The following is a 72,089-nucleotide window of genomic DNA, read 5'->3' as shown; positions in this document are numbered from 1 at the left end:
TTTCAATAGTACAGAATAATCCAATTCAATAATATATAAAATAAACAGAAATACTAAATACAAAGTATAAAATATGCCATTAAGAGAAAAAGTAATTAAAAACTTTGATACAGCAAAACTTTTAAACCGCTGGATCACAATAATGCCACAGAAGCCTTTTAGCATTCTTCGCTCCAAAAGTAGATGCAACTTTTTACTTCTGAAATGAAATCAATATAGGTGTGAACATTCAAAATATTGCACAGCATGGAATATAGCAGGGCTGTAATTGCAGTGGTACTTCACACAGAACTGACTGGGACAAAGCCAGTAAGCATCCTGTAGAGATCAGATATGCATGTTAGGGCCTCTTGTCAAAGAAAACATTGTTAGATGATATGCAACTCTTGGGACACATCTCTACAGTAGGCAATTCTGCTACCACATTCTAATTTAACATCTATCCAAGAAAAATGAAACAAACAGCCTAAAACCCCGCTGCTGAACTCTTAGTTTCTCTGTCCATACAGGAATTGTTGGTTTGGACAGAAAGCCTGAAAACTCTAATCTGGAACAGAACCTGAGTGCATAGGAAAGGTTCTGGGACTCACTCAAAGCACGCATCAAATTAATGGACGTCTTCTGTTAATAAATGAAAATGTTTTCCATTTTTATTCATGGAGCTGAACTAGGGTGGGACTCAAACAACATACTTAACAGGCTGATGGATGTATAGGCACGTGATTCATATGGCTGCTGAAAATTAAATACATTTAGACCACCACCAGCACAAATGGTAATTTGTCACACACTATCCGTTGGGGCATAATACGCAATCGGCTCTTGCAAGGTAGCTAGTCAGCAGTCAGAGAATCTATGAGAAAAGAGGAAATGGTCAGTTAACTGGATATGGGATCCAATCTGCTCATTTGGTATAAACAAGCTGACTTTCAAAGATCATCTTGTTCAAACATACATGACTGTAAGAGTGTATTTAGCCATATGTGCCTGCAAAATATTTATACCAAAATAAAAGTATGTTTGCAAACTAAAGAAGAATGAAAGCCAAGTCACCTGCCATGCTGGTCACTCTATGCAGTTTATCTGAGGATACACCCACAATATCCCCCTCACCAGTGCCCCCATCCAGTGATCTTTCTCAGGGGCTCAATTGTTCACGTGGAGATGTCCTTTGCAATGCTTTCTGCATTCACGGACTTCAATGCCACTGAAAGCTTCCTTCCCCTGTGAAGGCTTTGTGGGGAAAGCTTACCGCTCCATTAAAATGAATGGGGAAGGCTGCTAGAAGCTCGGTGTATATTGTATGTGGTGCTCTGGAGCAATTACATCATTCAGCTTTAGAGTCATAATTACCACTGAAATATCCTTGTACTGCAGAGTTTGTACATCTAATGTAGTTTAGCAAATATACTAGAATATGCAGCAGTAGTTGTTCTGGACTGCCCATTTTCTTTGCAGCAAGGAAAGAACCATTTAGTTGTTCCTCGCGCTTAATTATTTAAGATATACTTCAGAACTTTTATTAGCTTTGATAATTCAAGTGTTCTGAAGCACAGAATTGCATTCAGGAGTTCAACTCATGAATGCCACTGATTTAAACTGTACTGGCCAAATAAGCCCACAAGCTGGATAACAGAAGAGATGACAAAGGAGTCTCTATCTGGGATAACAAAACAATCAAATGTAAAGAAAAAATGGAAGCACCAATAAATGTAGTGAACACCATCCAAGAATCATCAAAAATATTAGGAAACTAAGGTCACCATATCTAAAGGACTGTCTCTTCCCATTGGTCCTTGTGTACTACTTGAGGTTCTCAGGTTCCTGCCTGCATGTTCCACCAAGGGGGACACAGAAGTGGGGCAAATGATTTTCATAGCAATTAAGTAAGAATTTGCTTTTTGTTAATTGCAATAGGACTGCAGCAATTTTTAAATTTATTATCTGTGTGCTTTACAGTTAGCAAGAGATCATAAGGAAATTGATATGGGGAAGGGCAACAATGAAGGCGCCAGAAAAGATTCTTAAGTGTTAGATGTCTTGCTGGCAACCAAGGTCAAGTAAATTCACACTAGAATATTCCGCATTAGTTTGTATGGATGTGAAATATGGTGTTGGAGGAGAATTTAACACATGCCATGGACTGTCAAAATAAAAACAGGTGAGTTCTAGATCAAAAAACCCTGAACTTTCCCTAGAAGTTAAAATGACTAAACTGAGGCTATCATACTTTGGTCGCATTATGGAAAAGGCAATCGTGCTAGGAAAAGTTGAAGGCAGCAGGAAAACAGGATTGACTCAATTAAGGAAGCCACAGCTCTGTTTTCAACACTTGAGCAAGGCTGTTAACTGGACATTTTGGAGGACATTAATTCATAGGGTCACCATGAACTGGAAACAACTTGGTGCTGCTGAAGTCACACACAGCAGTAAAATTTATATTCTACAGTATTATTACAATTTTCAACTAATTATGGTATATTTGCATGTAGTTTAAAATCATATAAAAATTTAATCCCAACAATAGTATTGCACATTTTATGTCCTTAAAACTTATTATAAAAGATACATTAACAATGTAGATTAAAAATGAGATTTTTATTTCTATCATGAGACCCAGACTCTTTGACAGAGTGATTGTTGTGACATAAGATAGAAAAGACTGAGAACCACTGGAGCCCACATATTTTCTACTTTGTGGAACAGGCTGTCTGAGGATGCTGAGGGGAGCACTGTCTCTAAATTTTTGGTAGCACTGCAAGGTTGTTTTATTTGCCAGGACTTTTGATGGGGTATAGATTGCAGGTATATCTTAAGTGAGAGTGGATTATTTGGTGTTTCCCTTTATTCTGTAGGTTAAAAATGCTTTCTCCAGCAACTTCCTAATCAATTTTTAGTACAGTTAAAGATGTAAGTCACCACGGTATTTTTTACAACCTCCAGAGTTCCTTTTTTTTTTTTTTTGCTTTAGCTGATTTCTTGCTAGAAGGCTGAGAAGTATATGGTGAAAATGTTTAGTAGATTCAGCTATCTCCGATGAAGGCTCTTATACCTATCTAGAATCTTGATGCCTACAAGGGCCTCCCCATTCAACTGAATGATTGCCTCTCGGTTTAAATTAATAGGAAAGGCCTCTTGTACAAGAGCTCCAGATAGGTTACTTCCATGAACAGTCTTTCAAGAAAAAGCATTTCAATAGCACAAGTGTACATGATCTGTGGCAAGGTACATAAACTACTTATTTCTGGGAGCACACTTAGAAACATCATGTTCTCTAACCTGTCCTTCTGCATTGCATTTCTGATACAGCTGTCCTTACATGTACTTCTATGCATAATGGGAACAACTAAGGATTTCTTGCCTAATTTATAACACAAATGACTTATCAAATTAAAGAATAATATTAAAATATCAAAAAATGTTATATGCAACTGGGCATGTGAAAAATTACCGGATACTATTACATCCATTCTGCTCATATCCTTTGAGGGGTCTGTACAAATTGAACAATAAGAGATTATTTGGATTTTACTGATGCTGATATTTTGAAAGAAAAACAGCCCCAGTCTAATCCTTCAGTTCTGAAAGAATGGCTTATTAAGGCTTGGTTTAAATGAGAAGCTGGCAAAGCAGAAGTCACCCATGCATCTTTGCATTTGCACATCTCATTTAAAATGCAAAGCAGCTACACTTGCAAAGTCACACAGGCATGTTCTTTAGCCACATTCACATTAGGCCTAAGATGTGGAAATCATAGAAATGATTTTTCCTTTGTGAATCATGTCCTCAAATTCTTCAAGACCATCCATTTCAAATGCACATGAAAATGGGCAGCATGGTCCACGGTCGTTCTACAGTTGTATGTTTCCCATCAGAAACGCCATAAAATTTATCACCTTTTATCAGCTTTAGCAGGCTACACTTTTTCCTCCCTCCAGTCATTTAGCAGGCATGCTTAACTGGGTAGATTTGCCACTTTTTCTTGCTGATATTTTGGGTTTACCTTAAGTAGAATTTAACCCGGGTTCACCTGGTGTGCTTTCCCAGAACAAGGGAATTTGAACTTCAGAAACAAAGATTCCAAACCTAAGCCATGCCACAGAAGAGACAAGTGTATTGAACTCCTTCGCAGAATGGATTAAAGATTGATCCCAAGACTCATACTAGCATCTTGAAGTGAATCTTGAAGCTAACGGAGTATGCAGATAGATGAAAATGGTTCCAACAGATCAGCAGACAGCCTGGCCTCTTCCTATATAGTTGATTCTGTCTGACCTGGATCTCAATCAACACTAGATAGCATCTACAGATCAAGCTGCAGTTAAAGGGACAGGGGTAGAAGCTGGCCAAAGGTTTGGCAACTATCAGCATAATATGTTCTCTCTGCTCAATACCTGTCATAAGAAACGCTGCTGCAGCTTGCGCTAGTTCAAGCTTCTGAGTCCTTTTCAAAGGCAGCCTCACACAGACTGCATTAATCAATCCAAGAGTTAATTTAAGGTGTAAACAGTCTCAGAGAAACTGCAGAGCATTCCTTCCCCTCTTACACTTGCCCAGACCTTAAACCCAATAAAACTTAAACTGCTATTTCAGACTGCTTGATTTCACCATGGGTCTGTTATTCTTGCAATTGAACCAGCTGCCTGATCATGGCTGCGGATTCCCTTCCTCCAACATCACAGCCTCTGTAGAGCAACCTGGCACAGCAAAAGGATACTGGCTTTTTAATCAACATTCAGAAGGTTCTTGGTTTTCTTTCAAAATTAGGCATTCAGGATGCTGCAGACTGGTCAAATAGTCTCAGAAAGAGAAGTAATTTTCTTTGAGACTGTTCGACCAGTCTGCAGCAAGTAGCCATGTAGTTTCTGCCATCTAGTCACAGCTGACTTATGGTAACCCTGTAGTTTTCAAAGCAAGAGACATTCAGAGGTGGTTTGCCATTGCTTTCCTCTTTGTAGCAATGTTGGCATTCTTTGATGGGTTCCCATCCAAAGAGCGACCAGGGCCAATGCTGCTTAGTTTCCAAGATCCATGATCAGGCTAGCCCAGGCTATCCAGGTCAGGACCATTTATACCTTTTCACAAACTGAATGATATGCTTCATGTTCAGGAGTTCCTGGATGAGTCAGGACTTGAATCTCAATGTCCTAAACTTTTAGCTACTCAACAAACTGGCTTGTTGGATTTAATAGGGGAGAGAATATCCACCTTTGGAGGCAGTCAGCCTCTGAATCTCAGTGACAGGAGGCAACATAAGGGTAAGACTATGTCCTGTTGTTGGCTCTCCAGAGAAACTAGTTGGCTACTGTGGGAGATGGGAAACTGGAATTAGATGGACCACTAGTCTGATCCAAAAGGGTTTTCCTTATGCTCTTAAGTGGAGCTGATCTTTCAAATAAAGAAACATACATCTGATTTAAATTAGTGGCTTGCCAAGACAAAAGTTCTACCCATGGGACACTGCAGTCAAACAGCATCTCATTTAAAGTGGGCTGCTACCCATGCAAAGCAGCTATGTGTGCCCCATAGCTGCTTTGCATTGGGAGCAGCACAGCATAAAACAAGGCACCATGGGTTAGGGTTGCCAAGTCCAATTTAAGAAATATCTGGGGACTTTGGGGGTGGAGCCAGGAGACATTGGGGCAGAGCCAAGAGCAAGGGTGTGAGAAGCATAATTGAACTTCAAGGGAGTTCTGGCCATCACATTTAAAGGGACTGCACAAATTTTTAAATGCATTCCTTCCATAGGAAATAATGAAGGATAGGGGCACCTTCTTTTGGGGCTCATAGAATTGGACCCCCTGGTCCTTTTTTTTTGAAACTTGGTAGGTATTTTGGGGAGAGGCACTAGATGCTATACTGAAAATTTGGTGCCTCTAACTCAAAAAACAGCCTTCCCCCAGAGCCCCTGATACCCGCGGTTCAATTCCCCATCATTCCCTATGGGAATCGTTCATGGAGGTGCATGATGGCTCTGGGGGCGGGGCTTCCCCCGCCGGCCAGCTGGCTGGGGGAGGGGGAAGCCTGTAAAACCAGGGGATCCCCCTCTGGGACCTGGGGACTGGGAAGCCTACCATGGGTGTAACGGTCCGTCGCCTTGTGACCGAGATTAGGCGGGCCATTAAGATGGTGGCTAAAACAATAATACAAAAAAACAGGCCCAAAACAGGGTCCTGGAGTAGAGCTGCCACCAGACTGGATACTTTCACACACTGAGGCCCCAGTCAAACCTCAGGGTTTTTAAATCTAAAACCAGGGAAAGCCAAACTACAACTAAGTGGCCAGGAGTTCCCCAGAACAAAATACTTTTCTTTCTGGTAGTTTAGGCTAGTTCCGAGGCGATTAGATAAGCTTTTGGCATTCAGTTGTTACAACCCTCCAAAGAAGGAAACAAAGAAACTCCTTTTTAAAATAAAAAGGGTTTATTTTGAAATAAGCATAAGAATTTACATTAGGAGCTGAGAACCAAAATAAGAACATCATAAAATATACTTATCTATACATACTAATTGGTTCCAAGGTAGTCAAAGCGACAAAGTCCATCAATAGTCCATAAGTGAAGACCCCAGCATGGAGCGGGTCTCAGAGTTTAGTCAAGTTTTCCCAAAATGAGGGCAAAAAGAATAAAGAAAGGGAATCCTTTATCCCTAGGAAACCCTCGTGGGTTAATTCAAATAACCCAATCAAAACCCAAACTCAGCAGAATAGCACTAATGAGATACTGATAAGGGAGGCAGCAACAGGTGACTCCCCTTTGTTTCCTAGGCAGCAACCCACAGGTGCACTAAGCTCAAGGCCCACACTAATAGGCCTGACCTTTATTTCTATGGGCCTTGCAGAAAAAAAAAAAAACGTTTAAAAATTTACAAGTAGGCCTCAAGCCTGCCCAAATTAAAACTAAGAGGAACCATTTTAATTTGGCCTACAGCATTACAATGGGGGTGCAAAGTCCCATATAGAAGAGCTTTTGCCTCGCTGAAATCAAGCCACAAGATCACTTTGGCAAATGTAGAAACTGATCTTGGAGCAAAAAAGAACCATATACAGAAAGCCAAAAGATGATTCCCACCCCCACCCCCATGTACACATTTCTCAACTTGGTTTAAAACAATGCATTCCTTGCTTTCTATAAAGACAGGAAGAAAGTTATTCCCAGACATTCAGTTTTAATCAAGAATTAGTTATTAGTCTCCTGGGGAAGTGGCTTGGAGTGGTTTGGCTTGCAAGGCAGACTTTTGTGCCCACCTCCTGAGAAATCTTTTGGCTCCTAGCTCCGCTCATTGAGACCGAAGGCTAACTGGAAATCTCAGTTTATTAGTTTTCATTTTTAGCACCGAACAGATTTTCAATGTTGACTGCCTAAAAGGGATTTTTTTTACAGCAGTTAAGTGTTTCCAGATGTGGGTTCATGTTCAACTTTGAAGGAACATTGCAATCTTTGTTTAAGGCTGTGGGGGGTGGGATGGAGAGAACCAAAGATGAAAGCTGCTCCTTTATGAAACTGAGCACACTGAAGAACTGCTATGTAGAAACGTCAAAAGCATGTGGTTACTCTAAAGAACCTTTTAACTCTACTTCAGCAAGTTATTTACCAAGCAGTCTTATGAAGAGCTACTCCAGTCTAAATCTTTTAAAATCAGCAAGCTTAGAGTGGAGTAAATCTGCACAGGATTGCATTGCACATTATTGAAGTTTTTGTAGACTAACTGGATTGTGTACCAGTGCAGGCAGCATCTTGATCTCTTGCTCCATCCAGACTACAATGTGTAAATACAATTCTAGAAATCCATACATTCAAGGTAATAGTTCTACAATCAATGTACCTCTGGTTCATTGTAGGTCATATATTGTAGGGTTAGGTCCCGAAACTTACGATCTATAGATATACCTACAGACTCCTAGTTAGCAATGAGTTTTCTTTCCCAAGAGCCACTTTGAAGGAATTTGGGGTGAAGGCAACTCATCAGCCTTTGAGGGGCCTACTGATGGACAATCATCACTATCATCCCTTAATGCCTTGTTAATGACATCACCTACTCCAGCTCACTTTATAGGTCACAAACACTAGGCAGGCTGATTATGTAGGGGGTTTTTTTGAAAAAAAAATTCTTTAGAGGAGGTATTTTTGAGGTCAGTCTTCAGATTTTCTGAGGGGATAGAAAATAGCTGTATAGTTCCCTTGCTGGGAGGTCAAAAGCTTTGAAAGTAGATGAATTAGAACAACAGTCTCACCTCCAAACTAGAGCAAACTGAAATCTGGAAACTTGATTATTTTTGCCCCTTGAAATTACCAATCTAGGTTATAAATTTACAAAAAGTGGACTGCATTTATTACCCATTGGTTTCTACCTTGGAAATACTGATAGTTAAATTCAATTGCTGAAATTCTGGCATTATCTACAGGTAAATTTGCCCTTGGTTTATATGAACAAGTATAAAGGGGGGAGGGAGAAATGCAGACTTTTTGCTAGGTATATATAGACTTGGTTCCTAAAAAAGGGCCATTCTGCTCAGCAAGAATGGGGGCAGGTACCAAGGAAATATCTAATCATTGAGTAGAGGACAGCTCATGTGTTTTTATGTATTTTATTGTATTAACTATTAATGTATTTTAAGCTGATTTATTGTTAGTTTTATGTTGTAAGCCACCCTGAGCCCGCTTCGGTGGGGTAGGGCAGGATATAAATCGAAATAAATAAATAAATAAATGAAAATAGATCATTTGAGTGGCAGGACTAGAAAAATAGACATTTGATTCTCCTGTTAAAGGTGCTAGACATAGGCAGGAAAGGAGAAATCCTCGTAGCAACTGAGTAAATTCCCCAGTCACCTGGTAAAACAGAGATGCCTACAGGGCAGTTCTAGAAGAATGTGCAAGTGGTCCCTGCATGCTAAGTTCTCTTAGTCACCCTCACTCTTGCTCAACACAACCACCCTCTGGATCTCCATGGCACTGACCAGACTCAGATCTGTTTAGCTTTAGTAAGGCTGCTGTAATAATCCGTGTTTTAGAGCTTCAGGAAATGCACACTTTAGATTTCAGTTTTTAATTGCCTGAACTGAGGCCATGTCTCCACTAAATGTCAGCTTCTTTTTCCCCACTTAATGTTCAATCACACTGCCAAGATACAGAGCTTGATCAAGTAGGCTGCAAATGCTTCTTGGGTTATTGCACACAAAAGATCCAAACATACTCTCCACCACTGCTGCAAAAGTGATCATTCACTGATAATCATTCCACACAACCCAGATCAATTTAATATATAAGTGAAGAGCAGAACTAAAAAGCATATTATGCCATAAAGGTACACAGCATATTATTCAGAAACAGGTTTTAGTCAACCCTCACAATTGTTCTCAGGTTACTGTCTAGTCTGACCTTTAGTTTAGTACATTAAAATATTCATTTCTCAAATATGGGGAACAGCCAAGAAAGTATTAGGGTAAAAGTGGCCACCGTGAACAAGAAAAATGCAGAAGGCACATTGTGCTAAAGGAAGAGAGTAGGTTTGTGGTGAGCAAGTGCTGAATAAAGTCCCATAGCTCCTTAGGGACCAACAAGATTTTCAGGGTGTGAACTTTCAAGGCTGAACACTCCTGCCCTGAAAATCTCATTGGTCTCTCAGGAGCTCTGGGACTCAAAACTAGCTCTTCTACAGCAGACCAACATGGCTACCCTCTGAAACTGCATGTTAAAAGAAGTCTCACTAATAAGGAACTTCTGTTAGTTGCTAAGCCTGTGATTGCTGCAAAATGGAAAGAGAAAAGACCTCCGTCAATCATAAAGTAGTACAATAGACTGTGGGACCATTTCCTACTGGGGAAAAATTCTGACCAGATTATTCAGAGGTGCAATCAGTTAAATCACATTTTATGGAATGTTGGTTACCAGTTATGGAGTCCTTAGTGAACAATAGTGAAATAAGCAACTCTCAAGTGGCTAAGCGTTTTTGCTTGCCTATTCATAGGTCCAAGGTGAATTTATTTCCAAGCATTCAATGATGGCCACAGAATTACGTAATTTACAGAAAACTGAGACTGAGACATAAATTGTTTAAAAGGTTTTAAGTTTAGAATGTTTCTTTCATAATTGTCAAAGGTTGTATTAATTGGAAGTTAATTGTTATTTATAATAATTATGGTTCCACTTTTAAATGCTATTTTGTTTTTGTCTGTGTTTAAATAGTTCCATAAAGTTTGGGGTAAAAATTTTTTAAGAAAAATGTATGTCAGACAGTAGATAAGTCATATACTTAGGTCTATTTTTGTCTGCCTTCACATTTTTATACCACTTTTTGTTCAAGGAGTTCAGGATAGGTTCTCTGCTCCTCCATTTTATTCTTTCAACAAATCTGAAGAGGGTTTTGGCTGAGAGACTGTGACTGGTTAAAAGTTATCTAATGAGATTTAAATTGGACTCTTCCCAGTCTTAGATTAATACACTAACCCTGAAATAGCTACTGGCACTTATACTATTGATGAAGTTGCAAATAAAGTCTATCCTGAGAATGAGCACAGTGCTCTCAAACTCCCATTGTCCAAGCAAAGCAGTGGCTCCATGTGTAGCTACTTTTTAGCAATTATGCATACTGCCCTCCCCACCTTTCCAACTCACACATGTATTTCTGCTATAAACATTAATCATCCTCTACTTTATATGCCCTCCAGCCACAATCTTGTGTTTGGCTGCAACAATCCAGTGGTCTCTGTGACAAGGCTACACCCAATTCAACCTTTTTTAGAATGGGATAAAGCACACATCCAAAAAATACCATATCCTGGTTTTCAGTTAATTAGCTCAACGTGATTTGGAGGTGTTCAAATAAGGGATGCTTTTCCAGGTTCTTAAAGTTTGCAATGATTTGCAGACAAGGTGTACACTACACAAGGTCTATACTTCCAGGAATCCCTCTACCAGCAGACATTTTTAATTACAAGTGTGGGCCTGATCTAGGAGTCTTGAAAAGCTGTGGTTTAGGTAACGTTCTACTCAAGTATCCTATGAATTATAACCTACCTCAAAAGATTTGTTAAAAAGATCAGTGGGCCTGTAAGAATATTCCAAGCCTTTAGGAGTAAAACTCATAATTGTTTAGTGACAATAAAAAGGTAAAGGTAGTTCCCTGTGCAAGCACCAGTCGTTTTCGACTCTGGGGTGACGTTGCATCATGATATTTTCATGACAGACTTTTTACGAGGTGGTTTGCCATTGCCTTCCCCAGTCACCCACACTTTCCCCCCAGCAAGCTGGGTACTCATTTTACCGATGGAAGGCTGAGTCAACCTTGAGCTGGCTACCTGAACCAGCTTCTGCTGGGATCGAACTCAGATCGTGAGCAGAGTTCGGACTGCAGTACTGCAGCTTTACCACTCTGCACCACGAGGCTCTTTTAGTGACAATACAGGACAGCATTTTTCATTGAATCACCTACTTCTGGTAGCTGAGTAAACAATCTTCATGAATTCTTTATAGAGAAGTAGGGCTAATAAATCCATCCCTCTAAACTTGTCACTCTTAATTAGCTAGTTGAGAAAATGAACAGCTTCTGTATCAATAATTAAACCCACCACTCACAATTTCCAAGTTGGGAACACGTATAAAGTTTCCAAATTTGTCAATTCAAAACAGCTTGCATTTTAAGATCGTTTTCTGAAGGTGTGGCATCAGAGATCTCTTCCAGCTTTTCTTTTTGTTACACAGGTTATTCAATTTAATTAAGGAATTGTAAAAGTGGTGACAATTCTATCACCCACTGCCACCAGGTAGATAAAACCATAATGTAACTGTTAACTACAAAATCCAAAGGATTAGCTTGAAATGTTATGTGGACTGTGAGAATTCCTCAGACAATAAAAAGTTGATGAGATGAAAATATTCAAATCTTTCCTTCAAGATAGGGTTGCCAACTCTGGACTGGGCAATTTCTAGAGATTTGAAGGAAGATACTGGGAAGGGTGGGGTATAATGCCATAGAATCCATCTTCCAAAGTAGCCATTTTTTTTCCAGGGGAACTGATTTATGTTGACTGGAGATCAGTGATAATTCCGGAAGATCTCCAGGTTCCATCTTGTAAGCCAAAATGCCCTCAAAACGAGGATGGGGAATTGTCAGGTGGGCACCTGGCTTAATCAAGATCTTCTACCTGTGTATACAAGATTCCACGTCCAGAAATTAATGCTTAAAATATTAGGGACTCTAATTAAGTAAAACAATTACAATTTATTCCAGGAAAATATAGGCTTACATACAAGATAAAATACTCATAAAATCATTCATACAGTCCTAAGAAAAATAGAGAGAGATGTAGAGACAACACATGGGTAGACAAACAGGATGATAATTACTTATAGTCTTCAAGGAAGGCTCCAATGGCGACGAAAGAGGATGGGGGAAATGGGACCCTCAACTGGCCAAGAATCGGGGATGAATCTAGACAGCAGAGATAGGGTACTGCTAGATTCACACATGAGTGGAGCTGGGTCAGAGGTTAAATAGATTACCTTGAGCCCTTAGGGGATGGGAGGTACCAGGGAGGAGAAAGGGAAGGCTCTGCAGTGACCATAAGGGCTGGACGTCTGCAGTAGCCAATAGCAAGTTGATTGGTGGCACCTAGTTGGGTGCCCATAACTGACCAATGAACAAGCTTGAGCCAGGGTTACCTGATTGGCTATACAGGTAACCATGGGTCCAGGGGGAGGCTCCAAAATGACAGTTGGGGAGAAGAATGGGAGAAATTACTGGGTGGAGGGGTGCTTAAGATTATTAAACTTATCTAAAAGGGTGACAATAGATGGCCAAATTATTGCCTAGGTAACACCCAGTTTACACAAAGGAACTTGGATCTGGCTGATGGTCTTCCTCTTCTTCTGTGTTCTTCTTGCCACCAGTCTTTGTCCTGGGTTCCGTTGGACAAATGCTTGGGCGGTCTGGCAGGATCCACGCCTGGATAAGCTTGATGGTTCCATGGGTGGGTAACATTTGTTGCGTACGTGTGCTTCCCGCTGTGCTGAAATGGAGTCTTGGCACTGCTGGAAGATAGCTGGTATTAGCCTCCCAAAGTGGATTCTATGGTCAAGGCTGAAAACCGCATGGCCTGGATAGCTCCTAACGGCGAGCTTTCTTCCGCTCCAAGATAGAGATGGCGTTCACCCAAAACGACTGGAAACCATCCGTTCTCCTTGCTGGTGCTCTTCCAGGGACACGGAGCGCTGCTGTAGCGTTGTGGCTGTTTATATTCATAAGTCCTTTCGAGTCTGGTAGACAAACCCACGTCCTTCTGGCAGATGTGTGAGAGCTCTGTCTCCAGGCACTCTGGCAACCAGACGGGTGACTACGATGTTCTGGACATTAGGGGCATTTCCTTACAATCTGGAGGTTTGCAACCCAAGTTCTCCCCCTCCCCAAGCTGAACAACTTGATACTTTCACAATTCATTATGTCTATACTGCCCTGCCAGAAATAAGTTAATAAAATGTACTGGCTACAAACATGTATGAGAAAAAGCCTTTGGTTCAAATCTCTACTGCACCAGGAAATCACTAGGTTGCTATTGGCACACCCCGTCTTCTTGTACCCACAGTACTAAAGAGCTGTAGGCAAAAAATAAAAATCTGTATACAAACCAATCATGGTGTTAGCTTATGTATACACCTAGCTCTCATCAAACTACTGTGGTGCAGTAGCTACGAGACAGAGCTGTGAACCAGCAAATCTCTCCCAGTCTCAGCTGTGACTTCAGCAGTAAGTGGTCTGAGGCAATCTTTCAATCACTATTCTTTGTCTTCCATCTCACAATCTGTGGATAATTATGGCATGTTACAGGGTTGTTGAAAGATTACTCAGATAAATTGAGGCTTAAAGGAACTAGTATAGAAATATTTTCATTTTAAAGTGTTTTCATCCATGATATTTCATGGACAGACATTGTCATGTTTAACAAAGTTGGGATTTACTTATATTGACTGAGAAGAAATTCACCATGTTATTTGTCAGAAGCCAGGAATAAACATAAAAGCCCTTTGTGTAAGATGTAAATTTGTAGTAAAAGGACTGTTCTGACAGAGGTTCAAACAACTTTGATAATTTTCATTTATTATGGAAGGAGTTTTAATGTATATGAATTTATGTGTCATAAGTACATTCTCATTCTGACACTGCTAAAGCACAACAGAATTTAATCCACATAATCATGAAAATTACTATTTGCCCTTCAGAATTTTATTTTTATGGATGGAATTATTATTTTTCATTGTCTACAGCAAACATGTAAAATAAATGACCGTCTTTCACAAGAATTGGCATATCTTCTATATTTCTAAGCAAATTTAAGCATGATAATTTCATTAGATGAAAAATTCATCTAATTGTGGTATTACAGATCCAACTTGCTTCTATACTTTAATATTGCTGTTCAGAGAGCTTAAAAACCTCACCCTAAGCATCAAGGCAACATAAGGAGGAGAATCCTTCTATTACAGCATGGCCAATGGCTGAGGCTGATGGGAGTTGTAGGCAAAAAACATCTGGAGAGCTACCATTGGCCACCCCTGTTCTATTAGATTGCTACAACAATGAACTTGTCTTAATGGATCTTAACAATCATGGTTCAACTTCTAACCTGTGGCAAGAAGCAACTCAAAGGGAATCTAGATTGAGACTGGTCATATTTGCCTCAAATCTGTTTTAAATATATAATCTGTCAATTTATTTTGTAGCATCCCCAAACCCATCTCAGACAGATCACATGTGCTTCCTACGCACAAAGAACTGGTAAGCAAAGTAACCACCTGGCCAAAGTCTAGAAAATAAGTTAATTTTGAACTTCTCCAAAATGAAATAGTTTCTTAGCTCTACCCCCCTCAGTTGCTGCAGGAAAAATACAGCAGCAACAATTCTGCTAAGATGATAGTAGTGGCCAGCTCACTACCTTGGTGAGCAAGGTGAGGTGTGTTTTGCTTCAAAAAAGCAAAGGGAACCATAAAGCTACCAAAAGTGTATTCACAGAATATATCTACACAGCAAATCAAAATTTTGAATGGTGAGTACAGAAATAGTTTAGTTTTCATTTTCTGAGATGGGCAGAGTCCTCTATACATTATATTAACCAAGGCCTTACAAAATTTGCAGCAAAGCACCAGAAAGAAACCAACAAAAATAACTACATCTGTATTTAGTATAGTTATGGCTTTGAGCTCAGATTCCCTTCTTAAAAGCTAACTTCTGAGACCACCCACACCCCATCCATCAACAGCACTGTTGGACAGGTAATCATACAGAACCAACATAGTACTGCATGCATGTAAGGGACCTATGGACTGGGACACCAATCAATGATATTAGAACAGAACTAGTACATAGCATCTCCCTCTTAAAACACAACAACCAGGAAAGAAGGCAAGGGGTGGGGGGAGAGCTGTTGAGGCCACAAATTCATATATTTACACTCCCTACATTGTTGCAGTTTCCATGGCTTGCACTTCAAGTTATGTCTGCTACAAAATTCACCCCCCACCCTCAGAAGTTGACACTGACCAAATGTATCACTGTGACCCTTCAAAGCTATCTATTAATTCAGATAAAAACTACTGGGTTAAGCATAAGTAATACAGGAGATAACATTCTGAAAGATTCTCACACAAATTAGGTGCAATTATTTCACTGAAAGTGAATGGCACTTTACAGTATTTCCTACAGCATAGAGACCAGGCCCTGAAAGACTCTGAAGGAATTCACACCAAATACACATTAACAACAGTAAAAACCATAAAAACCATGTAGATTCCAACATAAACTTATGAAGTATAAAGAAATAGGGAAGGTACACTTGGGCACAATTTCATGTTGGTGACTTTTTTGTTTTAATGTAAGCAGCTAACTTTAGAGCAGGTTATAAACCAAAAGGTTGCATATTCATTTACACATACCCACACACAAATCCAACAGTTACCACATGCTTAAATTTAACATTAGTGAGAAAAAACTTGTAGGTTTAGAACAAAACATCAGAAATTCAACACTGGAAAACTGATAACATCTGAAAGCATATGTAATACATAAATTAATGCTGTGCTAATATAGGTATGTGAACATCCTGAATCTTTGTTGCCAGCTCTAAGGAATCTGAAATATTTTTTCTATTCTAGTTTTAAAAAAAACAAACAAACGTCAAACCACACAACTTTTTAAAGTGCTTTCTGGGAGTGTACATTAAGAGCATAAGAACATAAGAGAAGCCATGTTGGATCAGGCCAATGGCTCATACAACACTCTGTCACACAGTGGCCAAAAAACATTAACTCCTTCCATAGTTTCTAATGTATAGCATTCTTCTGGATGTAAAGGAGAATAACTGGAACAATTCTGTGTGTTGAGTCTACACTACATCTAAAAATTTAGGCGCAGCTAAATGCTAGTTATATGCATTTTTATTATCTTTAAAAACTGCATATTATATTCAAGTAATGTACTTTGGTTTAATAATTTTAGTTTGGATGACACATTTTATGCAGCAGTTATGTCCCTTCACACTCTTTGGTAAACATCTCCAGCTAGGGTCAGACACTTGCGAGGCAGCAATCCCAATCCCCATGTGAGGTAGAAGAGCAAAAAAATTGCCCCTCTTCCCCACATATATGTAATGCAAGGAAGACAATATAGGAGTCTCCCACAGCTTAAATGGTCTGATAAACATCATCTTATGTGAGAATCTATACACCATGCATCCAGGCTAGAAGATGGCATACCTGGCTTGCATTACATTGTACGTGTTTGGAGGCAAAGGGGACAAATGGCTGGTTTTCTACCTAACAAGGGAGGAATGTTCTTCAGTGAGTGCCTGGACCAGAGCTCACATTTAGGTACATTTCAGACATTAGAAATTAAACTAGTATCTGAATGGACAATAACTTTCATTTTACCATGACAATATCAAACAGCAACATCCAATGCAATGGGCCATATTAAAATATGAACCCAGTTTAGTGATCTACTATAAAAGTTGGCTGAAGCCACATATTTAAAAAAAATTATTCTTATTCTTTATCACTGACCTTTGGTTGCTGATTCAATGCACTCTTACATGAAACTTACTAGTGCAAAACAATTTTTTGCTCAAGATTTAATGTATATGCAATACCCTTTTTGTTACTGCCATACAGAGCAACAACTAGCTCATTTTATACAGAATAACCATCTTGTCTTAGTATAACTTCAAACATGACAAATCTGTGTAAAACTTTCCAAACATAATATAATAAATTGTGAACTTTTATAAGCAGAAGAAATTAAAATTAAGATGCACTTGTTCAAAAATACTGAAAACACAACTGGTTCAGCTGAATGTGTCTTTTTGACAGTTTTTAGAACTCCATAAATTGTAAACCTATATATTTTATTGGCAACATTATATGGATAACATGGTAATAATCACATAGGTCTCTTCTACTGTGTGCACAATACTATACATGATTTCCCATGACATTTCTGAACCAGAAATAATTCCCATGTGTGAAACTTGTCATGGTTGAAGTGGTCATTAATTAAGCACATACAACAGAGTTCACCGTTATTTGTTTCTGTATAGCTACAGACATTCCATAGTTTTGCCACATTACCGAGGGCTACTTCAGTCATTACATTTTTGGTGCACATGTAAAACATTTTAAGTGTACATCTAAAGATGCAATATGTTCAAATGTGACAGAAAGCATGCCTCACAGGTACATCTGCCAGAAAGCTAAGACAGACTCTGGCTCTGTTGAGTGTACATCCTGTCAGCTTAGAAGTGCTTGCATTTAGGGTTCTGGAAAGCTGCATTATACTAAGATTTGGTGACCTGATAACTAACTACACCCAACTGCACAGTATTGGTACTAACTACAATAAATGAAAAATAAAAGCTTAACTGCTACAAGTCAGAAAAGAGCAAATATACGTATAACACTGAAAATTCTGTACTTTATTAGCACAAAAAAAGCTGTAACAAGGCACAGCAAGCAGGAATGAGGGAGACACGCACTTTGATAAATTGGTTAGTGTGGGCATACAAGTAAAACTTCTCATATATGTAGCTGCAGAGATTCCCTACCTCACAGTCACTGCCATGGAGACATAAGAACAAACTGTTAAGTAACTAGGAAGTCCTACTCATTGATACAAGATACATAAGCAAGAACAAGGGACTCCATACTCCAAAGTAAGTTTTAGTGCAAACACAGCTAGGACAAAACAGGTTGTGTTATGTCCAAGAGCCAAAAAAAGGGAAGCAAAACAGAGCAAATCTCAAAGCATTTTGCTCAAAGAGCACACAACCTACATATTACAAAGAAAGTGCTATACAGTTTACAAACACAACAGTACCTATTAAGGATGAAACTTTAGTTCTGATGCACTGCAAAGAGTGGAGGAGGGGGGAAGATGAGAAGGAGGACAGAATTTTAACTGTCCAACAGCTTGAAATCATAATTAAAGGAGCAGGTAACTGTTATAGTTTTTACTAGAGAATTAAAATACTGTTTGAACCATTTAAAATTAGCTAATATAAAGTTCCAATCTGGACACCTTAAACAAAATTCAGTTTAACAGCTATACCCAACAGCAGGAGCTAGGTTAGTAAGCAGTTACTTTAAAAACTTACCTGAACTAAATTTGCTTAAAATGTTTAAATGCAGGGGCATGTTGTTCAGGTAATTAACCATATAAATTAACTGATTAACACTGTCTTAACAGATTAATAAGATGGCCATGATTAAGCAGATTTTAAGAAGTTATTTTTAGTGGAAGGAGCCAGATCTAATTTTAGCAGAGCTGTTCCCCCTTTTCCATCTGAAGCTCTTCAAAAGTGTTTTACTTTTATAGAATGATTTTATTCATAGGCAAGATTTTGCATATTTCATTGATTAAATTATTGCACTAAGTGCAGCTAAACGATTATTCAGGTGACAGCAAAAAGCCTTTGGTTTTAAAAAAGAGCTAAAAGAATCCAATTGCCAAGTGTTTGTTAACAAGCAATAGATTTTTTTCCCATTTAAATGCAAGATATAAGGCAAGGTTTGCCTTGTTGCTCATGTTTTTTTCCATCTTAAAACTGCTTTAATCTAACAACTGACATAGGAGAAAGAACTGAATTTTGAAAAGATAATTTCTGCTGAAAAAGAAGCTAGACTGGAACATAGCTGCTGGTATCTTAATGCTCCAACAGCGTTCTTCATCCTCAAATTGAATGGAACATGTTAATGCCCAATAGCTGCCTCACTTAATAACTACAGCAACTGTGGTCAAAAGAATACATTTAGGAATTGGCAAATCATAATCTAAAAAGCTCACATTTAAAAACATACATTGTGTTCTGCATATTGTTTCAAGAGGTATTCACAATTAGCCTTGATTAATAACAGGCAGCATCTGACAATCTTAAAAATTCTATGCTTAAAGTACAATACTGCCCCCTTCAAAAGCACTAAGCACTGATGTGCTTACTGCAGTTACTGTAATGCACCCCCCTTCAAAAAACGAAACAAAACAAAAAATGCAGATTCTAGTGCGCTTACAAGGGACTCTGAAGTCCATTCATTTTGTCTTAATTGGTTCCCGCTCCAACCATCGCACTCGAACTTTTTGCTTATAGTGATATTCCTTTAGGAAGTCTTGTAACATTGCTGGCAAAGGGAGACAATCAATCCCATCGTATGTAGCGTACCTGCAGATTACTGCCCGGCAGATATACTGCAGACTAAAAGGGAAAGTCCTGTTTAGAGAAACAGTAAGCAATGGTTCAAAAAACATGCAAGAGCTAGGGTCTTTGTAGTGTTCCAGGAGTCCAGTAACAGTGGAGGAGTGAAACACACAAGGATCGTGAGCATCAAAACTGAAGTTGTGGTTCCATTGCTCAATGCGGGCATGTAGAGACCGGTTGTAACGGCGGAAGCTCACAGAGAAGAGGTAGTCTTCTTGAGCAGAGTCCCTGAGCAAAAAAGTGCCTTCAGGTTTTCCTTCCAGAAGTGCTTCAGCTTCATAGCGGTCCATTACACCCCAATAACATGGATTACCAGTAATTTGCAGTAAGTCTGGCACAAGGCAGTGTATGTAATCAATCTGAGTATGTACTTTCCAAGCTCCTTGTCTGCTGATGTGGCTATGGCTGTCTCCAGACATCTGCCGTTGCTTTTGTCTGCGTGACTGCAAGCAGAGGGTTGTGGTGTCTTCCTCTAGATCACAACTTCCCTGTGATGTCGAATTACAGTCTCCAGTTAGCTCAGACATGCCAGGGGCCAGCTTCGGCCCCAGTTTATATAATGGGTTAACTTGTGCAGTAGCTTCAAAAGTATGTATCTGAGCATTAGGAGGAGGATCAACCCCTTCCTCAATACTGAGCCTCCGTCTCTCTCTAAGCCTATCTTCTTCGTCTTCTGTGGAAGCCACAGAAGGATCAAATGCATCAAAAAGAGCTGAATGTGGGCTCACTGGGGCTGTATGCTGCTTAATTAGATGCCATTTTTGAGCCAGATCTGATCCAGCAGGGAAAGGGCATTTTTCTAGCATTAGTTCAGAAAGATGGATCTTTCTTTTATTAGAAAAGAGAGGTTTGGATTGTTTGCTGTAAGTTCTAACAGGGAAACATAAGCCAACAGTATCCTGCAGTCTCTGCCGTAAAGAACGGCTCCCTATGGTCCTGCTTGAGACACTATCTGTGTCATGAACTGAGCTTACACCATATCTCCTCTCCCTCCTTTGCAAGCGTGAACGGCCAAACCTTTTATCATTCTCCAAAGAACTCTGTGTTTTTGTAGAGCAGGAATGCTTCTTTTTCCCACCCCACGGTGCATGCCGTGAGTAAGAGTCCCTCCGTGCAAGTCTAGTTCCGGTGGCAACACCCAAATCATTTTCTTTCTCAATGCTTATTTCCACAATCTGTGGAATTTCAGTGGCGCAGTTTTGATTTTTTCTTGAAGAATTTCTTGAAGGATTTAAACTCAGTTGTAAAGAGACATCTCTTAAAGGGCTGCTTGGCTGCTGCTCAGTGGTATCAGGTACAAATACACTTTTATCTTTAACTGATGAACTATTGGAGTTCACATCTACGTTTTCATTTCGGTTTCCACTTTCAGGATTAAAGAGATTCTGGCATCGATATTTGAAGCTGTTCCACATCTTCCCCACTTTCCCCATGGATTAGATTACCTACATTTCAAAGACAGGAAGAAGACATTTTGAGACAGGTAACTTGATGAAATTAAAAAAAAATTGCAATATTGTGTTCTGAGCCTGGAGAAAATACACATAATGAAAAATTAGTTATTCATATTCCTTTAGAGGGTTGTGTCTAACAGAACTATTATATGTAGTTAAGGACAACTAAAAGGTAAAGGTAGTCCCCTGTGCAAGCACCAGTCAGTCGTCTTTGACTCTGGGGTGATGATGTTTTCACGTTTTCACAGCAGACTTTTTACGGGGTGGTTTGCCATTGCCTTCTCCAGTCATCTACACTTTCCCCCAGCAAGCTGGGTGCTCATTTTACTGACCTCAGAAGGATGGAAGGCTGAGTCAACCTGGAGCCAGTTACCTGAACCAGCTTCCACTGGGATTGAACTCAGGTCATGAGCAGAGGGCTCCGACTGCAGTACTGTAGCTTTACCACTACCAATACAATAATTAAATAAAAATATTAACTTTTTTTTAAAATGGAAGGTGGACACTCACACATATAAAAATCAAGTAGTCCTTAGGTGCTAACCACCCAAACTGAACCACTTAGGGTTTTAAAAGGTTTCAATTGATACCTTTTGATTTCTGCAAGCAAGAGGACAGTGTAAGTTCAGGAGATTTAATGGACTTTGGAAGCAAATATATGCAGGAACAACATTTTAGTGACAACTAATGTGTTTTACTTTCTGTTGAAATATTTGTTACATATGCTACAGAGCAGCAACTTCAGGTTTCCAATAAGACTACAATTAAAACAAAAATCCATTTAATAGCTTTAAGTATCAATAAGATCCCTTCTATTAATGTACCATGTCCGTCATATTTAGAATTCCATGACACTGGGATTTCCCCCTTTTTTATTTTGGAAAACAGAACAATTCTAAATGATGACCCACAAAGCAGTTGGTGATCCGAGGAGCTGGCTGATCATTTGAGCTGGCTGCCCGCTTCCCCACCCCCCCAGCTGCTGCTTAGCATCAAAAGACTACTAAATATACATCTGTTTTCTAATATTAGTTTTCCAGGTAAGCAATTTTTGGAGTTGTCATGAAAATGATATAACATTGTGATCAAAAAGACTTTGTTCTTTATCCCTACATCAGTTAGCCCTAACCTTAAATCATTCTTTTATGAATCTGCTCACTGTTAGTTATACACACACATCTATATAAATATATTTTACCAGTGCTGCTTCTGCATGGTCAGATGCACGGATTAGTATTCAAAGTGAGTACAGGATAAGCAAAGTATGGTCTGTTGCCCCTTTATTTGAGTCTTGTTCCTTCTTAGATGCATTTCCTGCTCCCCCTCTCCACTGTGAATCTTAAAACAAAAACTAGACTTGAACCTGGTTTTTTAATTTCTGCAGCTTCAAACTGATCCACTCTCCATACCCACTCCTCAGGCAGCCTCTTTTTCCTTGCTGTCCTCTGTCATGCACGCAGCCTGGCCATTACCAATCAATCATTACCAATCAATACAAATCAATAATATATAAATACTATCCCTGTGACTAAGCAGTTCTTCCTCCTACCATACAATGGCTGTCATTTTTCTTGACATTAGAGAGTTTAATTTTTGCAAAACGAACGCAAATGCCCCCCATTCACATAATTGGGTGATTCCCCACTAGGACTTTAATACTGGCTGAACCCTAATATTGGTTGAACCTTGTCCCTAAAATGACATTCTATACTAAACTCAGGTTCATCCCTGGTTTTAGCTCAGCTTATTTTTCATTTCTATACTAAAATGAGGTCACCCTGTGTCCCCCCCCCCCCCCCGCAAATCTGTCCTGGGTTATCACGATGCTGTTTGTAACAGGGTTTTCTCACTCCTTCACAGGTATCCCAGGTTATGTTAGTGTAGAAGCATAACTTGGTTATTCATTTTTTAGCCTCTGTTATCCCTCTGCCTACACTTTCACCAACCTATCACTTGTCAGCATGTGTAAGGTTTTATTTTGGTAGGAAGGTTCTATTATATATTTCCCCCTTGGTCTACATGAAGAGCACAACAGCTACTTTCTCTTCTTGCTAAGGACCTGGGTTGACAACACTGAAGTGAGGCTATAAAAACAAACAAGGAGTTGAAATCTATCCTAGCTCCTGAACAATTATACTTAAAAAATACACATTTTCAAATATGCATTTGCTTCATTAACACTTTAATTTTTAGGTGCACATTATTAACAAGTCCTCCTCCTGTTTAGCAAAGCAAGCTTAAAACTCTCCCTAATCAAGCTGCTGTAATTTTTAAGAAGGTTGCAGAGCCTGAATCTCTGCAACTGTGAGCCCATAATTTTCATCTACATTTATGAAAGCACAGGCAGACTAGACTTGACCGGGTGTGTTTGTGTGTGTCAACTCTCCTGGGTATTCTTTAAAAAAAGAACACAAAAAAAGGAAGTACAGAAGCAAATCCCCCTCCCCTCCTCTGTATAGTTGTTAGTTGTGCTACATTACTTTCAGCAGTCTCCCCCACCACCACTTTCTCTGCCTGTTGGCCAGTTTTCCCCCAGCACTTCAGTGCTACCCTCTAGCTCACTTCTGGTATTGGTGCTGGATTGAGAGAACAATCTTTCAATGGAATGAGTAGAGCAAGGTAACGAGGTGGTCATTTAGCTCTCTTCTCCCACCTGTGCAAGTTTACTTTGTAAAATAACGACGTTCATGAATCCCACTTTAGAATCAGGGCTTTTTTGTAGCAGGAACTCTTTTGCATATTAGGCCACACACCCCTAATGTAGCCAATCCTCCTGGAGCGTACAGGGCCTACTGTAAACTCCGGGAGGATTGGCTACATTAGGGGTGTGTGGCCTAATATGCAAAGGAGTTCCTGCTACAAAAAAAAGCCCTGGATATGATCAGCAGATACATGATTTAGACATGATCACTTAGTAAAAATTGTTTGTGTTACTTTATGCCCTATGAAAAAAGAGTCAGAAGTAAAATTTCAGTACAATACATACAGATTCAATGGGCAGGACCCATCCCACCAAGAAAGCAAGACTTCTCATGTCGTGGGAGACAACTGTTCAACTGAACCCTATCCTACTAATACAGAATTCAGAATGGCACTTTCATAATCAATATACCAATTACATTTCTATTTCTATTTTAAGAAAACTATTATTTTGAATAACTAAGACAAATAGGACTTCCCTCATTAATTTCTCCTTTATAGATATTTGTTGCTAAAATCAGGTCCCTGATGGGGAGAAGTATGTATAACACCACTTCTGCAAGATAGAGAAAACAGGTGACAACAATACAAAAAGCAGAGCCCCTAAAAACGACCATTGGTACTTACCATGAGGGGTCATTCTCCTCTGAGTACAAGAGGACATCTTGGATGCTTTCCACCATCTTGTCAGGGAGTCAGGAAATAGAATAATTCTTCTTCCTCTCCTTTGACCGTGGAGCACCCAGATCTCCTCAGTTGGGATACTCCGAGAAGCAGTTTCTAAACTATCAACCTTACTCAAAAGAATTAAACAGTAATAACAGTAATGACAGTAATAACAGATAATTTGCAACAAGCATAACAGAACTGTGAAGCAGCAAGAAAAAAATGAAATAGATATAGATATGGCAGAACAGACCCTAGTATGAGTGATACAGTGTGGTGGGCAAGATGTCCTCCTGTACTCAGAGGAGAATGACCCCTCACGGTAAGTACCAATGGTTGTTCTCCCTTTGAGTCGGAGGCCATCTTGGGTTCTCCTATAGCAGTAGATTAATGATTGGGTGGGGTATCGCTCTCCTCTAGGAACAGATGTTGTAGTACTTTTCTGCCAAATGCTGCTTCTGCTGAACTGTAAGCATTTAATTTGTAGTGATGAACAAAATTTGAAATAGAAGACCATGTTGCAGCCCTGCACACCTTGTCTACCGAAGCATATTTGTTAAAGGCTGTATTAGTTGCCGCGCTTCTGGCTGAATGTGCTGTAATCCCTCTGGGTACTTCTAATTTAATTGCCCTATATGCTTCAGTGATGCATTGCTTAATAGCATAGCTGATGGCTGGTGTTAACATCTTCTGTCCCAACCTAGGTTGATAAACATGGCATCTGCTTAACGTTGATAAACATGGCATCTGCCTTCCTAATTGGTTCAGTTCTGACTAGATACGCCTTCAGACAACGTCTAACATCTAAGTTGTGCCACATTTGCTCCCTTGGATGTTTAGGATCTGGGCAGTATGATGGTAAACGCAGTTCCTGCGAATTGTGAAACTTAGATACAATCTTGGGCTGAAAGGTAGGATCTGTACGGAGAACCACCTTGTCCTTGTGAAAAATACGAAGTTCTTTCTTTACCAATAAGGCATTAATTTCCGAGACCCTTCTTGCCGATGTGATCGCTATCAGAAATATGGTCTTCAAACGTAGCCATTTTAGAGAAATGTCCTGTAACAGTTCAAAAGGTGATTTTGTGAGCACGCACAGGACAGTGTGTAACCGCCATGTTGGAAATCTGTGAGTCTGTGGGGGGCATTTGAGTGTGGCCCCCTTCAAGAACCTCTGTACATGTGCGTGTCTGGAAACATCTTTTCCCTGTATCAGTCCCAATACCAATGACAAAGCTGCCACTTGTCTACGTAAAGTGGCTGGTTTGAATCCAGAATGAAGTCCATCTTGTAAGAATTCCAAAATGTACTGAATTGATGGATTTAGTGGATCCCTTGTCTTTCTGCGGCACCACCTATGAAAGGCCTTCCAGGTAGTATTGTAAATTCTGGTGGTGAACTCCTTCCTTGAGGCCAGTAGTGTGTTAGTAACCTCTGATGAGTATCCTAATTTTCAGAATGTAGACCGTTCAATTTCCACACGGTCAATTGCAGCCATTCTGGGTGTGGATGCTAAATTGGACCCTGTGTCAGCATGTCTGGAGATATCTCCAACCGTAGTGGCTGGGTGGTTGACAGTTTTTGAATAGACAAGAACCATGGGCGTCGTGACCACTACGGAGCTACTAGGATAACCCGTGCCTTCTGGTGTTGCACCTGACGAAGAAATCTTGATATCAGAATCGGAGGGAAGGCATATAATAGACCCTGGGGCCAAGTCACTGTCAGAGCATCCACTGCTGCTGCGGCGGGGTGAAAGAACCTGGTGTAAAATCTTGGTACTTGATAATTGTTGTGAGAAGCAAACAAGTCCACGACTGGTTGCCTGAACTGTTGAACTATCTGCTGGAATACCGACGACTTCAGTCTCCATTCTCCTGGTTGTATGGTCGTTCGGCTGAACCAATCTGCTTGGATGTTTACAATGCCCTTGATGTGTTCTGCTCTGATGGACAGGAGATGTTCTGCCCAGGTGAATAACGTCTTCGCTTCTCTGGCCAGAGCTGCAGATCTCGAACCCCCCTGATGATTCAGGTAAGATTTCGCCGCCACATTGTCTGTTCATACTAAAACGTGTTGCTTCTGTACTAGATCGGCAAAGAATAACAGAGCTAGATAGATCGCCCTTAATTCTAACACAATGATCGGAAATTGAGTCTCTGACGGTGACCAGCGACCCTGCGTTGGAATGTTGTCGAGTGTTGCTCCCCATCCTGACAGGCTGGCATCTGTGAACAGCTGTATCTCCCTGGGAAGGTAGTAGATTCTGCCTTGTCGGAGGTTGACATCCCTGGACCACCATTTCAGAGAGTGTTTGACCGCTAAGGAGATCTTGATCTGCGGATTCTGTTTTTCCATGATCTGGTATTGGTGGGGACGGAGGAAACTTTGTAAGGGTTTGGTATGTAGTCTGCCCCACTGAACCGCATCCATGTTTGAGATGAATAGTCCCATCAATTTGGCTAAAGTCAATAGTGGGGTGTGGATACTCCGGATAACAAGGTTCACAAGTTATTTGGTTTTCAGGATCTTGTCGTTTGGCAAAAAAAGCAATTTTTTTCGTGTATCTATGGTCATCTGCAGGTGCTCCAACAGTTGTGTTGGTTCTAGGACATTCTTGGATAGGTTTATGAGAAGCCTATGTTCCTGTAGACACCGGATAGTCGTTTGGACATCTGACAGGGTGTGACGGTAATGAATGGGTTAACCAGAAAACTAAGGACGCATAGAGCCTGCGTCAGGTGACCTGAGGGTGGGGGCCAGAGTGCTCGGAACTCTCAGAGGTGATTGACAGCTAACGGCTGTTAGTGTCTGACAGAGTCTGAGGGAGACTGCTGAAGAGAGCAGTTGGTCTGAGAAGGAGCTGAGACAGGAGCTGAGGAGAGTCTTCGAGAGAAGCAAAGCTCACTGTTCACTCTATTTAGACAGCCAAGGGGCTGTGTGTGACTAGAGAAGAGTCACAGTAAAAGACGTGAGAGGTCACAGACACGGATACACTTCTCTTAAGAGCTAAAGAGGTGGTTGAAGGAAAGATATGGGTCTAGAAGTCTGAAGGGCTGGGAGAAGAGACACCAGTCGACTTAAAAGACTTGGCACATTATACCCAAGAGGCCAACCCAGAATAGTGTTGGAGAGTGAAAGCTGTATGATCTGTGAAACCTGAGAGACCTAAGTGAACTTGCTATTATAAAGCCTGAACTACAAAGAAACTGTTAACTGCTTGAGATACAATATAGCCCATATATATATTTCCCACTCCCCAGTTGAAGACGGTGTGTGTACGTTAATAAATTTCTGTGGTTTACTCTAAAGTTCTCTGGTGCCAGTATATTGGGAAAGCTATCAAAGCTGCTGTGGTCCCCTACAAACTGAGTTTATATCCATCTGAAAGCAAAACAAAACCCCCGAAGAGACTAGTAGTGAGAAATCCATATTACACCCACCCCTTGAGTTCCATAGCCATGAGGTAAAATTTATTTATTTATATTTCGATTTATATCCCGCCCTTCCCACCGAGGTGGCTCAAGGCGGCTTACAACATATAAAACTTACACAGGTTTGGCTTAAAACAGTTAAATAACAACAGTTAAAACAATAATTTAGTAAAACGTAAAACATAAAAAGCAGCGGTCTATCAAAATGCATTCTAGCTCTATCCAAAAATTCTCAGTGTCAGTTAGTTGTTGTAGGCCAGCCGGAAGAGGACTGTCTTGCAGGCCCTGCGGAACTGCCCTAGGTCCCGCAGGGCCCTTACCTCTTCCGGCAGCTGGTTCCACCAGTAAGGCGCCGTTACCGAGAAGGCCCGATCCCTGGTGGGTTTCAGACGGGCCTCCTTTGGCCCGGGGATTACTAGCAGATTTTGCGAGCCCGATCTTAGTACTCTCTGGGGAACGTGTGGGGAGAGACGGTCCCTAACATAGGCAGGTCCTAGGCCATATAGGGCTTTAAAGGTAATGACCAGCACCTTGTACCGGACTCGGAATATTATTGGCAGCCAGTGCAGATCCCGAAGCCCCGGCCGAGCGTGCTCCCATCTAGGGAGCCCTAGTAGCAGCCGGGCGGCGGCATTCTGCACTAACTGCAATTTACGAGTTCGGCACAAGGGCAGTCCCATGTAGAGGGCATTACAGTAGTCCAACCTCAAGGTGACCGTAGCATGAATCACCGTTGCTAGGTCGTCGTGCTCCAGGAAAGGAGCCAGCTGCCTCGCCCGCCTAAGATGAAAAAATGCAGACTTGGCAGTGGCTGCTATCTGAGCCTCCATTGTTAATGAAGGCTCCAATAGTACCCCCAGACTTTTGACCCTGTGCGCTGCTGTCAATGGCGCCCCGGCAAAGACTGGTAGGGGGATTTCCCTTCCCGGGCCACAACGACCCAAGCAAAGGACCTCTGTCTTCGCCGGATTCAGCTTCAGCCCACTCAGCCTAAGCCACCCAGCCACCGCCTGTAGCGCCCGGTCCAAATTTTCTGGGGCGCAGGCAGGCCGGCCGTCCATAAGTAGATAGAGCTGGGTGTCATCAGCATACTGATGACAAATTTTAAAAGAACTGAGGCGGAAGAGGGGCTGGGGTAGCCATAAGCCGCATATAGAAGTCATCCAGTGAGACTGCGAGGCACGCTGTTATATAGGGCTTTCTGATGGGATGATGATCTGATCAAGAGGTCGTCTAGATATGGATGAATATGGACACCCTGCTGTCTGAGCAGAGCCACAACGTTCACCATCACCTTCGTGAAGACTCTGGGGGCTGTGGCTAAGCCGAAGGGAAGTGCCCTGAATTGGAAGTGTCTGTGCCCCATGCAGAACCGAAGGAAGTGCCAATGAGATAAAAGAATTGGAATGTGTAGGTAGGCTTCCGTGAGATCCAACAACGTGAGGAACTCCCCTGGTTGCAGAGCCTCTGTGATTGACTTTAGGGTCTCCATGCGAAAATGTTGGATGGTTGAACTTGTTGAGAAACTTTAGGTCGAGTATTGCTCTCCAGTCTCCCTTCTTCTTGGGTACAGTGAAGAATACTGAGTACACGCCTCGACCCCTCTGCTCTATGGGCACTTGTTCTATGGCACCGATTTCGAGAAGATGTGATATGGCTTTGTTCGTTATTGATCTCCTTGTAGAATCCTTTTGAATTGGGGATATCAGAAAGCGCTCCAGCAGGCTGCTTTTGAATTCTATTGCATAACCGCACAATACAATTTCGAATGTCCAACAGTCCGTCTGAGAAGCCTCCCAGACATTTCGGAAATGATGTAGTCTTCCCCCTACCAGAATTGAAGTCCAGTCACGCCTTGTTGAACTTCAGTTCCCGATCCTGCTTGTCTCTGCGTTCTGCGTTCTGTTTGGAGAATCTAGGATTATTGAATCTTTTTATGAAGGTCTGTCTTGGCTGATTCCAGGACAATCTTTTATTATCTGCGTAGGGTCTAGATCTGGCCAATGAGTGTGAAGAACGAAAGGGCTGGGTGTAAAAACCTCTTTTATCAGTTCTCCCAATGTTCTTTGGCATTGCCTTCTTTTTGTCTTTAGTTTCCACTAAAATTTTGTCTAAAGCACTGCCGAAGAGCTTTTCTCCTTGAAACGGGTAAGAGATCACAATTTGTTTGGAGTGATTGTCAGCCGGCCATGCTCTCAGCCATATACCTCTTATGGCAACTGCCCCTGAAGCTAAACCTCTGGAGCAAAAGGTGAGTGCATCTAAAGATGCATCAGCTGTGAACTCTGCTGCTTTAAGAAGCCTAGTGGTTCCCTCAATTAATTTCTTGTTGTTTTCCGGCAGTGGTTGTGCGAGTCTCCTAGCCCAGGCTATAGCTGCTCTAGAAACAACAGAGGATGCTGTACTTGCCTTTATTGCCATTGTCACTGCTTTGTGTGACCTCTTTAATGCCAGATCTATTTTCTTGTCTCAGTTGTCCCTGATGGCACCATGACCGTCCTCTGAAACTAACCCCGAGTTTTGAAGTGCCGTCACTGGGGCGTCAACTACTGGAACCTGTAACATTTCATTTGCAAAAACAGGTAAATCATATAACTTTTTCACCAACCCAGAAAATTGGTGATTGGAATTAGGTTTTTCCCATTCAGCTTTGAGTTGCCTCTCAAAGAATTGTGGAAATGGGAAAACCTTAGCAGTTGTGTGAGAGCCTGGAAAAAACTCCGTATTCCCAGTAGTTTTGTTCCTAGGATTAGTGTCAGTGCTGGTATTCTCCTCAGAGGATAGATCCTGGAGTGCCAGGGCTGCCATAACTCTGGCTAACAAATACTGATAATCGTCCGCTTTAAAACAACGAACCGACTGAGGTGGAACAAAGATATCCTCCACCTCCTCATCTGAAATAAAATTTCCTTGATCTTTGGATTGGGACTCCGCCTCTGACTGTGTCTTCTCTGAATCGTCCTCTAGTAATCTAGGGTCAGACATCTGCTTTCTGGCCGCCTTAGTTGGCCAAATGTCCTGTCTGGGCAAACTCTGACCTGTGCAATGCGAACGAGGAGGAGGGGAAGGAGATCTGGATCCCACTGACCCCATGCTAATAGCCCCTGATTGACAGGCATTGAATAATTCGGCCCTAACAGTCTGCTGAATCATGGTCATAAAATCATTAGAAAAAAGCCCCTTGGGGTTGGGTACATTACCACCCTGGCACATCAGGTCTGGATCCATCACAGAGGCTTGATCTGATAGGGGCTGGCCTCCTGGGTAGTCTCCTGGCTGGAGATTGGCAACCATGCCCTGTAGTGCAGTAGATGGCTCATGGCGCTGATAGGGCAAAATACGCGCCAAAACCGTGTCTTCAAAATGGCTGCCGTCAGTCGCTCGCTTCTGAGAAGCAGGAGCCTCAAGTGCGCCCAATGATGAGCCTGCACGTTTCTGCCCGCGGTGACCGGAGTCACTAGAGTGGGACACGTTGCCGGGAACTGCAGCAAGCTGCAAAGACATGCCAGCTCCGGAGTCCCTTCCCGAGGCGTCAGAATCAGGGCCGAGGGAAGGTGTGCCCTCCAAGAATTCGTCCCTGAAGCTTTCCATTGCTGCGGCTTGCGCCGCTCAGCGGAGAAGAAAGAAAAAAAAATCAACCACTTTGAAAATTAACTGCAGTATTGCTGCCTCCTCACAGATTGTGAGTGAAAGAGTTGGAATATAAGGTGAGAAGGAGGACAGGGCTAGAGGACTAAAGTTCAGGAAATAGTTAAAAGAAGTAAGATTAAAGGAAGAAGAGTTAGGTAACAGAAAAAAAGGTAAGTTGCTTCCTATCTTTTTGGAGCTAAACTAGCTAGTTGCTCTCCCTTTAGAGGCAGGAAAGAAACTGAGGAGATCTGGGTGCTCCAGGGTCAAAGTAGAGGAAGAAGAATTATTCTATTTCCTGCCTCCTGACAAGATGGTGGAAAGCACCCAAGATGGCCTCCGACTCAGAGGGAGAACAACATGTCCCTATTCAACTGATAGACACCACACAAAGCATCAGCACGTGGTGCAGCAGCAGAACTGTTCTCACCACTATGCTAAAAGGATGGTGAATTAACTAGTACATATATGGACAGAGTATAGAAGAAGATGACGACATTGGATTTATATTCCAATCTTCACTCTGAATCTCAGAGCAACTTACAATCTCCTTTATCTTCCTCCCCCACAACAAACACCCTGTGAGGTAGGTGGGGCTGAGAGAGCTGTCACAGAAGCTGGCCTTTCAAGGACAAGCTCTGCGTGAACTATAGCTGACCCAAAGCCATTCCAGCAGCTGCAAGTGGAGAAGTGGGGAATCAAACCCAGTTCTCCCAGATAAGAGTCCACACATCCACTACACTAAACTGGCTCTCAGGATAATAAGTTGTGCTCTTCCCTTGAGTAAAGAAGGCAGGTGAAATTCTGAGTCCAGTTCCCATGAAATATGGATCCTAAAACTGAACAGGGCTTCTGTGGAAAGGTTCAGAATTGAAGGCATAAAGTGAAAGTAGAGAGAGCAAGTTTTTAAAGTATAAAATAATTCTGGCAATATTTTGTTCTGCTTTAAACTTAGCCACATATATTCCAGATTTTTTTTTTAATGGTCAATGAGAACAGAGGGAGCTATTTCCAAAATGGTTTAAAAACTAATGTCTGTATGTCTTATCAGACACAAATCACTTAAGAGTTCAATATAGGCACCCAATTAAATATAAAACTTCTGACAAGGGAGCAGGATAACAGAGCAATTATGTTCATTTTTATGTTTTTTTCAAGATGGCAGTAAGACACTTTCTGGAAATTATAACTTTTCTTTCCAGAGTCCTCAGTGGCCAAAGCAATAAGCACTGAGAATTTGTTTCTTAAGCAGCTTGGGTGTCCGGTCAGATGACCAGTCTATTAACTTGTGACAGTAACTTCATAACACTTGAAAGCAAAGATATTAGTTTGGTTTTTTAAATGAGATGATTCTACAATGGCCATTGTTTTATTTCTAGGAGAAAAACATACTGAAAGACTTCCCAAACTACTGCTTGAGCAGTGATATCACTGAATCCTGAAGTTGAGAGCAATTTATGTTGTGGTTTCAGTTTCTTGAAGCGAATATGTGCAAATTCAGACATTTTGTAACTACACTTGAAGCAATGCTTGAGTTTTGTGCTAGACACCAGTAGAATATAAGGTTACAGTTTGCTCAAAGCTAGGATTCACTGAGATGCAAAGATTAAGTCCACTTCTCCCAGAACAGCGGAACAAGAAAATTCAAGGATGGAAGAAGCACTCTGCAGTCTATAGACTTGATATCAAAACTTACAGGACAACAGAAGTAGCCGTTTAAAGAGGTGCACCTGAGACCAAAGATCACATGGCAGACAGATGACGAAAAAGTTAATAGTTTAACACTGACCCTACACAAAGGTTGAACGCTAAAGGTTAGATTGCTGTTGTTTTAACAAGGACACATCTCTAACACCTTAAAAACAGAAAGTCCTAATGAGCTGTTAAACTGCCTACTGGAACTCCCCAACCCCTCTAAACAACCTAAAATCTGCCCACCACATTAAAGAATAAACTCCATTTGACAGTTAGAAAGCTGCCTAGCTTTATAGTTCCTATGGGCTAGGAAAGCAGTATAAAAATGTTTTAAATAATAAAACCCTCTTTTTTAAAGCAATCAGGTTAAAGGAAGATGGCCAGCTTTTGTAACTCTAATGGAGGATTACCATTTTTTTCTCTTTATCAGCCCAGAAGGACTATAGTGAAACCTGCATCAAAGGCATCTGTGATGGACTGAAGCAGTTAGCCTGGGTGAGTGGCAAAGCTCACTCTGATTTGCTGAGTCGCTTCCATGGAAACGGAATGTATTGATTGGAAGGAAGCTAGCAGTGGGGGAAATCACCTCACAGTTTAGTTCTGAAGGAATTCTGAAGGAGTTCAGTTATGGCAATCAACTTAGAAGGACCTGAGAACAGCTATCGGCTGAGTTCCTTGTGACAGAACTGATTTTGAGTTTCTGTCTGAGAAAGTTTAATTGACAGAAAAGGCAAAATCAGGCTCTTTCTGCAGAAGAAACTCTGAGTGGTGGCACCAGTGTGTCATTCTAGAGCAGAGGAAAACTGAAGGCTCTGCTGAGGAGATCTGTCAGTGCTTCAGGGCAGGCTCCTGGTTCAAATAAGAACACACAAACATACTGGGAGAGAGACTAGGTTCTTGTGGCCGAGAAGAAATCCCAGGAGACAGACAGGGACACTAGCTGTGTAGGATTGAGGGGCTTGTGTGATAGCACTCAAGGGTGTGAGTCCTGAGGTATTACGTCTGGAGTGTACCTGTATGCTAGTGATAGTGTCTGTGTGGGGATATTTCTGGCACAAGTCAGATAGTCCTCTGCGTGAAAGACAAAGAGTGTGTGACCCTTTTTATGATTTAGAAAGCCTGAGCAAAGGTTTTATAATCTTTCTCTGAATAAGAGTGTTTCTAGTTAGGGAAACTGCTTGCCTGTTTAGTATCTGTTAGTTTTATATATCTTCAGTCTGCCAGTAGTTTTTTATATTACTTCAACCTGCTAACATCTCTGGTGATTAGAGATCAACTGTTTAGCTGAACTTCAGCCTGCCAACATCTCTAGTGATTAGAGATCGTTTGTTTAGTAGATCTTTTGCCTCCCAACTGATTTGATTAATAACCAACCAATAGTTATTATTTCACCTTGCCTTCTGTAAATCAATAAATATACTTTTTATTTTGAATTTAAAAATGTCTGATGCTTAGTTATTTTCTGACAGGATTTTATTGTGGGCCTGAGGGACTGGGTGAAGGTGACAGAAAAATCCACAGTGGTAACTTCCCCCAAGCTGATCCTGACCATCCCTCACATCAATGTATATACTAGCCTCTGAATTCAGTAAAGAGATGGTGTGAGAGAAGGCTTTTAAAATCATGGCCTGGAATATTTTTCTTCCTCATCTCCATTTTTATTTTTTAACCTCAGACACACTTCTGTATCACTGTAACTGATCCTGATAAGAGTATTATGTGGAGTGTGGTTTGTTTTTTGATTTTGAATCAGTATGGCTACTAACAACATTTTCAAAAGCAAACAAAAATGCCAAACATGCTACGAATACAACAACAGCAGAAATGGTTAACACACCCTTCCCAATATTTGTAGGCTTCAGGAATTGTGTACTTCAAACTTCTTCACAAAACTCTTTGGAAGTGTATGATCTACCTGAAACTGTGTTCTTGGCTCTAGAAGAGAACGACCATTGGATACTTACCGTGAGGGGTCCTTCTCCTCTGAGGTCAAGAGGCCATCTTGTGGGTGATTCCCAACCCACCTGTAGGAAGGCAAGACTTCAAACTTCCTCTTCCTGTTGGGACTCACCCCAAGTCAGTTCAGTATTCCTAACAGCAGTAGAACCATAACTAAAACAAGTTATAAGAAGATGAAACCTTCAACATGAAAAAACAGGAAGGGAAGAATAACAATAGTTCCAGCTGGACAAAGAATAAGATACACAGAGAAAAGGTAAGAATCCTTCTGTACTTGTTTGATTTTTTTTTTTTTTGTACAGCGCATTTTAGAGAAAACTGACGACTGGGCGGGATCAAGATGGCCTCGACCTCAGAGGAGAAGGACCCCTCACAGTAAGTATCCAATGATCGTTCTCCCTCTGAGACAGAGGCCCTCTTGTGGGACATATAAGAACAGTGTCCCTAGATTGTGGGAGGGCGTCTATCATCATCTTCCTCCAAAATGTGTTGAAGCACCTTACGACCAAAAGCCGCATCCACTGAATCATACACGTTGATTTTGTAATGCCTCATGAACATGGAAATTGACGACCACGTGGCCACTTTACAGACTTCTTCCACCGAAGCTCTGCGCATAAAAGCCACACTGCTGGCTGCGTTGCGTACTGAATGTGCCATCAGGCCAGAAGGAACCGGAATCTTTTGTAAGCTTTGTAAGCTTCTGTGATGCATTGCTTGAGAACCTTGCTGATAGCTGCATTTGACATTTTTTTACCCATATGAGGGGGCAAAAGGTTGACAAACAAGGAGTCTGTTCTACGAATGCTCTGTGTCCTCTGAATATAGCATTTCAAGGCTCGTCGTACATCTAGGGTGTGCCAGATTCTCTCCTTAGGATGAACGGGCTTCAGACAAAATGAGAGCAGATTGATCTCCTAGGATCTGTGAAAGGCCGTGTTGACCTTAGGGCAAAAAGTCAGATCGGTCCTCAAGACAACTTTCTCTTTGTGAAAGATACAAAATTGCTTCTATACTGACAAGGCCTCCAATTCTAAAACTCGTCTGGCAGAAGTTACTGCGACTAGAAAAACTGTTTTCATGCGAAGGAAGGCCATGGAGATAGACTGAATGGGTTCAAACAGATGTTTGGTCAGGGCTGTGAGAACAGTGTTCAGTATCCATGTCAGAAAATGATGGATCTGAGGAGGAAGCGATAGGGCTGCTCCTCTGATAAAACAGGAAATGTAAGGATGAGATGACTAACCGGAATGACGATCTTGGGAAAGGACCAAAGAAAGGGCTGCCATCTGGCACCTTAGTGTCGCTGCCTTAAGGCCTGAATTGAGACCATCCTGGAGGAACTGTAAGATGAACCTAATCTCTGGACGAAGAGGATCCACTTGCTTTCTCCTACACCAGTGGACGAAGGCTTTCCAGGTTGTGTTGTAAATTCTCACTGTGGAAGGTCTCCTTGAGGCAAGAATGGTATTGACTACCTGAGGAGAATACCCTGACTGAAGCAATTTCGACCTTTCAATTGCCATGCGGTCGAGTTGAGCCACTCTGGACGCGGATGGAAGAACGGACCCTGTTGCAAGAGATCTGCTGAAACGGGTAGAATCATGGGCTGTTGTGCTGACATCTCCTGCAGTTCTGTGAACCATGGGTGGCAAGGCCAGTGTGGCGCTACTACAATCACCTCTGCTTTCAGGTCTCGGATTTTCCTAAGTAGGCAAGGTAGGAGCGGAGTCAGCGGGAAGGCGAAGCAACATCCCCGTGGCTGTCACGGCATCCGTATCCTCCACTCAAGGATGGTAAAATCGAGTGAAGAAGCGGGGAAGTTTGTGATTGTACGGAGAAGCGAAAAGGTCAACTAGGAGTAGACTGAAGCGATCCACTATCAGCTGAAAAACCCTGCTGTTGATCGATCATTTGCCCTGTCGAATTTGTTGATGACTGAGCCAGTCCGTCTCGATATTGAGGACTCCGCCTGGATGGACTGAAGGTGAATTTGAGTCCATGACAGAAGCTGACAAGCTTCTCTGTGTAGGTTGTTTGACCTGGAACCTCCTTGGCGATTGATGTAGGCCTTGGCTGAAATGTTGTCTGTTCTGACTAAAACATGGCAGTTCCTGACCTGACGTTGAAAGTGATGCAAGGCCCGACCTACAGCTCTCAACTCCAACAAGTTGATGGGTAACTTGGACTCCTTCATGGTCCAGAGACCCTGGGCAAACTGGTTCTGACGTGTGTCCCCCCAGCCCGTAAGACTGGCATCTGTGAAGATTTGGATCTGATCTTTGATCTAGAAGTGTTTCCCTTTAGTAAGATTTTTCAACCTTGTCCACCAACGCAAGCTGGTCTTTATTTTCAGAGGCACCCTTATTTGCAAATCCGACTTCTTGGAAATCTGAAGCTGGTAAGGAAGTAGAAAGTTTTGAAGCGGTCGAGCATGAAACCTGGCCCAATATATCACATCTAACGTGGCTATCATCGTCCCCTGTAGAGAAGCAAGAGACATCAAGGACGATTGATGACTCCCGATTACCAAGGACGCAGTTTCCTTGATCTTTTGCTCCTTGTCCGTCGGGAGGAACAGACGTTGCAACCTGGTATCTTTAACCACCTCCAGATGTTGTAGCTTGTAGGTGGGTACCAAGGAGCTCTTCTGGACGTTGAGCACTAACCCAAATTCTTGCATATGTTGAATAGTTTGTTCCATGACCTGAATGGACTTCTCGAGAGAGAGAGAGCCCTGAGAAGAATATCGTCCAGAAAAGGATGTATCAGGATGCCCTGCTCCCGAAGGGGAACAATAACATTGATCAGGACCTTGGTGAAGATGCAAGGAGCAGAAGCTAGGCCGAATGGAAGGGCTCTGTACTGGTAGTAGTGGTCACCATAGTTAAATTGAAGAAACTTCCGATGTCCTGAAAAGATTGGAATGTGACGGTAAGCCTCTGTTAAGTCTATTGATGTTAATAACTCCTGGGGCTGAAGTGCCTACGCTATGGCGCATAGTGTCTCCATCCGAAAAGCCTTGTAACTCACAAACATGTTGAGGAATTTTAAGTCCAGAATTGCTCTCCAGTCCCCTGATCGCTTTGGCACGGTGAAGAAGATTGAATAAACACCTTGATTGTATTCTGATGGGGGAACTGGCTCGATGGCTGCTATGTCTAGTAAATGCTGAATGGCTTGTAAAGTTGTGAGGCGCTTTTCTGTGGACTTGTGATCCGGTGATGGACAAAACGAGACGCTGGTATAGTCTGCAAGTCTATCTTGTATCCGTTGGTGACAATTTCCTTGCACCAGGCGTCTGCTGTTGAGGATTCCCATTGGTGTCGAAAGTGAAGCAGATGTGTCCCAACGGGAAGAAGGGCGTAGTCATGGTTTGGTGCCCTTCTGGTTTCTCTCTGGTCTATCGGGCTGCTTAGCTCCGGCTCTGTAGAATTTGGAGAAACCAGGGTGACAAAAGGACTGCCTGGAGTTGTTCCATGATGGTCTTTTGGAATCCTGTCGAAAACGTGAAAGGGTATGCTGTGAATGAAAAGACGACGTAGAAGGTTGATATGAAGATTGTCCGTCTTGATGCTGTATAAACTTGGACATTGCCTTCTTCTTATCCCTGGTCTCGACTAAGATCTTATCCAGAGCTGGACCGAAAAGTCTCCCCCCATGGAAGGGATATGGCATCACAATATTCTTAGAGGAGGTGTCTGCTGACCACGCTCTTAGCCAAATAGAACGTCTAGCCGCTGCTAACGAAAAAATAGCTCTGGAAGCAAACCCCATAGTATCTAGCGTAGAGTCAGCCAGAAAAGACATGGCCCTTAAGATGCAATTTGCACCTTCCATGGAACGATGATCCTCCTGGGGTAGCCTCCCAATAAGCTTGCGGATCTGTACTATAGCTGCTCTGGCCACCAAGGATCAAACTGCCGAAGCTTTGAGCGCCATTGCCGCAGCTTCGTGAGTTCTGCAAAGAACAAATTCCGCTTTTTTATCAATATTGTCCTTCAGGACCCCATGGCCATCCTCAGAGACTCATTAGTAAAGGAATAAAGCTGATACACTTTCTTTTGAAACCCTGGGTATTGCTTATTAGCTAGTGGTCTCTTCCACTCCGCTCTCATTAGCCTTTCAAAATAAGCTGGGAAGGGAAAGGCCTTGGCATATGGAAGCCCTCTTTGGAATAAACTCCATGTCTCCCTCCTTGTGCTTGTCCATGGACTTCATCTCCTCCTCTTCCTCAATGTCAAGATCATCATGGAGATCCAAAGCAGTGAGGGTCCTAACTAGCAGATATTGTAGGTCCTCCGCCTTGAAAAATCTCTGCACTGGTTCTGGGACTGCTATATCTGGGTCCTCGTCCGAGGAAAGTTCACCCTCTTCCCTGTCACTGGGTGTCTGAAGTAAGGGGGACCCTCTGTGAGGGAAAGGGGATCAAGAGGAGGATGCGGAGGGGGACCTATTGGATCTGGTCCTCTTTCTATGGAAGGAGCCCATCTCATCCCGCATATCACATAGCATAGCAAGGAATTATTGAGGGAGAAGCATGGGAATGAGATCTCCTGGCTGGGGATTTTCAAACTGGCTGAGTCGCAAGTAAAGCGGCTCGTTCCTTCCCCCTCACTTGCATTGTTGCTACTTAAGCGGGCCCCCGCGGTGCTCATTCTCGGGTCGCTACGCTCATCGCCTCTGCTGGATGAGAAGGAAGACTCTGCCGGCCCGAAGCCATCAGCCTCGTCTCAGTGACGGAGCGTCCATTTCTGGCGCACTCTTTGCACGCTGCGAAATGGCGGCTCCGACGGGGAGTCCCACGCAAGCCTCTGCTGGGTCTTGCCAGCTCCCTTTGAGTTCGCTGGTCCGGAGGTGAGGTTCTGACCCTCACCCTCCGATAGGAATCCATCGTCCTCTTCTCAGTATGTTTTCTAGCGGTCTTAATCCTCCTCTGTGAGGAAAAAAGAGCGTCAAAAAATGGCGGCCAGGGAGCCGAAGCCTGCATCTGACTGAAGGAAAGGAATGAAGAGTGAGGAGAGAAAGACAGGTACCAGAAGGCTAGTTAAGGAAAAAGCAGGAATAGAGCAGTAAAGAGGATAATTGAATAGAGATAAGAATTTGTAAACTACTAAGGTAATAGGCACGGCCTATAACTAGGTGCTCTCCCTACTGAGGCAGGAAATGAACTGACTTGGGGTCCCAACAGGAAGAGGAAGTTTAATAATAATAAATAATAATTTTTTTATTTCTATCCCGCCCTCCCCGCCGAAGCAGGTTCAGGGCGGCTCACAGCATAAAATACACATTACATCAGTTTACATTATAAAAACATGGTTAAAACAGTTATAAATTATTAAAATTAACATAACAATATGGCGTTATAAACATTAGATTTCGTAAACATCAGATAATAAAAACATTTCCAGCAGCATACCTAGCTTTGTTACTAAAGTTAGTCCTGCCTCCCTACAAGTGGGTTGAGAATCACCCACAAGGTGGCCTCTGCCTCAGAGGGAGAAAGCTGTTGGTGAGTCACTCTAATGTTCAGGGTGGTGAGAACCAGAGAGGGTTGTGAGGAACTCCAAAGGGATCTGTTGAGGCTGGGTGAGTGGGCGTCAACGTGGCAGATGCGGTTCAATGTGGCCAAGTGCAAAGTAAAGCACATTGGGGCCAAGAATCCCAGCTACAAATACAAGTTGATGGGGTGTGAACTGGCAGAGACTGCCGAAGAGAGAGATCTTGGGGTCATGGTAGATAATTCACTGAAAACGTCAAGACAGTGTGCGTTTGCAATAAAAAAGGCCAACGCCATGCTGGGAATTATTAGGAAGGGAATTGAAAACAAATCAGCCAGTATCATAATGCCCCTGTATAAATCGATGGTGCGGTCTCATTTGGAGTACTGTGTGCAGTTCTGGTCGCTGCACCTCAAAAAGGATATTATAGCATTGGAGAAAGTCCAGAAAAGGGCAACTAGAATGATTAAAGGGCTGGAACACTTTCCCTATGAAGAAAGGTTGAAACGCTTGGGGCTCTTTAGCTTGGAGAAACGTCGACTGCGGGGTGACATGATAGAGGTTTTCAAGATAATGCATGGGATGGAGAAAGTAGAGAAAGAAATACTTTCTCCCTTTCTCACAAAACAAGAACTCGTGGGCATTCCATGAAATTGCTGAGCAGTCAGGTTAAAACGGATAAAAGGAAGTACTTCTTCACCCAAAGGGTGATTAACATGTGGAATTCACTGCCACAGGAGGTGGTGGCGGCCACAAGCATAGCCACCTTCAAGAGGAGGTTAGATAAAAATATGGAGCAGAGGTCCATCAGTGGCTATTAGCCACAGTGTGTGTGTGTGTGTGTGTGTGTGTGTGTGTGTATATATATATATATATATATATATAATTTGGCCGCTGTGTGACACAGAATGTTGGACTGGATGGGCCATTGGCCTGATCTAACATGGCTTCTCTTATGTTCTTATGTTTTTTGTACTGCTATGTTTAAGTTTCCTACCTTGTAATCTACCACTGCTAAAATAAAAACAGGTGGGCAGTCATTCAGCTACAAGCAAAGTATGGCAGCCCTTTAAATAACCTCTTAGTGTCAGCAGTGACTTTTGAGGGGAAATATTTTCTGGTGCACTCATGTGCAAAGTACATTAAGGCCCTGTTCACACAGCATGTTGAGTCCGTGTTAAACTGACCCAGTCCTGTTCCGAAAATCTTTGTTCTGGATATTATTGATCAGACTGCCATGCTGCAATTTGAATCACTCCGCGGTGAAACAGTCTTCTGCCGTCCACACGATGGCACCATGCAGTTCTTTTTTCTCCACTTTTATGTGCATGCATGCACATGCGCATAGGTTAAAACATTATGTGGTTATGCAGTTATGTGAATATCGCTAAGTAGTAAAAAAAAAATGGCGGCCGTAAACCAGGTGTCTGAGGCTCCTTTTGCTCCGGGACAGTCTTCAGACATCCGGAAGTTGGTCGAGAACTATCCAGATGGGAAAACTACGAGGTGAAACCGGAGAACTCAAAAAACACCACAAAGGAGCAGGTAACAAAATACTTTGGTTCTGAGAAGGATTGAGGAGGGGGCTACTACGGGTTAATACTGGGACACAGATGTTGCTGTCTGATCAGCCACTTTTAATCCGATATGAAACAGCAGCAACAACTGATTATACTGTGCGTCTGAACAGCCCCTAAGAGTATGTTGCCTTACTATTAGGCATGTCTGCATATTTCAAGTACACTGCATGAAACAGATTTAAAAAGTGCCTTAGGTGCCTGTAGCTTATCCACTAACTTTGTACTGTACAGTACACCAATATATACATGCATACAACTATTGACACCTGAAGACACAACTGCTGTGCAGAAGATCACCATTCTCTTCTATAGAAGCAAAAGGGAGGAGGAGAATAAAGAATCTGTTAGCTTCAAAAAGGTAACTGCGTCAAAACAGGAGCTTCTCTGGATAGCTGACTGTGTGGCCAAACTATATGCAACAGACAGTTCTGATTCTTCTACCCAACTAGTTTTAAGAAAAAATTAAAACTGCCCTGAGCCTGCTTTGGTGGGGAGGGCAGGATATAAATCAATCAATCAATCAATCCATCAGCAAAGAAGCTAGGGAAGCTGAAACCAGGAGCAGAGGGAAAGGGCTGCTGAATCTTCTCTCCTCACATAATTTTCCACCTAAAAATCACCATTCTACTCATGCCCACATGCAAGGGGAAAGATACAGGGACCTCAAGAAGAAAAAAACTACTTGGGTAGGGAAGCAGATTTTGAATGGACAAACAACAGGAAGGGAAAGGGTTGAACATAGCCTCTCCCCACCCACTCCCATCCTCTGCTCTAGTCTGCAGCCTCTGCAGCTATGGCATGATGAAGCTGTTCAACAGTTTGGAAGAAGAATTACAAAACTGTCTACCACTTAAAATATGACTGTAAGTCTGACTATAGGAGATAGAGTATTTTTTAGTTTTAAGCACAGCACTGATTGAGGCTACTAATTAACGAAATAATCTGATAAATGCTGTGAGGATAAATGTTGTCAGCTAAATGATGTATGACTTCCACTGCTTATTATTAGAAAAAGAAGACTTTCAAGATTCACAGGCGAAGAAGCTGCCCACTACTGACAAAAGAAGGCTAACTGTCATCTTGATTAGTGCAATCAGTTCTGCTGTTGTATGATTTGATTCCAAAAAGCGCCAAACAGTGTTTTACAACAGGCATTAAAGCTGAGGAATACAACTTGATGCAGCACAACTCTAAGAATGAGAAATGATAGCATTTTGCCAAGTTCCAGCTGCTTTATAGGATGATTGTAGGACTATTACCTATGTCTGGTAAATAGAAATACTGTTTGCTTTTTTAAAATGGATCCACTAATAGTTACTATCATATCAGCAAGCCTTCAGATCAGAAATTCTTCTTCAGATGTAGGTACTGTATGTCCAGCCCACTGGTCATCACTGTTGCTCTTAAGAAAAAGTCAACAGGAACCTGGTGCATATAGCTTATTTAAATGCACTCACTTCAGAGCCAAACATGTACACTTCTTTAAGATACAGATCAATGAAAATCATTCTCACTCCCCTTATCAAAATGGCCAGATTTCCCTTGAGAAACTCACACTGGGAAGATGGAAAAAGCCTTCTGCTGTTCATAGTAATTAAGTATACTGCCTCTTTTACACAGTGTTTCCATTAAGGCAATCTGACAAAATCAAAAAATATTATTTCACTCACTGGCTAGTGGCTTGCACTAAAGCAAACTCTATTTGAACCATAGCTCCCCTTACACTTCAAGCACTGTATGCAGCCTGAGAATAACTTCAAATTTACGTATTTCCTACGAAGAATGCCAAGTACAAAAAGCATGAGCACATACCCTTGCTTCTTAATGAACTATATACGCATGTCTACTTCGTTATGTATAAATGCCGATTTACTAAAAGCTGCAGGCCACAGTGTAGATGGCTTCCAGCTAGTAGTAAATCAGCTTTGATGCACAATAAAATAGAATGTCTATCATGCTGATGAGTAAGCTCCCCTGTGAAACTTCTGCTTCTCTTACTTATTGCAATAGGCCTACCACATCACAAAAGATGGCTTAGATTATTTACAGATAACATCTTTCCAGAGAATTGGAAATAGTATTGTCAAGTATCATTGCATATGTAGATTACATGTTTCACAGCTGCCATTCCACTACAGTTTCTGGATTAAACTGTTTTTATACTTTTCTGTGGTACTTCAAGCAGCAACTAAGAAAAGTTAATATACAAGCTGGCAAGCAGCACAGCCCACACTGTTACAGCAAGCTTCTATTGAAGGGCAATCTATTGAAGAATACCCATGACAAGTTAACATCTAGTGGCTAACAGCATACAGAGTTCTCAAATGGGGAAGATCCCTTGGAACAGGGCTGCTTCATGCTTAAGAAGTCAAGGAAGTTGAAAAGGAACAGATTTCCCACAGGCAGAGCTACCCATTGCTTCTGCTATATTTATATGGCCCAGACGCAGAACATACATACTGCCTCCAAGGTGGAACTCATGCTTATCTGCACAACCACTAGTCTGCAGGATAGGAATTAAGAATTTCCCAGAGAAAAATATCTTAAATTATTTTTGCCAATTATATTCTCCGCTTACAGATTGTACGGATTTTATAACATCTTACTTTTTGAAACTGTATTTTAAATTAGGTTTACTGTGCTGCTATGCACCTTGATTTGCATGCAAAAACTAACAAGATACAACATTAACATATGTTGCCATTGATCTTCAGGCTCCAGGTGGATACTGGTACTGTCCCTTGGGAATTTTTTGGAATCGTGCCACCAACTCCAACAAAGCCTGCTTTTTACAGGAACTCACCTAGAAGCTTGTGTTACAGGCAGAAGCACAACTGGAATGGACATTGGGGAGGTGAGAGCGGCAAAGACCTGAAGCACATTTTTGGCTTGCCAGAAGTTTCCTGTTAGTAAAGCAACTAAATTTTATCCTGCCAAGGAATTGGCTTCTCTCTCAAATTCCTCCAACTGTAATTTGGTATTCCCAGAATTTAAGTTCCATGTTACTTTTGGAACAGACAATACAATGCTATCAGATGTAGCAACATCTTCATATTGAATATGAAAAAGTCTGTCAAATACAAATTTTTTAAAACAGAATATCAAACTGACAGGATTTTTTTTTTAAGCATCACACTAAAAGCACTGTGAAATGACTGCTCAGGGCACAGCATGTACTCCCATCAGTGCTGCAGTGGTAGCCAATGATAAATTTAGGCTATTTTTTCTAGTTTGGGGCTGCTTGTCAAGCAACGTATAATCCAGCCAGTTCCATACATTGTTTTTAAAGCCAGCTAGAGCTGTATGAGAACACTCATAACGGTTAGGGTGTCAGACCAGGAGACTCAGGTTTAAATCTCCACTCAGCCATGGAAGTTTGCTGGATGACAATGGACAAGCTCTCAACCTAATCTATTTAACAAAGTTGCTGTGAGGACAAAATGGAACAGAGGGGAATGAAGTAAGTCACTTTGGTCCCCATTGTGGAGAAAGGTAGCCCATAAATAAAGTAAATAAAGCATATAATACACATTAAGATTGGTGACATATGCCAATGCTTGTACTAATTGCTATCTGAAAAAGACATACTAGGCATAAATAGCCACTTATTTAAGGCATGCAGAAATCTGTAGGCCACCTAGCAGAAAAGTTTTTGTAAGCATGAAAATAGTTTTCTTTCATGCTGTCATTGTGCCATGAATAATATAGATATGTACATGGACAGACTGACTAGTGAAACATTTCTTGTGGTCTAATGACTTGTGGACAGGCAAGAACCATACCTTCTGCAAATACTCCAGTGCACACCATCTGCCCTTTATAGCTTACCTACAAGTCAACACTTGCACCAGTCATTAAAAGCCAAGAACTTTTGCAAAGCTTCTTTGCTTGGGGGCAATTCCTATTTGCCACAGCTTAATGCCATGCAAACTGGCTATTTACAAGAATGATGTATAGCTTAACAACTACCAACTTTCACACAAGTCTAAGGTGATTTAAATCCTAGGCATAAAATCATTAATTTGGTCAAACTTCTTAAAGTGAAAAGTTTTCCGGTAGTCCACTCTTCCCTTAAAAAGGCAACCCTCTTGGGCAAGACTTCACAGTTTTGGATTAATCATGTTTGGCTTTGACAGAAAAAAGCCCTTCTTAAAAGTATACAGTCTATCACTGGAACGGATCAATAACTAAAATATGAGTGGAAACAAACTAGAAGTCATCCATGCTGGAAAAAAAAACTACAACAAATTCCATAACTGAACTCATCCAAATCCTATGCTTGTTTATCTATAAATCTAATTTTCAAATGTGCCCCATCTGCTGATATTAAATCCACAGACAGGAGGAACACTTACCCAAACAGGCTTTTCTGCAAACTTGGGTGACGTCTGAGGTTTGCAAGAAAATCTAAAAAGTTTTTTTTTTTTAATTTAACCCCCCCCCCCCCCCCGATTTTTTAAAACATTGTCTGTGCTTGTGCAGGCAATGCACTTTCCCTCTCTCTCTCTCTCGGCTTGGCTTCGCGAACGAAGATTTAAGAAGGGTGCAATAGTCCACGTTTGCTGCAGGCTCGCTGGTGGCTGACAAGACCAATGTGGGACAGGCAGGTCCGGCCACAGCGCTGGAAAGGGGCCTGGTGGTTGCTACAATGACAAAGCCTCAGATTTGCCAGCAAGTGGGGAAACTTACTGTAAAATGAATCTGGCTTAATAAACTTAAGACATTAGAACAGCTGACTTTTTTCCAGTTTGGAAAACAACTGAACAGTAAAAAAGGTATAAACTCAATTTTCTAGAGTAAAAAAATGTTCACCAAGGCCACTGAAGGATGAGTTAGAAGTAATGGGCTTAAATTTCAGAAAGCAATTCAGGATGTGGAATAGTGCAGAGCAGTGGCTAAAGTAGTGGGCTTGGATGTGGGAAGTGAAAGAACAAAACATGTACATGAATCTTACAGAGTGGCAACTCTTATAAGCCACAACATCTGATACTACTATCTACATTGAGGAACTCAAGGCAGCTTACAGTGTAAATAAAATAACCAATATAAAAAGATCATGATTTAGAATCTCAGGACTGACAATAAATAAAATCATGTCAGATGCAGTCCTAAATATAACTTGTCTTCAATTGCCTTCTGAAGACTGAAAGTAATTTGGCCAGGTGCACCTCCCTGGGGAGGCTGTTCCTAAATCATGGAGCTGTCCCTGAAAAGGCCCTCTCTTATATGCCCACCACACAATCTTTGTTGACTGGCAAGTCAGTCAGGAGGGCCTCTCCCTGTGATCTTAATTTCTGGGCACTATAATAAAGAAATATTCAGGCAGGCAGCTGGGTTGGTCTAAAGCTGAACAAAGTTTGAGTCCGGTGGCACCTTTAAGTCGAAATATAAAATAAAATAAATAAATAAGATCAACAAAGTTTTATTCTAGGAACCTCAAACTTTGATCTTGAGCAATAAAGAAGTCTGCTATTGATTTCTATTCACCCAAATAGGGTTTCCAAGGCAGCAATCAAAACTTTTCAACATTAAAACAGCATTTAAAATAAAGTATATATTAAAATAATTCAATAACAATATATATGCAAAAACATAACAAGACCAGGGAGGAGGGTCAACAGTTAATGGGGGATACACTAAACTACTGAATCTAAAACACACCAGTTTCAGAACCTCCTTCTCTGAAGATTTCTAAGAGCATATTGATCTTTAATTTGTAAATGTTTCAGTCCTACTATATAAACTTTAAAATGTTCTACTTGCATAGCTCAAATATATAAAACTCCATATCTCATTTTGCAAGATGCTTATTGTTTAATTAATTAAGTTTCCAAAGCAAACTATTACACTAGAGATGTAAAATTTCTGGAAATTTTGAAGCTCAGAAAAAAATGGTTTTTTTTTGGGGGGGGGGACTGAAATTTTTGGAAAAATTAAAAAAAACCCCTACATTAGCGCTTCTTTTTTCTTTTTCAGATTGAAAGTCTTTACAAACATAAAATATGACTATGGACAATTTTACTTGGCATGAAATAATCACAACTAGCATATTAAAAATATAGTGTATCCAAACAATTATTACAAATTAAATTTACTTTTTAAATAATATTTATTTGTAATTGTAACAAATGGAGCAACATTCTCCTGAACTGTTTACTAGTTTATGTGGAACAGACCAAAAAACCTCCACTAAACAATTTTTTAAAATCCAGAAGTAACAATTATTCATATTTCCTCTCCACAGTATTAAATTATTATTATTAATAATAATAATAATAATAATATTTTATTTCTATCCCGCCCTCCCCGCCGAAGCAGGCTCAGGGCGGCTCACAACATATAACAAATACAAATTACAAATAAAAATTAAAAAATCATTTGCATAAAAAGAATCGACGAAGGGGGAAGTGTATAGAAGGGAGTGTAGGACTAAGTTTCAATGAATGGGCATGACCTAGGACTTGCTTGTCCTCAGTGCACAAAAATTAGAATAATCTGATACCATACATTTTTTTTGGAAATGATTTGGAAAATATTTGAATACTTTGTCTTAAAATATTTTATTAATCATGTTAAAATAAAACATTCTATTATCAATTTTTTTTCTTTTCTTTTTTCAATTGTTCAGAAAAAAACAAAAAAGGCTTCAGGGAAAAAACCGTTCCCCCCCCCCCGAATTTTCCAGTTTTTTTCCGGGCCTTCACATCTCTGTATTACACCAACAAACTTTTGGTTTGATTGAGAACAAGAATATCTACCAGGAATCAGTGAAGTAATTCCTATTATTGAGATAACAGTATTTAGACTGTAGAGAGGAAAATTATCTCCAGGTGTCAATGTTCCCTCTAAGCTACAGAATCTTATGAACAAAAATTCTACTTTGTGAGCTACTGGCATTAAAATTGTGAGCTACTGGCATTCAAGGTGTGAGCTACTGCATCTGCTCTGGGGCCATTTTTACTGAGCTAAGACAAAAGTGTGAGCTGGAGGCTAAAAATCTGTGAGCTAGCTCATGCTAACTCAGCTTAGAGGGAACACTGGTGTCTGTGTACTTATGAGTGAGCAACTGCCAATCCAGTTTACCGTGACAGTTTAAACACTAGGCGATGCTCCCAAGATCTTGTGCTCTGCTTTATAAATGCTTCTAAAAAAGCTGTACCTTTAAAAACACCTATTCATCTATTTAAGAAACTGAGCACAGCAGAGTAAATTTATAAAGTACATTTTTAATGTTATTGAGCATTTATTTATGGCTTTCAATGTTCAAATGTCTTATCATTAACTCAAACTGTACAGTGTTTTACAAATTTGAAAGTCTGCAGAATGATGCAACTTCCAATCTAACCACCATACAAAAAGCTACTAGTACACTGCCACTGGCCAGTGCCCTACACAGTAACTCCTTGTATGCCTCTATCTTCCCTTATGGTTATTACTGAATTGGGAGTTAACTACAAATTTATAGTATTCATAAAGATCACTTACCATAGCATAATGGCTCCTAAAAAGAGCAGTTATTCCAAAGTAGGGACAATGGTTGATTTTGGATAAATAAGGCTGCTTCCTCTGAAACCCTTTATTTAGTGTTTTCTAGTAACAAAACTATAGTTTATTTAGTAGTATACCTGAACTATATGAAAATTCCAAGACAAGCTTTCCCAAAAATCTGCAGAACAGAGGATTTTACTGCAGTTCTAATTAAGAGAAACTTAATTACAAATTAATGTTTCTGCTTCAGTCTCACCATGTTTATTTAATTCATTTATACCCCGCCTTTCTCCCCAGAGGGAACCCAAAGCAGCTTATATAATTCTCCTCTCCTCATTTTATCCTCACAATAACCCTGTGAGTTTAATTAGGCTGAGAAAGTGTGATTGGCCCAAGGTCACCCAGCAAGCTTCCATAACATTAGTGGGAATCTGAACTTAGGTCTTCTAGATACTAGTCCAACACTCTTAACTGCTACATCACACTGGCTTTCTGATGTTCACCCCCCTCCGACCCAGCACTCATCACATATCAGACTTACAAAGTCATAATGAGTAGCTACACAGCACCAGACAAGCCACTACATTTCTAAAAGAGACGTTTCAGCCCTATGAAAATACACTGTGCACTTTTGAAAAATAATGGTTAATTTAAATTTTATAAGTGGCATGAATCTGACATAGTGTTCAATTGAATTAACAAACAACACTCATTATCAAAAAAAGCCAACACATAATTAGTGCTGTTTGACAACTACTGAAGAAGTAACAGTTACCCATCAAGTATTTGCCATCCAACTAAACAAAGCACTTTAAAAGCTCTTTTAGATACACTGGCAAGTTTCTGAATTCAGCAAGTCTTAGGGCCTGATTCTTCCATTCTTATGAAAAGAAAGGTGTATCAGCCAAGTTAGAGCAATCCACTTTCCAAAAGCTACCAAAATCTACCTAATTCTCTGGCATATCCAGTTATTCATTATGCTTCAAGATGGAGGGGGGTCACACTGCACACAGTGCTTGCTGTTTGTCTTGTACCTACCAAGGAACACCGTGATTAGCAGATTGTCCTACAGATTGTCTTTTCCATGTAGAATGTGACTTGGTTTGCTGGAGTTCATCCTGAGCTATGTGCTCTATCATCTTGTTTCTGTAGTGTGTATGTTCTTTGTCCATTTTGCAGATTGTCCTGAATAATGCTGCTGGCTCTGCAGCATTAAAATCAGACAATAAAACAAAGCTGTTCAAGGGCAGAATATCAACAGTGGAAGCCTGCCAACTTCATGGAACCCCAAAGTTGTCTTGAAGTTCTAAACAATGGAATGGCAGCATACAGGTCTTTCAAACAAAGAAGAACTTCCATTTTTAAAATCATCATCCTGCGACAAGTAAATTGGCTGCGCCTAATACCTCGTTTTCAAAGCAGCTGAGCAAATGTTCAGCAATTTAGGGTTTTAATCTGTTTTTATATTGTATTGTTGTGGACCACCTTGAGCCCCGCATAAATGGGGAAGGGCGGTCAACCCTCCCCAAATAAACAAATAAATGTATAGTTCAGTAAGCACTCTTCTCCTGAGCCAGTCCTGAGAAGGAGTGTGTGTATCTGTTCAAAGACAAATATTAAAACCAGCGCAGCAAGGTTGTTTTAGGAACTCCATGAAAAAGGGTGGAAAGTAAACCACATGGGACATATATAATGGAATGAGGGGGAAACTGGTAGATTAGCATTAAGCAAGGGAGAGAAAGTGCTCTTTTCCATGTAGAATGTGACTTGGTTTGCTGGAGTTCATCCTGTGCTATGTGCTCTATCATCTTGTTTCTGTAGTGTGTATGTTCTTTGCTTGTGGCACTGTGTCATTTGAACTGCATAGGTTAATCTGTAGGCTACTACTAGGTGGATTTTTCTGCTTTTAGCAGCATTTTGCATATTCAGTATGGTAGAATGGTTACTGTCAGACTAACTTGGAAGATCCACTAAACCATGCAAGCTCACACAGTGACCTTGGGCCAGTCACTGTCTCTCAGCCTCTAACCTAACTCACAGGCTAGTTATTGGGAAGGTTAAATGAGGGAGAGAACAATGTTATAAATTGCTTTGAATCCCCACCAGAGAGAATAACAGGGTAAAATAATCTACATAAAAGAATCATAGTTCAGTATCGGTGCCATCAAACACAAAGTGACAGAGAAATTTAATAAATCACAGGAAAAAATATGCCATCTAAAAAGTTTAAAAATAAGACAAATTTCATGAAAAGGATGGAACAGTAAGAAGTGAAAAGAGGACAAGGAGGAACAAGTTGGGACGCATCTAGAATGGACAGAAAAGAGTAGGACATGCTCTGGATTTGAGGCTTTGTTTCATAAGTCACAGAAAGATGAGCACTTACTGGTTCATTTGAGGTCATGTTGCTTGCCATATGCGAGATGGTAAATATTTCCAGTAATGAGTACAAAATTCAAATAACTATATTAAGCATATATTCTTGAAGTCGCTATAATTGATTACAATCTGCTCCTCCGCATATATTTACTCAGAAAAAAAGTCCCAAGTTCAACAGAAATTTCTCCCCAAATATATTCAGAATTGCAGCTTTAATCTGTCAACAGTATACTTTTTGGCACTCTACAACAACCTCCAAGCACATTCAGAAAGCAAAATCACCAAGATCTTGAGTAGCAAAAAGGCTTCAAAATTAACATTTTGGCTCATAACTGTTGTATGTACATCATCTTCTACAATATATGTTATTCAATGAGTATTTCAGACTCAGTGTGTTTACTCTGAAGTCAGACTTACAAGGACTTATTTCCAAGTATATATGATTGAGACTGTAATTTTAGTGTTAATTACATCAGACAGTTGTTAAAACTTCACATTCACAATAATTTAGGTTTCAATTAAGCTAGTACAGAGAATATTGTTTACAGCACTGATCCTCAACTCATGAGCCAGTAGCCCTGGAGTCAAAGCCACACCTGAAGCAAGGATCAATGGATACAGCATAACCCTTGGCCCTGGGTTCAAATCCTTTTTCAACCCTGAAGGGATATACTTAATCTTAAGTATACCATATATTTAAACCATTTCCTAATCCCACAATTTTCAAAAGTTACTGAGCTCTATGGAGACAGTGGGCTATCAATTTGTATATACATATTAAACTTTAAATCAGAACATTTTAATAAGAACCACTGGTAAGCAACACAACCTGAGTCAAGCTATTAACAAGGCTTTTAATATTTTGGTTTGAAATTCTTTGCATGATTACACACACACACTAGTTTAGACCTGTTAGACCACAATAAATGCTAATAAAATTCAATAGTGCAAAGCAACTGAATACTTCTTATGCCAGTTTCAGCACTATCTGTTTTTCCAAGTAAACACTGAATTATTTTCCTTTGTAAGAACCCTTGCATAGAATTTGTCCATGATCATAAAGCAGCTCAATATTTTGACCTTCTCACTTCACCCTGTTCAAGTCTGTGCTATCTCTGTAACTGATTTAATAACAGCCTCAGAACAACACACATTCAATATTCACTTTACACTGAGAACAAAAGGAAATAATCTCTATCTAAAGTATAACTATATGAAGTATTCCCAAGCCTCACAGCATCCTACTTAAAAAATGTCCTACTCCGTTGCCCTTGGCAGCTTTGTTGAAAAAGTATGTCATGAATGAAGTCTTACAAATTGAGAAAGTTTTTTTTCCCAGGTAGAGCTTCTAAGCCGTTTTATTAAGACAGTGACAACACAACAGTCATTCACAGTACTGAACTCTTCTCTTTCTAAATCTCTGAAAATCAGAATGTGCAATGTTGGAAGCACATTCATTATGCATAGCACTAATTTTACAGGTACCAGAAACCTGCTGCAAACAGAAAGAATACCTACTGATTTGCCTGCAAATGACCTCCATTTCCAGTTTATGCAAATTCATGCAACATTCTGTAATCCATATAAAGAATTTCTTGGTTTAGTGATTCTAAAAGTCTAAATGGACATTTGCATAAATGGACATTTCCTCTGGGCACTTCCATATAGCTCTGCTATTTCATTGTTCTACAAGAGACCCAGAATGAGCATTTTATTTTGCATGCTGACTTCCAAGACAATAATCATATTCCTGCATGTTAACCTAAGGTTAAAGCATTTCCTCAATATTTTTACCCTAAAATCTTATGTCACATGACCTCCTGGTCACCCAAGGGAAGCCATTTTGTATGATAAAGGTTTTAATACAAAGTCAGTGTTGTATAGACATATTCTATAACAATAAATGAAAGTAGGAAAAACTCTTTTGCTTGACTAAGCACAATATCTTGTGGCAAGTGTCTTTAAAATAGCAGAACTTATTTGCTGCACCAAATAGAGCAGGGGTGGCCAAACCACGGCTCAGGAGCCACATACACATACTTTCACACATACTGTGTGGCTCCCTGAGGTCAAGAAACTTAATGCAGGCTTACTCTCAAGTAAACCTGCTTAACATCGGGACCTCAGTCAGCCTCTGAGCACTGACCCATAAGTAGGCAACTATTGCCAGCCCTTTCAAGAGAAGCTTAGAACAATAGAAGTGTGGAGCCATGCTAGATCCATTGGAGATACAGAGCAGTGCCAATTGAAATACTGTATCCCTTGGTGAGCTCTGAAAGTGGACGGAAGCAGCAGTCCAATTGCAGCCACACCTGTTTGGGAATTGCAGTCACACCTGGTTGGGAATTATTGGACTTCAGGAAGTCCTACAAACAAAGAAAGAACATTGCATATTGTCTTTGTAAAAAGGACTGTAAAAAAATTTCTAAATTAGTATGTGAAATACTGTGATTAAATTTTGTTTTTCAATATATGTAACAGTTAAAACCCTCATGGAGTGTTTAACAGTCATATACCTTACTTATGCCCGTGAGCTCTATGGTCTGATAACCTTGGTGTCAAGGCAAAGAGAGATGCATAATGATGCAAACAGTGGTCAGTGATTTATATGGTACATGTGTTTTCTTTTCCCACTGCTACCAAAAAATAATTTCCCTGACCTTTCCCTATGCTGGTCTTATGGGGACTATTCCCAGTTTTTGTTTTTTAAGAAAAGTTTCCTTCTAACATGACCGTGTTGTAAAGTGAATATATGTGTATTTTATCTTTCTGTGCAAAGGAAATATTAAGAGTCTTAATAAAGACATGTATGTAATATTTATTCATGTCTTGCGGCTCTCAAACATCTGATATTTATTCTATGTGGCTCTTAGGTCATGCAAGTTTGACCACCCCTGAAATAGAGAATCCTAGATTTATGGAAATAATTTTTTTGCATGTTTTAATCCTAAAGCTTCATCTGTGCACTTTCAATTCTGCATAACTGCTGCCTAGCACTAGATGTTAATGGACTATGTGGACCAATGGAGTAAGGCAACTTGATATGTTCAAAGCAGCTCCAAGTGAAATCAATTAACTTATTAGGGTTTGTAGAATCTTTCGGGATCAAGTGCCGTGTTCTACTGGAGAAAGTCTTCCTTCCTCTCCAGTAGAACACGGCACTTGATCCCGAAAGATTCTACAAACCCTAATGATGTTACCAGCCGTGAGAACCTGAATTCTTTGATAATTAACTTATTTTTAAGCATGATTAAGTTTGGGTTATAAGGCTCCCATTTTACAATGAAATCTACAGATGTAATCATACTTCTGCAGGTTCCTAATGCTAATATTAAAAACTGCCTACTTTACTGATCTTTGGGTGAATAAGATTGGTTTTCCAGGTTAAGTGTGTATTGGACTACAATTAAATAAAGTAGAACTTAGCCATGAAACACATGTAAATGCTGGGTAATATAAAATAACTACAGTTTGGGCCAAAATAATATTTCTTGCAAACAGGAAATCCCCCAACAAAATATAAGCTTCTTGCCAACTATATCGCGTATGTAAAGAACAAAATATAGTCTGTGAGAGGATGTGCATAGCGTGTTTGTTGCAAGTGATTACTCCATCTGAATTAGCAGTCTTCAGATTTTTTTTAAATGTAAGTTATTGAGAAATTATCAATAATTCAAAACTGCTGTCCCTTCTATGACATGTCACACTTTAATAGAAAAAAAACTTCACTAAGGTTTATTTCAAAATTAGATTGTGTACTACTAGACCTTTTAAAAGACTTTACATAATACTTGTGGTTAACAATAAAGCCTTACATTAAGTATTTCTATAAATAAAATGTAATTGTTCATATGTTCACAAAATAATTCTAAGATGCAATTTATTACTTCCTTCCATTTTGCTGATAAGGAACCAAAACCAAAGAGAAGAGAGAATTATGCAAGGTCCATGAAGCCACTTCAGACATGGCAAATGTCATACACACACGCCACTTAAATACAGAAAAGAGAACACAACTCATAAGCAAGTTGCCATGTACACAGCCATGTCACTGTAACTGGTCAGCTTCTGTGCTCATAGACACCTGTTTTGCTACTCAGTTACCATATCTCATGACCCAAACAAGAACTGTACATGGCAGAACTTCCATCTTCAGCACATATGAAAATGACTTCAGTATTTCCATGATGGAATATAAATACAAGACAAGGACTACTAATCACTGAGCCACAGCTACAGAGGTAGGTGCCAGAGCTTTGAGCACATAAGATCTTGTGCAGAGTCTGGCATCTTCTCCAGTCAACAGATTCTCAAGTTCAGTTCTAGGAAGGATCTCTCAGCCTGAGACCTCAGAGAGCTGCTTTAGGTAGACCAATCATTATACCGGCCAGGCAGCTTCACATGGCTCTTTTACTCAGAATACTCATTACAACTCTCTTTCACTCACAATTTGACAGCCTTGACAGACACTGGGAATAAGAAGATACTGTCATCATTTCTTAATTGATGGGATTGAGGAATATGAACCTTGAGCAAACACAAATATTTCTAAAAACTATCCTAATTCAGTGCCAGTATCAAATTCCAGAACTACAGTCAAGATAGTTAAAGCCACAACAAACAACTTTTAAAACACTCCATTTGAAACAATTATATACTGCTCACATATTTACTTCTCACTTGCTATTTGATCACAATATACCCAGATCTCTCAAAGTGATGAGAACAATTCTCACCACAACCCACTCCCAATAAATGTATTTTAAGTATTTTAAATCAGAGTATTATAGAAATATTTTTAAAACACAATTCCACCCCCTTTACTCACAAGTACCCCTTACAATTTAAACTTTCTAATACTTGTATACAAATGACTAATCGGTGAGCAGCAATTCAAAGTGATGGCCCTATCCGGTCCCCCAACTTGCTCACTGCTTCAACCTGCAAAATGAATGAATGAAGGTGAATGGGGTTGCTGACCATACTATCAGCTTTTACTGGTCAGAATATATATACATAAACCTCCCCAAAATCTGATTTTTCAAAACGCCTCTTGAGATTTTGTCCCTTCAGGAGCGATAGACATTTAGTGCAGGCTTCTAAGCATATCTACATCTCTCTATCTAGATACATATATTTTAAACGAAGTTTAGTCGCCTACACTAATAATTAATAGAGTGGGCCCTGCTCCCGGCTTCCTCTGTTCAAATGCTGCAGAAGAGGAAAGGGCACTCAAACTGCCAACAGCCTCAATCCAAGTATGAGACGAACCCACAGAGAACATTTTGCCCGCCCGTAACGGAGCTCGGTTCTGGAGTACCGTGCAAATTAGCATGCGGAGTTGGTCGGGGGGGGGGGGGGGGGCGATGTTCAAGTCCGGCTGCCGCTTCTTCCTCTTAAATTCTCACTGCGGGTGCGGAAAGCGGTACCCCAGGAACGCCGCCCGCTTTCTCCCTCAAGGCAGCCAGGCCTCTGAGAGGACCTGCCGGAAAGCGCCCAGGCTTAAACCTCTACCCCTTCAACCTATCCTAGTTGAGTTTACCTACCTAATCCCAGTTCAGCAGCATCGACTGTGATGGCAGCAGCTGAAGAAGCTGGTGGTGGTGCCAGGCCGGCACATCTCCCCCTTCCCTCCCACCTTCAGCTCAGCGCCGGCTTCCTCCTGGGTCCCAACATCGCCTCGCTTCCCCTCCGCTCGAGCTAAAGCAGCACGAGCACCCACCTTCCCTCGCCAGGAGATAACGCACTGTGCCCCCCTCCCTCACGGCCTGGGAAACAGCTCTCGCCTCAGGCACACAGAAAAAGGACGGGCGGAGGGGGGAGAAGGAGTGACAGCACCACCGCCAATCGTCGAAAACGAGCGCCTCCCTTTCGTCAGCCAATAATAGGAACTAGAATGCGGAGGCAGAGTCAAGTGTAGCCTATAGAAACACGCCTAGGCAGAAATTAGAGACCCAATCCCCGAAACAGACATAAGAATGGTTGCGTATTCCTACTCTCTGCTGCTCGCGGTCTCTCCGGGACTCCATATTGACTTTGGGCAGTGGGTAGAATTTCAACCGAGCAGCCATTTTGGAATGGGGAAAGAAACAATGCCGGTACTAGGGAGGGAGGCCGAAAGAGACGGGTGGTAAAAGCGTAAAGAAAGTGCTTCAGCACAGAGCCGTATGCAATTCAGGGTTATTTTGGAGATAGCCCCACTGAGTTAAATGGAACTTACTTCCAGGGAAATGCAAACAGCTTTCCAAAGTCAAAGAACTACAACCCGCAGCCTCAGTCAGATGGAAACTTATTTGTGTAGCCCATGATGCATTTCGCTGTGTGTTGTGCGGGGGGAGGGGGGTGATAAATCTTGTCTCTTTTTATGCTGCAAGCGCGTGTCTTAAATTTGTAATGGAAATTGCACATCCTTCTGCAGCACCGTCTCGCACCTAAACCATGAGAAGAGGGGAACAACCGCAGAAATATCGCCTATCCTGCAGCAGCGGCCCCGGGGATTGATCCAAGTGGGCAGCTGTGTTGGTCTGAAGCAGTAGAACAAAGTAGGAGTCAAGTGCATCTTGCATTTTATTCTGAATACAACTCTGTTGGTCTTAAAGGTGCACTTGACTCTTACTTTGTCCCCGGGGATTGTTCGTTTTCCGTTAACGGCGAGTTGAGCAATCTTTGTATGAGAGGTTCCTCAATTTCTTGAGACCCGATGGTGGACGAATGTTATATATAATATTCCACAACTAATAATAACATAACAAAGTTCTAGACTGTTCCTCCCCTCACTAAACCTTATGCTCTCGATTTTTTCTCGTTCCCCCGGGCTTTTTTTGTAGAAAAAGGCCAGTAGGAACTCATTTGCATATTAGGCCACTCCCCTGGTGCGAAGGCAGCTGGAACTGCGTTCCTGCTCAAAAAACCCTACTTATTGTATTCCAGTTTTTTAAATTATTAATACATATTAAGAGCTACCCACTTCAAACGACAATAGTGCCATCTTTCCTACCTTCTTGTCTCTGTACCATATAAATTATTTCCTCTCCCCATGCAACTTCTTCATAAACGTCTCTTAAATCATACTAACTTTGCTGAAATTTCACAAATCATTCATATAAACCAGCTCAGGCTGTCATTCCTTCTACTTCGAATCTCTCATTAATACATTCTCTTCTGGAGAAACACTATCAGATTTGGACTCAGTGGGTCTGGGAGTCCACAGTCATAAACTAATTGCCCCTCATTACACCTTTCCATCTCCTTTTTCCACTCTTTCAACTATTAGATGTCATTTGATTGCATCATTCACTCTCCCCCTGTCCCCCTGCTGGGTCTTCAGGCCTCAATTTGCAATAATGTACCCTATAATCTTCTGTTTCTGTTACTGAGCAGGTTATATAATCTAACTAAGTATAATATTCCATATATTGACTACAGTGGGCTCTAACACCAAAACTTGTCATGACAAACTTGTCTTTAAACTAAAAGCTGCTAATAGTACATTATTTCTGTTGAATTCTATTAGTCTGCCAGTCATAGTTATCTTTAAAAAAAACAGTGGTCATCACAACAGTGGCAAACTGAAGTATTGGTGACAGCAGAAACTGATGTGCATATAAAGTCACCATAGAAAAGGCTTCCATGTCGGAAAAATTATTCCTGTATATTAGATTCTGATGATTTCTGAATTTTTTAAAAAAGATACCCACAGCTACAAACTAATTTTGTTGTTTTTGTTTATTCAGGACAGGAGAACGTAAAATGACACTATAATAAAGTATTAAAACAGTATTACTATGATCGTGCAAATTGGGTGTAATTTTATTCAGGTTTTTAAAATATTTTGCTAAGACTGCTGGTGGTGGAAAGTGCTGTCTTGTCACAGCCAGTTCAGAGCAACCCTACAAGGTTTTCAGGGCAAGTGACGTATATGCATAGGTGGTTGGCCATTGCCTGCCTTTGTGTAGCAACCCTGGTCTTCCTTGGTGGTTTCCCACCCAAGTACTAATCAAGACTGACCCTGCATAGTTTCCAAAATCAGACTAGCCTGGGCCATCCAGGCCTGGACTACCACATGCAATTGAAAATATTTTATCAGTCTTGCAGAAGATAAAACATGGCTTCCAAAATCACTGTGGAGGTGGTACTGAAATCTAAACACTGCCACATCATAAAAGTCAAGAGGTCTAAGTAGACCTGGGATGAGGCTGGTTCGCATAATTAAATCTTTTGGGATCTCTGTTGGCCTCCCCTTGGATAGCCTTGCCAGATGCTTTTTGCTGCTTAAATGCAGAAATCCAGTAGAGAAAACATTTCCTCAATACAATGTACAGAATACAGCATATGTTGAATTTCTGTTTGTTGTGTACTTCTTAAAAGCACAAGGGACAGGTAGGAACAATGGGTATTCCTATGTCTTGCTGCAAACTTTCTAAATAATGCACAAAGTATCTTCACTTGGCAGTATGTGACTGCAATGTCAACATGACCACTGTTTTAATTTTTTATTCACATTCTCTCCCCCCTCCCCAGCCCTCCAAAGTCAGGTACCACATATGTGTCCCCACCCTGGGGTGAATCTCTTATCATTGCACTCCATGAAGCCGGATTCTAACATTGGTCAACATAACAATGTTCTTTTGACTTTGGCAGTAGAAATAGTTCTAGCAGATCTTTCTGGACTATCTCCTTGCAGTTTGTTCTATGCTTCTGCTACATCAGACTGTTACCCTTGTAGCTAAACATATGTACCACTCATCATACCCCTATCACTTTGCTTGTGCTGTAGCATACAAGTCCCTGGGTGCATGGAAAAACTACACTATGTCCTCATTTTACACCAATACTTAAATAGCTTTAAGCATATTAAACTACCTTTCTTTAGGCACTGTAGGGTTCCAACCAAAGGCAGTGGTAAACTATCTCTTCTTCTCTCTTGCCTTGAAAGCCCCTTGCTGAGATTGCCATAAGTCAGCTGTGACTTGACTGTGCTTTACAAACACATATAGGGCCCCAGCTACTATATATTAGTACCCAATTTCACTGAAGCCTCTCATCAGTTGAGAGCCAGTCTAGCCTCACCAACCTCTTCCCTCAAGCATTTAAAAGGCCCTAGCAAGACCTGGGACATGCTCAATGACTTCTTTCTACCCAGAAGCCCTATGGGCCATGGCCAAACATGTGAGGGGCCAATAATGCCTTCTGAGCAATTTCTGCCCCATTTATTCCCCTTCCCTGCCCCTGGGATGGATATTCCCAGCAGCTGATTGTCAGATGGCTGGCTGTCAAAGGGCCAGCTGTCATTGGGTGCCTGACTCTTAGAGGGCCAGCTGCCATAGATCAGCTGACTAGTTTAAGAACTTATAGAGTGCATCTGTGACCCCCACTGGGCCTGGTGGATGCTGGGCATGACCTCGTGGAGAGCTGAGAAGGAAGGTGACCTGGTGCTCAATACAAACTCCCAAGACAGGTCAGATTATTTTGGATTGATGTCCCCAGTCCCACATGCGTTTAGATTTATTTACCTCTGTTTGTTCTTATGGCAGAATTGGTAGCATAGAGTTTGGGAAATTCCTGAAACTTTGCGGGGGGGGGGGTGCTTGCAGAGTGTGAAATTTAGGGAGGGAAAGGAGCTCAGCAGGGATGTGATGCCATAGAGACTACCCTCTGAAGTTGCCATTTCTTCAAGGGAAACTGGAGTCTGGAGATCAGTTATAATTCTGTGAGAACTCCAGGCCCCACTTGGAGGATGTCAAGTCTAGCCTGGTGCTTATTTTTTTTTTGCCATTGGAGTTTATTTCCAAACATGTGTATTATAACACAAGTGCCTCACAATGTATGTACAACACACAGAAATCATACTCACAACTAAAGTCAAAGCTGCCTCTAGTCCATATTGAATTAGGTTACAGCTAGGTTAATAGCTGTAATATCCTTCCCCAGCCCTGACATTCTTGACTGTAAATTTTACTTGATCTGTGCTCCCATTTACAAAATAGTGATGAAAGCAGGTTGCAGGGTTGTTGTAAGAATCAGATGAATAGCATTGTGATAACATCCTACCTAACCCACCATGACCACAAAGATCTCATACGATGGTGCAAAGTGCCATCAAGTCACAGCTGATTGATGTGTTTTCAAGGCAAGAGACATTCAAAGGTGGTTTGCCATTGTCTGCATCCATGTCATGAGTCTGGTATTCCTTTGTGAACGTGGTCTCCCATCCAAATACTAGCCAGGGCTGACCCTGCTTAGGTTATGAGATCTTAACAAGATTGGGCTTGCCTGGGCTATCAGGTTGGGGCAGGATCTCATATAGAAAATATAAATATTACCATTCCCACAACGGAGAGTACACATTAATTTAAAATTTTAATATTCTTTATAGCTGCTGAAATTAAATTCAATAGTAGACTTCTGTACATTTTGAGGGAGCAGTGTGTGTGAACAAGACTTTGGGATACGGGGGGACTGTAAGCTAAATATCAGCCGTCAGTGAGATGCAGCAGCCACACCTGGAGTACTGTGTGCAGTTCTAGAGGCCATGCTTCACAAATGAAGTGGAACTAGCTGCCTAAGGAGGTGGTGAGCTCCCCCTCACCGGCAGTCTTCAAGCAGCAGCCAGACAAACACTTGAAGAAGTAGTTGGACTAAATGGACTCTATGGCTCCTTCCAAGTCTATGATTCTGTGTAATTCACAATGTGCAACTTCAGCTGCAATGCTAATTTTAAATTACATCTGCCTCAGCTGGCCTTAATATGATCTTTATGTATGTGTACACAAATATGCACATGAGATTTGGCAGAAGGAGTGTAGCTATCATTATTCAAATCTTTTACCTCATAATGCTGGTAGGTTCAGGTGGGTGGCCGTGTTGGTCTGAAGCAACAGAAAAAAATTTGAGTCCAGTAAGAACTTTAAGACCAACAAAGTTTTATTCAAGGTATAAGCTTTCACATGCATGCACATTTCTTCAGAACTGAAGAAGTGTACATGCATACGAAAGCTTATACCTTGAATAAAACTTTACCCAACATAATGCTGGGTAGATGCTGGAACTTCTTGCCTTCTTGCTTCTGAAGAGCTACTAAAACTGTTCTGTTCAGGTGACCATTTAATAGTTATCAGTTTATCACCCACCATAGTTAATAAGAGCCAGTATAGTATAGTCTTTGCAGAGCTGTCCAAAAGCATGCTTGCCATAAAACTCACTGATTAGCTTCAGGCCCATCATTCTCTCTCAGCCTAATCTGCCTCACAGGCTTCTTGGGAGGAAAAAATTGGGAGAAGAGAATCACATGCACTACTTTGAAGTCCTTGAAGGAAGGGCAGGTTAAAAATGCGAATAATTCCTCTGCTGAATTTAGTTGACTTCTGGTTCTTACTTTAACAGCTGTCCACTTGGTGGTGTTTTTGTTTTTCTGCTTTGGACTATCTTTGGATTTTTAAAATAGTTATTATTTTGCTGCTACCTGTAAATTGCTGTTTTGCAGGTTTTAAGTCTCATGTTTTGTTTTCATTAGGTATTTTTAAACCTTGCTTTGTAAGTCCTCAAGTTTTGTTTTAGTAGGCAGGGAAGACAGCAGGTTTTTTTTCCTAAATAAGTACATGGAAACAAAAGGCCCAGCGGGAACTCACTTACATATTAGGCTACACCCCCTGACATCATCATTGTTTTATACAGAGCTTTTTTGTAGAAGAAGCCCAGCAAGACTCATCTGCATATTAAGCCACACCCCCTGATGCCAAGCCAGCCAGAACTGTGTTCCTGCTCAAAAAAAGCCCTGGAAACATGCAACACTTCTAAAAACCGGAGAAACAGCACAGAAATTCTTAAAATAAAAATACTGGGCCAAACTCTTGGATTATATTACTCGGACTGCTGATATAGCTCCTTGACTTGGGCAGTGATACTTACTCAAGGGATCCCAAGATGTATGGCTGGGGAGTCATATGTGGCCATTTAAGATGCTACCTGTGGCTCTTCTGAGCCAGCATGGTGTAGTGGTTAAGAACAGCAGATTCTTCTTTTTAACATATTTTATTAAATTTGAAAAAAGGGAAAGGGGATAGGGACTAAAAAAGAAAGTTTCATTATTTTATTTCCAAGTCATACAAGAAAATATAAGCAAAAACAAAAAGTTTTTCTATAAAAGTAAGTTCCAGCGAATTAATAGCTTTGATCTATTAACATAAGGACAGCAGATTCTAATCTGGAGAACTTGGTTTGATTCCCGACTCCTCGACATGAAACTTGCTGGTGACCTTAGGTCCCTCAGAACTCTTTCAGCCCCACCTACCTCACAAGGTCTCTGTTGTGGGGAGGGAAGGCAACCGTAAGCGGCTTTGAGACTCCTTAGGGTAGAGAAAAGCAGGGTATAAAAATAGACTCTCCTCCTTTATTTTCCTATGTGACACCTGTCCCATGTTTTATGAAACTGGGTAAGGTTATGGCCCAGTGAAAGACCCTGAGAGTTGTGGTTAGCAGGCACACAGAGAGGTACCCCATCTCTTGCGACACTTGAGTTCAACTTGAAGGGAAGCATCCCTCCACCATGCACATCCATCCTGATATAAAGTTCTGTAGAACTTGTGCATTGTTTTATGTCATGTCTGACTTGTAAAGCCTTTCTCCTCACTCTAGATACTCAAGTGTGGTTAAAGTTCAACAATAGTGCGATGACACAGCCCTGCATACTCCGAGGTGCTCTGGTAATTTAAAAGATTATAGCTAGACATATTTAATAGTATACCTTATTGTATGGGTGTGTGTTTGATGGGGCATACAGCAGTTGTTTGGCTCTTTTGCGGACGGTAATTGTGAGGACCTTAGTTTGTCAGTATCCTAGTTCTCACGGATGACGTGAACTGGTCAGACTTCAGATGAGGGACTCAAATGACTAAATATGCCAATGTACAATTTTCCTTCCACACAAAAATGTAGATATCAAGGAGAAGGTAAAACCAGAAATCTTCCTGTCATGTTCGTTTTCTTTGTGTAGGATTCTCCCACACATGCACATGATGAAAAACACTCCCGTAATGTGAAGCTCTACCACACCCTGGAATGATACAGCCCACACACAGATTGCCATCTTGGTGGGAACTAGGCCTATGTAGAAGCTATTTGGTGTGCATGTGTAGGCGCTGTTTGGTTTCATGCCATGGAAATGCACTTACCGTAGTTTCATGCCATAGAAATGTGATCCTGCCCTGCACTTTGACATCAGGTTGTATGAAATATCTTTCTTGTAGAGAGCTCACTGTGGCAAAGTTTGGGAGAAACCAGTCTTTTCCTTCCTCTGGAGGTAGCTTCTTGGTCAGTGTCATATAGCACAACAGCAAGCCTATTCTGTTATTAATCACATCCTTCTATTTGACTCCACCATACAAAGGTTTAGAAGGCTGCCACAGCGCCATCTAGTGAACTCATTTCTTACTTTGTGCATGTATTGTGCTGGAAACGATGCTCCTTAAAAATAACTGCATAATCATTTAGGATCCTGAAATTCAGAAGTGTTTTCTCAATGATAAGCATCTCCCTCCCTCTCTCTTTTTAAAAACTTCTGATGTGTCTTTCTGCTGACTTCTTTTTATATACAATGTAATTTCCTGAACAGAAAAAAGAAGTTAAAAATGGGGCCTGAACATCTGAAATTGCTTTACATTTGATCAGATACTAGTTTCAAGACGAGTCCTTTTCCAGGATTGGTGTTTTACCATTGAGTGGCACTCCATTCCTGCAATGAGTAATATAACAATTGCAGGAAATCATGATGGCAGTAGATTGCTGTCCTGATGAATGAGCAGGTGGAACAATTCATTTTGTGACCCTTTAAGGTAAGAATTTAAGTATCACAGAGAACAATCCTAAGCCGGTCTACTCAGAATCCTACTAGAATCTATTCAGTGGGGCTTCTCTCAGAAAAGTGTTTTTAGGGTTGCATGATAGCCAGTGAGACCCTTAAAAATATTGTCAAATATATACAGTATGAGTCCTCTGATGGTCAGATAAACATCCCTAATACACTTATTTCCACTCTGATTATGTGATAAACTTTAGGATGTGTATCAGTACTGTTCACCAAATTTAATTTATTTTCTCCACTCTTTCCCTGTATTGAACTTTGCATGATTCCCCTTACCTTAGTGTTACCTTTATAGGATTGCAGGCTTGTGTTAGAAGTGTTACACATCACTCCTAATATTACTGAATGCACACCATTGCTTTTAAGCCCTGTTCACAAGTTACAGTGAACACACATACAATCTATGTACAGTGTTTACTCGATATTTCTTTATACATGCATTCAGTGATTTTCAAGTTACACTCAACACATGTGCAGCTGAATGTCTGACTGAAACCATATATATTTAGTTACTAATCTCTGGTTTCATTTGTAAATGACTGCACATTGTCTCTTACAATGAAACAGATGTATGCACATAACAGTAGAATGTATGTGCATTCACAGTAACATGCTAACAGGGCTTTGCACAGTAACAATCAAACATGCAAAATTAGCATCAAGGTTGTTTTTCTCAAATATTCCCATGGCCACAAAAAGACATTTACAACCCCCCCCCCCCACCACCAAACAATAGGTTTCCTATGGGCCACAAATTGGGGGCCACCCCCACCAAAAAGGAAGTACTGAGATTCATTTTATGATTAAAAATCAGTGTGCAATGAATCCCACATGCATTCTGAACTTCAGGTCAGAGTATATTTTTACAGTCAAAGTTCTTTGTTACCTAGGTAGACAATCAGTTAAGATTCATCTGCAGTTCACATCATTATTTCAGAGGTTGGCTGGAAATATGTAGCCAATGATTACTGGAAACTTTGCGCCAAATTCATTTGTGCCACTAAAATCATTTTTCAGGCCTTCTCTTACTGTCACTCTTCAAGTGTGAAAGACAGAAAGGTAGTTCTAATTGTGCTTGTATGGGTCTCCGGGCAGCCCAATCCAGACATACGTGGCAGCTGGCCGCTTGGGCGTGGGCGGAACTACAGCGCTGCTCGTTGGCTTCCAAAGGGGAGACGTTACGCCATGCTTGGAGAGGGAAGAGTGGCCCAACGAGTGAGAGAGAACCCGTCGCCATGGTGATTCCGCCCAGGTGCGTGCCATTGGCCTGCTGCCGAGGAGGGAGTGGGGGAGGCACAGGCTCACGTGGGACCACAGGATTGACCAGCCCATTGCACGTGACCGGGCAAGGGGGCGGAAAGCCCATGCCTGAGAGGCTGTCAATCCCCCACTCCCTCCCGCTGTCAGAGATTGTGCCAATGGCAGGCTGGTGGGCAGAGGCATGCGTGGACAAACAGGAAGTGTCAAGTGCAGGAGTTCCCTGCTCTAGACAGCGGCTGGAATGTGTGTCTGGGAGCAGCCAGACCAAGTCTTAAAGACATCCCCTGGAACCCCCCGGTGTTGCCCTGTTGCCGTCCCCTGCTATGTGCAAGGAACACCTCCCCTGGGGGCCGCAGAAAGAGTGCGAGCCGCTGGGCATGCATGTACTTCAGCGTCCCCCCCCCCCAAGTGCCCAGTGCACAATAGCCCTGTGCGGTCGGGTAGGCCGTCAACCTGCGCAGGCTGAGGGGCAGCAACCCCCTCCCATGTCCAGCCACGTGGGGGGCAGTGTGACAGCTCGTAGCCCATTCCCCCCCCCCAAAGAACCAAGTCTGCCCACCCTTGCAGGCATTTCCTCGGAGTGGCCACTAACGGGGGGGGGGGGGTTGCCCCGGGAACGTGCAGCAGATGCCAAGCAGGAGAGACAACAGAGGGCACAGCTCAGACTTTTTTTTTCCGGAACAGAGTGCAACAGTCTCCCTAGAGCTCGCTGGGCAGTCTCGCCGTGGACGGGGCTCCATTCCGAGCAGCAGGCAGAAGCAGCTGAGGGAGAATCACTGAATGCATGTATAAAGAAATATCAATAGTAGTTTGGGAGCTGGAAAGACTTAAAACAGGTGAATTGCTGCAAGATTGGTGACTGGATCTTCCCAGTGTCTTTTAAAATGCACTTACAGCTGCACTGAGGTCCCCCTCTGGATCCCCATGAGGTAAAAATGAAGAGGGGGTTTCAACTCTTCCCCCCTGCCATGGTTTTAAAAACAGAAAATGATTTTCACCCCAAAGCTTTTAAAGGAAAAAAGACAGGCAAAAGATGGATACCTGTCCTTTTCCCCCTTTACTATCACTGGGGAAGAGTATGGTTTCAATTAGTGATACCATGTAGAATTAAACTCCTCATATTCTCCCTATGTTCCTTGTGAAGAAACGCCTTGCATTCCAGAATTTCCATCAAAGTTTACTATAAATGGGTCTATATCCAAGGGCAGACATTTATGAGAGCCATATTAGATATTACAGTGGCCACGGGTTAGATCCTTTATGAATGTTTTGGCACATGGAAGGGGGGGGGGGTTGCAGAGATGTGAGATCACTTGGTCCCACTGCACTGAGGAGCTGATCAAAATGAGGCCCTTTTAAATGGCCAAAAAATTCTCTAAAATGGAAGTGCTATGTTCCCTGTAACATTTGTCAACGAAATACCTTAGATTAACTGCTAGAACTCAGGAAAAAGGGAAGGCAAGGGCTCATCTCCCCATCAGAAGACCTAAACCAGGAGTGTCAAGCATGCGGCATGGGGTCAAATCAAGCCCCTGGAGGGCTCTTATCAGGTCCCCAAGCAACTGGCTGGCATCTGCTTCTCTCTCCCTCTCTCGTTTCCTTCTGCATAACAGCTTGCTTTATAAAGCTTGCTCAATCACACAGGAACTACAGAGCAAAATGTCTATTTTCTCTATTGGCTGAGGTTTCTCTCTTGGGGAGGAAGGGGGGGGGGAAGCAGAGCTTGCTTTGCCAAGCTCTTTCAATCGCACAGCAGAGTCTCTGAGCTGAGCCTTTCTTCCTTCTGTTGGCTGAGGCTCCTGCCCCTCCTGGTCCCCTAGGGAAGGAAGGAAAGAGCCAGAGTTTCCTTTGCCTAGTTCCCTAGATCCCATGGGAGAAATATAAAGAAAGCACCTTTAAGACCAATGTTTTAAGGGTTTTTTTAAAAAAAATCTTTGTTTAAAATCTTTGTGTTTGTTTGTGTCCTTTATAAAGTTTATATCTCTGCTACCTAATCTTAAATATGTACACACATGGCTGGCCCAACATGGCCCAGCCTGACAAGGTCTCGTTTATTTCAGATTCAGCCTTCATGACAAATGAGTTTGACACCCCTGATCTAGTCTTTTTTTAAAAAAAAAAACAAAAAACAGTATCTCCTCCTAAAGGGCTAGCCCAAAGCGCAGGGGTGTCAAATTCATTTGTTATGAGGGTCAGATCTGACATAAATGAGACCTTATTGGGCCGGGCCATGTCAGGCCATGTGTGTACCTCACAGTAGCAGAAATATAAACTTAAAAAAAAAAAAAAAAACATTAGCACTTGTTGATTAAAGGTGCTTTCTTTGTATTTCTCCCATGGGATCCAGGGAACTGGACAAAGGAAGCTCTGGCTCTTTCCTTCCTTCCTCAGGGGACCAGGAGGGGGAGGAGCCTCAACCAATGGAGAAAATTAAGGTTTTGCTCTGTTGCTCTTGTACTATTGAACAAGCCTTGTAAAGCAAGCTGAGATGCAGAAAGAAGCAAGAGAGAAGGAGAAGGAAACATACAAGAGCCAGTTGTTTGGGGGCCTGATTTGGGCCCCAGGCCGCATGTTTGACATCCCTGGACTAGATGATGGCAGCAATCCAGAGAGAATGAAAAGAGGGAGCTGAGAAAGAGGGGAGAGCTAGGCTGGATAGAAAGAGCCCAGTGGCGCAGAGTGGTAAGCTGCAGTATTGCAGTCCAAGCTCTGCTCATGACCTGAGTTTGATCCCAGTAGAAGCTGGGTTCAGGTAGTTGGCTCAAGGTTGACTCAGCCTTCCATCCTTCTGAGGTACGCAGAAGGATGGAAGGCTGAGTACGCAGTAAAATGAGTAAAATGAGTACGCAGCTTGCTGGGGGTAAAGTGTAGATGACTGGGGAAGGCAATGGCAAACCACCTAGTAAAAAGTCTGTTGTGAAAATGTCATGATGCAACGTCACCCCAGAGTCGAAAATGACTGATGCTTGCACAGGGGACTACTTTTACCTTTAGACTGGATAGAGAATATAAGAAGGCTGAGTAGCTTTTTCTCTCCCAGTTGGCAAGTATTGAGCTTGCAAGAGCTGTTATGCCACACTCCCCAGTCCAAATTCTTGTCTCATACTGTATATTTCATGCCAAATTAGCCTGAAGCTACTTCAGTTAAAAGGACATTGGGAGAGTCATGACCTCCATCATACCTAACTCAACCCTTGGCAGGGGAAGATAAGGTTTTAAATCCTTCCTCAGCCATGAAGCTTACTGCATGTCCTCCATGAGATAATTTGTTCTGCATAGAAAGCCACAACTTTTCTCAAGGTGGAGGGGAAGCAAGATTGCTGTACCTTGCGACTGAAAAACTTTCATCAGATACAGCAAGCATAACCATTTACATCAAATTATCACTACACCTCTGTTGGCAGAGTCTCTCTTTTTTTCTTCAAAACAGTACCAAGGTGCATAATAAGCACAAAGTCTTAAGTGGTAGGGCTACACTTAAGGCACACTGCTGGATAGAATCCTAAGCTTTGTTAATGAAGGTAACAGAGCTGATTTTGCAAACCTGTTTCGCCTATTTTTGTTTTGCAGCTGTGCAATGCTTGGTAAGAGACTGTTTTTCAGAGTCAGCGCAGCACCTTGAAGGAACTCTATACACATTATATGTAAATGAGCATATTAGGGCCTAGATGTTGTTTTTCTTTGAAAAATACAGCTTTGGATAAAGGTAACTCTAAGAGTGGAAAAATGGCAGAGGAGAGGATGTTTTAACTCTTTTCTGAGCCACCACTGTCCTGCTTCTACAGTCCTCCCCCCTAAAATCTATATTTGCAAGAGGCTTGCTCAGGGCTGTGAAATGCTACTGATGTCTGAAAATCAAGCTGCTGTTAGAGGCCCATGAAAGGGCTTGCCTGGCTTGGTTCCCCCCACCCCCGCCACCATTTAGCAGACCTAAGCTGGGGTAGGGGGCTGACTTTTGAAAATGGAGCTTTGGCTCCCAGCACCCTTCTTCTCATATAGCACCTTCCATGGTATTCTAAACTTAGAGCTTGCCCCCTAAATGAATCTATCACTCTTCCATCAGCAGGCAGCAAATTGGACAATAAATTCTTGTCTTATATATTTCATGCCGAATTAGCCTGAAGCCAGAGAGGGTGATTTACTTCTCACTGCATTTAAAGGCAGAGGTCAAAGCAATAATAGAAAGTTCTCCTTACTGCCCCCACCCCACCCCCGTAAGTGATTTTACCGTACTGGCTACAGCACAGCCAATTTTACTTGGCAGTTGGAGTTGCACTGGGTAGAGGAACAATAGAATCTCTTAGGTAAAATGAATATTTATCACTTGAACTATAAGGAAGTTAGCTGTTCTGTTCGGCTTTATTTAGCATGTCCTGCTTTTCCTCCAGAGTCTGAGGTGCCTCCTGTCTAAGCAGTGACCAGATCCAGGCCTGCTTAATGTTATATCAGCAAGGTTGTGACATCAGAAATCAGGAAAACTGGTAATTCCACACACACGTCATTTGAGGACATATAGGTGCCACTAATGAAATTACAAATTTTTCATAGTCCAAAAACAAACAAACAAAAAACCCCTATTAGTAGCTGCTGCTGTTTGATGCTGCATGCTTCCAAATTTCTTTTTTTGTGAAAACAATTTTTTTATTCTGCAATGTATTGTAATAATAATTATCTATTATTAAAAGCTTAGTACCAATACATTACATTTTTCTCCTCCCTCTCTCGTGACCTCCGACGGTGCATTTTAGTTAAAG

General features: G+C 41.4%; 1 protein-coding gene across 2 annotated transcripts; it reads right to left on the bottom strand.

Annotated features, from left to right (window-relative positions):
- Positions 1 to 17,937: 17,937 nt before the first annotated feature.
- SOCS5 (suppressor of cytokine signaling 5) lies at positions 17,938 to 58,037 on the bottom strand. 2 transcript variants are annotated; one of them, XM_060247839.1, is made up of 2 exons: positions 57,764 to 58,037; positions 17,938 to 21,179 (listed from the first exon to the last, which is right to left on the bottom strand). In XM_060247839.1, the coding sequence occupies exon 2, from the start codon at positions 21,165 to 21,167 to the stop codon at positions 19,569 to 19,571; it is 1,599 nt and encodes a 532-aa protein (XP_060103822.1). In that variant the 5' UTR covers positions 21,168 to 21,179; positions 57,764 to 58,037; the 3' UTR covers positions 17,938 to 19,568. The 2 variants fall into 2 exon arrangements, with proteins under 2 accessions (XP_060103822.1, XP_060103831.1); XM_060247848.1 differs by having other exon boundaries at positions 57,760 to 58,018.
- Between the last annotated feature and the right edge of the window lie 14,052 nt (positions 58,038 to 72,089).

The sequence above is a fragment of the Heteronotia binoei genome, chromosome 1, assembly GCF_032191835.1.
Source record: "Heteronotia binoei isolate CCM8104 ecotype False Entrance Well chromosome 1, APGP_CSIRO_Hbin_v1, whole genome shotgun sequence".
Classification (NCBI taxonomy): Eukaryota; Metazoa; Chordata; class Lepidosauria; order Squamata; family Gekkonidae; genus Heteronotia; species Heteronotia binoei.
The sequence above is the reverse complement of the archived record's forward strand: the minus strand, read 5'-3'. Positions and strand labels throughout refer to the sequence as shown.

Coding starts and splice junctions, on each gene's coding strand:
- SOCS5 (XM_060247839.1), bottom strand. CDS start 21,167: ATGGGGAAAGTGGGGAAGATGTGGAACAGCTTCAAATATCGATGCCAG.